At 33.8% G+C, this 55,296-nt stretch overlaps 5 protein-coding genes across 6 annotated transcripts; 3 read left to right on the plus strand and 2 right to left on the minus strand.

Moving 5' to 3' along the window:
• The first annotated feature begins 1,381 nt into the window (after positions 1–1,381).
• On the plus strand, positions 1,382–4,947 carry LOC108202702 (uncharacterized). Of its 2 annotated transcripts, XM_064084950.1 has the most exons (2): positions 1,382–3,088; positions 3,119–4,947. In XM_064084950.1, exons 1-2 carry the CDS (start codon positions 1,567–1,569, stop codon positions 4,759–4,761), a joined length of 3,165 nt encoding a protein of 1,054 aa, XP_063941020.1. In that variant the 5' UTR covers positions 1,382–1,566; the 3' UTR covers positions 4,762–4,947. The 2 variants fall into 2 exon arrangements, with proteins under 2 accessions (XP_063941020.1, XP_017226706.2); XM_017371217.2 differs by having other exon boundaries at positions 1,383–4,947.
• Positions 4,948–11,332: 6,385 nt separating this feature from the next.
• On the minus strand, positions 11,333–12,428 carry LOC108200649 (uncharacterized). Its single transcript, XM_017368870.2, has one exon. It carries the CDS (start codon positions 12,358–12,360, stop codon positions 11,449–11,451), a length of 912 nt encoding a protein of 303 aa, XP_017224359.1. The 5' UTR covers positions 12,361–12,428; the 3' UTR covers positions 11,333–11,448.
• Positions 12,429–20,398: 7,970 nt separating this feature from the next.
• LOC108201966 (myosin-2) lies at positions 20,399–24,501 on the plus strand. Its single transcript, XM_017370315.2, has 6 exons — positions 20,399–20,838; positions 21,565–21,682; positions 21,884–21,964; positions 22,049–22,122; positions 22,218–22,418; positions 22,764–24,501. The coding sequence occupies exons 1-6, from the start codon at positions 20,566–20,568 to the stop codon at positions 23,052–23,054; spliced, it is 1,038 nt and encodes a 345-aa protein (XP_017225804.2). The 5' UTR covers positions 20,399–20,565; the 3' UTR covers positions 23,055–24,501.
• A 312-nt stretch (positions 24,502–24,813) lies between these two features.
• Positions 24,814–25,729, plus strand: LOC108200841 (thylakoid lumenal 19 kDa protein, chloroplastic). Its single transcript, XM_017369103.2, has one exon. It carries the CDS (start codon positions 24,858–24,860, stop codon positions 25,575–25,577), a length of 720 nt encoding a protein of 239 aa, XP_017224592.1. The 5' UTR covers positions 24,814–24,857; the 3' UTR covers positions 25,578–25,729.
• A 7,608-nt stretch (positions 25,730–33,337) lies between these two features.
• Positions 33,338–36,096, minus strand: LOC108200625 (zinc finger protein WIP2). Its single transcript, XM_017368843.2, has 2 exons — positions 35,459–36,096; positions 33,338–33,981 (listed from the first exon to the last, which is right to left on the minus strand). Exons 1-2 carry the CDS (start codon positions 35,954–35,956, stop codon positions 33,538–33,540), a joined length of 942 nt encoding a protein of 313 aa, XP_017224332.1. The 5' UTR covers positions 35,957–36,096; the 3' UTR covers positions 33,338–33,537.
• Between the last annotated feature and the right edge of the window lie 19,200 nt (positions 36,097–55,296).

Raw genomic sequence — 55,296 nt, forward strand, 5'->3', positions numbered from 1 at the left:
TTCAAGTATAAATTAATCGTTCTAAAACCTAAATATGAACCATAAAATAATAACGACAGTTTATTTACGTTCTAATTATTACTTTATTATGGGTTACCAAAATTATTCTTAAAAAGGAAAAAAGAAAAAAAAACGCTACTAAAGTGTTGTTTTAGTTTTAAAACGTAATTTTAAGTTGTTTTTTGGGTACAAAATGCAACTTCATCATAGGTTACCAATTTTTTTTTTATAAAAAAGAAGCAAAAGTGTCCAAACGCACTATTATGTTGCGTTTTGAATTTCATCAAGTAACGAAACACGATGTAACACGTCTCCGTGGTATCTTACGTGGTATCTTAGGACCATCTTTTTGGGTAATGTTATTTGGGGCATTTCAACGTTAAATTATGATATTGTGGGCCTTTTTTCATTCTGTATTGCACAATTGCACTAGTGATTGTGTATGTAGATTTTCGATGATGTTTAAAAATACGGATGCTGATATTATCCGTATCCGGATATATTCGACAGATACGGATACCGATTTTTTTTATTTTAAAATTCGTGATACAGATCCGGATTCGGATACGTTTTTAGTTTGCGAATTCGGATACGAATATGGGCAAATCCTTATCCGTTTGACACCCCTGCTCCAATATCACATTTTTTATATTTAAAAATATGACCAAATTCATATTGGTGGAATTTATAAATAGTTACAGACAATTGTTATTATATCATAATATTATATATATGATAATCAAAATTAATAATATAGCTGTCATTTTTAAAATATACATATATAGAAAAATTCACCGTATATCAAAATTGAATTCTTTACCTTAAAAAATAGACAAAACTTTCATAAAAGTTGATAGTAATAATTTACTGGATACAATAAAACAGACCAAACCAAACATACTCAATATTTCCCGTTTGGAGTAGGCTCTGAGGAGGATAAGATGTAAGCAACCATGTCCTTATTCAGAGAGTAAGGAGGTTGTTTCCGTAAAGACCCCAGCTTCGTGCACAATATACAAGATAGTGTGTGAGTTTGAGACAGTACTTTAGCCCATGGTATTATTCACACAGGACTTATCTGTAGAAAAAGCGATCATTAACCGGGAGAAAACGATTAATAGAAGACGCAATAATTGGTGACGGAGCCGGTTTCCATCTTAAATCGGAGCCACACGATTGGGTTTTTCGTATTCAGATATCCTCCTTGATGCCCCGTACAAATACTCGCAACCCATTCACCCACTTTCTCAAAACTTTTAACCCTGTCTTCATATATTTACCGGATACAGTATCAAGAATAAATTTTACAATCAATGGTAATGACAATTCACTTAACACAACATATGGAGGTTAAAATTTATTCAAAAGAATTCAAAACACAAAGACAGCACAACGCTATAAACGTTGTTAAACCAAATCCAATTAAATACACACCTAGATACCCAGAGAGAAACTCACTTCCAATCCCAGCCGTCCAATCTCAATCCAACGATCCACAACTTTTCACTCTCACACACAAATACACACACAAACCCGGCCGCCTCGCTCACATTTCTCCCCCAAATTATGCAACCATTCAATTTCAACGCCGGAAACGAAGCGCTCCGGTGCTTATCCATCGCCGAGAACCTCCTCAGCAGCCGCGACTTCGCCCAATGCAAACTCTACGCGACCCGGGCCCGAGAGTCCGACCCGAGAATGGAGCAATCGGAGCAGATGATCGCGATTGCGGATACGCTGATGGCGGCGGAGACTAGGCTGAGTAATCAGCAGATTGACTGGTACGGCGTGCTGAGAGTGGAGAGCAATTGCGGCGATTTGGAGCTTATGAGCTCGCAGTATCGGAGATTGTGTGTTTTGTTGAATCCGAGTAGAAATAGGTTTCCGTTTGCGGAGAATGCGTATAGGCTGGTGAATGAGGCGTGGATGGTGTTGTCGAATCCGTCGCGGAAGTTTGAGTTTGATTCGGTGATTAGAAATGCGAATTTTGGGTATAATTTTATACAGCAGCCTCCGGAGACCGGACCTGGACCGCAGCAACAGCAGCAGCAGCAGCACAATGGGAGTACGCATTATAGTTTTATACAGGAGCATAGCGAGCAGTTACAGAAGCAGCATCAGCAGCATTACGAGCAGCAGCAGTTTTTGCAGCCGTTTGGGGAGCAGCAGTTGTTTCCGAGTCAACGAGGTGAGTATGTGAATGAGGGGCAGCAGAATTGGCCGAATCAGGTGCAACAACAGGGGATGCATTGGTCGCAGGGGCAGGGACAGCCGCAGAATTTGCACTGGTCTCAGCAGCAGCAGCAACAACAGCAGACTTTGCCTTGGCAGAGTCAGCCGCAGCAGCTGTTAGGTCAGCGTTCGGCTACACCTCAGCCACAAGTTCTGCCTCAACAGCCGGAGCAGAATTGGCCTCAGCATCATCAGCAGCAGCAACAGCCTTTACCGTGGCATCAAGCTCGGCCGCAACAAGCATTAGGTGTTCCGCAACAGCAAATGCCTTTTCGCCAGTCTACACCTCCGGCTCAAGCTAGAGTGGAACCACCTCAGCCACAGGCTCAGCCCCCAACACAGCCTTTACCCTGGCATCATTCTCAGCCGCAACAGCAATCAGTTCGTCCTCTACCTCAGAAACCTCTGCGGCAGGCTACTCCCTCACCTCAACAGGCTTCGCGTCAGGCTACACCTCCTCCTCAGTCACACCAGCGACAAACACAGCTACTTTTGCCCAAGTCTCCCCCTCCGCGTCAACAACCTCTTTCCGATACACAACTATATCAGCAGCCAGAAGCACAACAGCCATTGCCTTGGCATCAATCTCAGCCGCAACAGCCATTGGCTCGTGCTGAACCTGAACTGCAAGAGGCTTTACATCAACCTACGCCACCACAAAAGCCTTGGCATCAATCTCAGCCGCAACAGCCATTGGCTCGTGCTGAACCTGAACTACAAGAGGCTTTACATCAACCTACACCACCACAAAAGCCTTGGCATCAATCTCAGCCGCAACAGCCATTGGCTCGTGCTGAACCTGAACTACAAAAGGCTTTACATCAACCTATGCCACCACAAAAGCCTTTGCATCAACCTACACCACCACCAAAGCCTTTGCATCAACCTACTCCACCACCAAAGCCTTTCCTTCAGGTTACACCCCCACAGCAGAACACTTTGCGTCAGCCTACGCCTCCACCAGAAATCCCATTACGCCAGCCCACACCTCCACCACAAAATCCATTACGACAGCCTACGCCTCCACCTAAGTTGCCTGTAACTCATCTATCAGTGCCTAAGCTTGAGCATCAACCTCAAGAACAACAGCCTATACCTTGGCATCAGTCTAAGCAACAAGCTTCAGCTATACATCAATTTCAACAGCCTCTATCCCGGTCCCCACCTCCACCTCAGCAACAACCACCAATTCCTCGTCCTGAACCGGCTTTACCAAAGGCACAACCTCCGCCACAGTCTACACTAAAGACTGTGGTGCAATCGCCTTCACCTAACACACATTCACCATTTCCGGGGTCTGAGAATCTGCAACACTCTCCACAATATCAGACACAAACACAATCCGAGCCACAGGTGCCATCACAGCCACTACCACAGCAGCAACCACAGCTACTGCCACAACAATTGCAGTCAGAATCACAGTCGCAGCCACAATCTCTGCCAGAGCCAGAGCCACAGCCAAAATCAAAATCGCGGCGGCAGTCACAGCGCAAGCCACAACCACAGCCAAAATTTCAGCCACAGCCACCACCACTGCCACAAACAGAGACATTGCAACCTCCGGCTGAATCTCAGGATTGTGGGGAAAATGGAAAGTTTCAGGTGGGACAACAGGGTACACATTTATCGGGAGAAAAAAGTGGAACTAATGATGGTAACCCACATATTGATGAATCTAGTTTTTGGACTGGGTGCCCATATTGCTATAATATGTATGAATATCCAGGGCGCTATGCTGAATTTACACTTCGATGCCAAAATTGTAAGAGGGCATTTCATGCTGCTAAGGTTTCTACCCCACCAGGGGCAGCTGAGGGTAAAGAAGCTTACTTTTGTTCTTGGGCTCTTTTCCCATTAGGGGTTTCTTCTGCATATATGGATCAATGTAAGGCAGCAGCCTCGACTTGGACGCCCATTTCAAACATGTTTGTTGTTCCTCAAGAGGAAAATCATTGTCATGGTGGAAAACGAAAGAATAAGAGGCCAAAAGGTCCATGGATTTATATTGATGATGATCAAGATAATGTTCAGGATGAACCTTTTAAAGAAGATTCTGATGATGAGGATTGGCACATCACTAAGAAGAAGAAGAAAGCTAAGAGCCCCAAGGGGAAGAGTTCGACATCTAAAAATGTCACGCAATCAAAAGTGGACAAGTCAAAAAAGGTTAAGGGGAGTAAAATTGGGAATTTACAACCTGTACATGCAGCACAAGAGGGTGAGGGTTTTGGGGTTCCTAATATGGAGGTTCCTAGTATGCCAGTTGGTGATCCTGGTAAGAAAGCATCAAGTGTTATTACAAGAAACCGACCAGGTGTAGTTTCAAAAGAAATGGGGAAGTTGGATCTGAATGTGGAGTTCAGCAATGAGGTTGAAGAGCCTGCTAAGGGAACAAACAGAGGCAGCACGGCAGAACAAGGGGCAGAAGATAATGCTGAAGGAACTGCTTTCTTTGATGGTCTTGATGAATTTTTGAATAGCCTACCAATTCTCTCAGTTGATGGTGACGACAAGGTAAAAGCTGGTTAGTGAAGTAAGCCTAGTACTGTAGCTTTTAGTACCGTATTCAGCTAGGTTGCTTAATTCATTTTGCGCAAGAGATTTCTCTGCTTATTATTAGCACATCTTATGTAATTTATACTTGGTAGTACTGTTGTTGATATAACTTTTAGCTGTTAGCGGATCATTCTATGCTATTCTCTCTTTGGGTGTTGACCTGCTTTAGCACATTTTGGACTTATAACGCCTAGAATTGCACTCCTCAATAAGTTGCTCATTTTGGTACTGACATCACACAGTTTTTTTTTCTGTTTTGTTGGAAAGGTATTGTGTGATTTAAGAATTCATTTTTTTATGCTAAAACAAGAAAAATGGGGGTTGAGCTTTCTTAGCTCACTTTGTGCTTGATACGCCCAGATAGCACTCCTCCTAAAGTTGGTCCATTTGGCTACTTAGGTCAGACATTTTTTTTTGTTTTGTTGAAAAGACATTCTTAGAATGCGTCTCTACACTAAAGCAAGAAACATGGGTGTTGGCGTTTTTAGAGACTTCAGACTTGTAACGCCCAAAATAACACTCCTCAAAAAATTAATCCCTTTTTGTAATGACATTGCACCTTAGCTTTTGTTTTCTTAAAGATGCATTATACAATTTAAGGATGTGTTTCTACAGTAACACAAAAACCCAACTTTCCTTCTGTGGTAAGCCTTTTAATAATAAGATCTGTAATCGGCACGCGGATAAAATGTGTGAACAGCCCTTACCGCGCACTTATTACATGCGTTTAAACGTGTATAAGATTTAAATGCACTAGGCGTAATTAGAAATGTGCACCAACTATTTATATAATGCAATAATATTTGTCGCCCCACCCCTATTTTTGTGCTATATTCTGGATGTGTAAATGATGACTATAATCTCGGCAGAGTGGAACAAGGTTCCACCTCATTGAGTATGGTAAAGCTGACTTCCCCACCCCCTCCCCTGTCTCTATGTAGAATTGTAGTTATATAAATTAAGAGGCCTTAACTTTTGCTAAAAATCTCACATAATTAGAGAATTATAACAAAAGCTATTTACAAAAAACTAACCTTATAAATAGCTAATTTATGGAAATTAGCTCATAATAACCATGCCTATGTCTGAATGATATGGGTTTTACTTTTATTAAATTGCTGCAATTATATGTGATGATATAACACTGATAAATGAAACATATTATCAATTATTTCATCTGATCCAGTTTTGATAAATTGAACATGCCAAGTATGGTAACATTAGTTATAGGCTTATAGCCTTCAATTTTGTATTAGTCTTCACCGTGCTTGCTGACATCATTAGGTCATTGACATATGGAGATTTCAGTTTGAGCATCATATTTATGATCAGCAACTGATACAAAACTAGATCTTAAAGCATCTCAACTAAATAAAACTCTACCGACCATTAATAATTTGAAACATTAATCTTTTTGTTTTGAACTATTCAGAACTTAAAGAATTTTGTCTTCAATTTCTTCTGGCTGCACAAATATTTAAATGTCCAGATAATTTTTGTAGAGAATGTCTATCATTTTATCATCCATATTAGCTGCAGAACTTGTCTGCTGTTCCTTCTTCCAAACCTCGCCTGTTTTAGTTGTACGCTGCCTAAAAATCCTTCCCCAAATAGCTGTTAGTGAAGTAAGCATAGTTTTGTTGGATTATATAAGTCTGTTTAAAGTGCAGCTGGTTCGTGAAATACTTTTGTGTAATAGTTTCTGTTTTGTCATTTTTATTTTTATTAATTCTAGAATTATATTATTATTATTATTATTGTTCTTGTTATTGGTTGTATTAAAATAACAATAATTATTATTATCAATTATTGTGTTATTTGTATGTTGTGGTTTCATCTTATACCATTACCTGTGCTGATGGTAAAAAAATTATCTATAAGGTTAATGTGTGAATTGTAAGAGAAGTGTGGGGAAGAAACATGTCAAAGATGGGAAATAACTGTGGGAAAACTTTAGAAGTTAGTGTCTCCACAATTCAGATCCCTGCTGCTGGTTTTGATCATATACATATATTAGTAGGCTAATATTCAAATGAGAACTACTTTAGCTAGAGAATCCTTTGTATCACTGTTCTGCACTTCTTGTATGTACCTGTCTTGGAAATTTATGGAAGTATAGAGCAGTGGTTTTCAGAGTTCTCTTCTTCTAGGGTCACAATGTATGGATTAACAAAATGTTATTTTTATTTGAATTGATGAGAACTGTTTATCTTTGTTATTGCTAGACTTCATTTCATAATTTACAAGTGATTACACCAATAAATTGTTTATTACTACTGCTTTACTAGTCATTAGTCTTTGTAATTTCAGTTTCTGAAACTTTATTGGTACATTATAAACTTAGGTATATATTGGTCAACAATTTTGTTATGGACCTTTTACATGAGCATAAATGACTCAGTACTTCTAATTGATAACACCCTATATATATATCTTAATAACTTAGTTTATCATGTTTCCCTACGTAACTTCCCAAGTCATATAAATCTGTGAGATGTATGCAATGTTGGCTGCTATCAGTCACAATTCTCTCAGTAGAAGATTCTCTGCTATGTTGTAGGAGGTCCTGCTAGAACAAAACACATTTTGAGTTTCAAGACACATATCTATCTTGATCTTGCCGTGATTCATCATTTACTCACTTATGTAGCATTTTTCCTAATCCTTGCCTAAATTGTATAGATTTACTATTGCGTTGTTCATGACATATTGATAATTTATTGCTAAGGGTTTTTTGCTAAATAATTTATTGCTAAGTTTATTTTGCTAAATAATCTATTGCTAAGTTACTTTTGGAATAAATTAACACTCTTGAAGTTGTAAATTGCTAGGTGTTCTAACTTGCGATCTGATTTTCTTTGGAAATCTGTAGTGAACTGTGTTGAATTTTGGTTTTTGGTTTGCTCAAATCTGTCACGTATAGAACATCACTCGAGTTCACATTTTGTTTCTTAGATTTGTGGTTTGTCTACCCTATCTGCTTGTGACTTATTATTTCCCCATCCCTCCCCCCAAAAAAAATTAGAACAAAATGATAGTTTTGATTTTTTGAATCTTTGGTTAATGCTTTGATGGTGTACACGAGTGTTGGGTTTCAAGCTAAATTTGAATCAAATGTATAACAGATTAACAGGTTTGATTTTATTCTGTTTAAATATGGGTTATAAGTTACCGTTCTTGCAGTCAATTACTTGAAATCAAAACACCTTGTTTGGTAAAAGGGACACACCTTCTTGTTTGGTAAAAATACATTAAGGGAGTACAAATTAGGACAATCTCACGGATTGTGGTTCCAGATACATGACCTTGTACCTGCCGGGCTATACATCAACCTGTCTGCTGCATAAGGTCTCTGAGTAGCCTATTTTTTACTACTGTGCAAGTTAATCATTTGTGAGAATAGATGATCTCTGCACCTTCTCCATTCCCCTTGTCGTCGTTACAGCTTCCACCTCTAACTCTATGGTCTCCGACCATCTTCTCCTCCAGCTCTCCTATTCTGTAATTAGACAACGTCAGGTATTGATCCGATTCAACACTTCCATGTCTCCCACTTTCTTCCTGCACATTCAACCTCGGTATATACAACAAACTTTGGTTCTCTTTCCTTTAACCTGAAAAACTGAATGAGAAGAAATTATTGATGGTCCATCTTGCGAACATCTTACAAGCTAGATTTCAAAAGTGTTCCATTACTTTCTTTAAATCTTCACTCGTGACCAGTTTCCTTTTCTTTAATGTAGCTTCTGGATTAGGCATAAAAAAAAAATCAACAAGTCCTCTGCTGTGTCGCTTTTGATTGCTTGCAAAACTTGAATTGAATTGACTGAATTGTGTACGCACTGCATCTTCAGATTCTTGATCCTCGATGTTTGCATACTCCATATTTTTCGTACTCTTCAATTTTTTTTTTCTTTCCCATAAACTCTTTGATTTCATCTCTTCCTTTTTGCTTTCCCCAACTCTTTGATTTCATCTCCAACAGGGGCTGGTACCTTATCACAAGGTATTTCTTCTCGACTATATCCGCAAGGTGCTTCTTGAATCGACAAATTCCGCATTTATAAATATTCTTGCAGAATCCAGAATGAACATAGTACTTTGGTTTTATCATTATCTAGTGGAGTTCCATACTTCCATCCGATATGGGGAGTGCGAGTCATTATCGAGTGAACTAGAAAAGTTAAGAATCAAAAACCAAAGACAGAGAAAAAGAGAGATTAAGAGCCAGAGAAGAAAATTGAGAAGAGAAATTTGCACATGTACGTATATATCTGTATGTATATACTGAGGAAAAAGACTTACGTTTAAATGGGAGTTGTGATGTTACTGGGTCTTAAATGAAACACTTATTATCGTCTTTTTTGTTATCAACGCCTTTTTCACTTTAGTAGCGCCTTTAATGCCTTTTGGACGATTTCAGAATCGCATTAAATTACTTGATTCGAATCGCACACCTTGCGCCTAAGCGCGAAGCGCCATTAATCGCGCCTTTATTAACCCTGGTTCCGCATCTCAAAATGAAGAATACCCGCCTGCTGGAGGATATTTACAGCAGGCTATACTAAATAGTATTTAACAAATTACATACATTTCTGTACATGGATAATCACCAATTCCTTTTAAGTGTTTGTAATCCACGAGCCCTGAATTGCCCTGAATTGGTTCAAATTTCGAATTATATGATTTACTCACATTCTTCAGAGTAAATACCTGATATTTGACTTATAACCTTTAAACAAAACACAATCAAGCATTTTCTTTTTGCTTGACCTTTCTCCAGTGTAGAAAGCTCCGACTTCTTGCAAAATAGTTGTTTCAAATTGCAAGACCATAGGTTGGACAAATAACTACAGTTACGTGTATATAAAAAAGTCAATAGATAAAAAAATTCAACATAAATACAAAGGGATGTTTCTTTTCCACAACTGTGAAGACGGACACAAATTCAGTAGCTGAACTTCGCAAGCTAAAGTTGAGATTTGAAACATTAAAGAAAGAAGCAAATCTTAGTAACACTAATAAAAGCAATATTTCTAGAAGTTAGAACATTAAGCTGAAAAAGAGTATACCAAGCTATGTTACCCTGACTACGACGCATATCCGAGTGTTGGACTCTAAAAATCTTAAAATTGGTAACACGGAGACACTTCCTATTTTTTTGGATACAGGTACGGGGACACCTCATATACGGATACCACATATACATTAACAAACAAGCATTAGAAGTAGATACCTTAACAAAATGTAACTATAAAGTTATGATCAAACACCAATTTGCAAGGAATATTTCAAATTAGGGATCTTCTATGCTTGTTTTTTTATTTTTGCTTCTTTCCTTTTTGCTTTTTTTCCCCTGGTTTACATTGTATATTACTATATTCAACTTAAATGTGGTTTTTTAGCTGATCAAAGTGTCCACAAGGATCAACACAGAACAAGTGCCGTGTCCGAGTGTCCAAGCATCAGACATGGATTACGACTGACTACCTAAACAAAAGAGTCGGAGTAACATAGATAGCAAGAAAGGTAAGAAATTTGAAACATATAATATGTTGCAAGTTTGAAACTTCTATATAAAAAAGCGAGAATATAGTAACCTTTTGATCAATTGAGAATATCACAACTACAAAGCCAGACATAAGAAACTCAAATATAAATTGATAATGCAAAGGTTTTAAACATTTACGAAGAAAATAATATACTGTTTGGATTCTACAAGTTGTAAAATCTTACCTTAGCAGAGATGTAAATCGCACTTCCACAGGCAGGATAAACACAGATGATAAGAATTAACAGATCCATAAATTGCTACCTCTATAGGTTCTTTCAGCTACACTTAATATACGACTATACGTGGTATATTAGTGGTTTAATGCTGTAACAGAATATAGTGAATACATTGGTTCAATGCTAATACATATAATTACTTGTGAACTGAGATGCAGTAACCATCTATCACACTACGTGAAGGCATCATAATGAGTCTACATATTTACGATTTGTCAATAATATCTAAGAAAGTTATAACTTTATTATATATTATTATATATTGTAAATAAAGTCAGAATAAATAGATGTGAGTATTCTCGTTCCTTTTGTCATGTTTTCTCAGACCATGGTTATTCAGACAATGCATTATATATCTGATACTGTCTCATGTGTGGTTATTTTCCTTGAAATAAGACACCATTTCACTTATTCTAAGAAACATGACGAGACCATCTTGTTAGTGTAGTGCCCAGAGTTCAACTAAACTTTACATCATCAAAATTATGGCCATGGAAAATTTACAGGTATGTATCATGTCTACAATTGTACCTTGGTTCAATGACTATATTAGCATCAAGAATTTAAGGTTTAAAGGGATCCTGTGAGGCTGCCAGGCAAGCTGCATCATTGCAGCTTGTGCACTTTTTTTTATGATATATTTTCATATATCTTGTGAGACCCGTTCAATCTTTATACCTAGAGAGCTATAAGCCTCGACTCCAGCTTCCGTGATATATTTAACCGCACATACACAGTAAACCAAGCCAGATACTAGCATCAAACTAAGAGTAAATCTTTAATAATTTATAAATTGAAACAAATAGTCTGTAAAAATTTATTGAACTTTATATTAATTCTTCAAAATACATAATCAGCAATAACCATAATTTATCTATATAGCACCGCGAAAACCAGACCAACCGCAGCACCAGCAACACACATATAAGCGACCCCGCGGACCCTCACAAAAAACACATTCAAATTTTTAGCAATTTGAAGAGTCAAAGTCAAAATTTGAAGCCTACCTTGATCCTCCATCTTCCTAAAGAAATTCATCGGCTTCAAAGACTGCCTCAACATAAATGCCAGTGAAAACGGAAGCCCAAACGCCAAAACACTCTGTATTGAAACCTCTGCAATCGCTGATTCTCGAGTAATATACGATATCCAAGCTCCCAAACCAAGATTAAACAAACCCAAAACAGCCAAAACTTTGCTCAAACTATAAATAGTCTTCATCATTGTTTCAAGAACTTCTCGGGTTTCATTTGCTAAAGCAGACACATCTCGCTCAACAGTTGGGCCAGTAATTTCCTGGTGCTTAAATCCAGCAAATTCATCCAAAACCTGATCTGGGTTTCGTGCATTTTCAGAATCCTCAACCAGGTTTTCAATTTTCTCAGAATCCTGATCTGGGTTTTGGGTTTCATCAGAATCTTGATCTGGGTTTTCAAGGGGTTTAGTTGACAAGAACCTAGGGCTTCCAATTAGGGAAAATTTCAAGATTTCATAATTTAGGGTTTTAGGGTTTATGCTTCTTAATTGTGGATAATTACTAAAACCATTTTGGGGGCAATTTGTGTATGATTTGCTGATACTGTGATTAAGTAGAATAGGTTCTTGATATTGGGTTGATTGGCCATAAAATCGAGGAAAATTGGAAAATTTAAAGTTAGGATTTAATGGGGTTTGGGGAGAAGTGAGATTTGGGAGATGGGTTTTGTGCAGACTGAAAAAGGTGGAGAGAGGGCTGTGTTTCAGAGATTTGGGGGCTAGTTTGCGAGAAATCGTGGCTGCCATTGATGCAAAAGAGAAAAGGGTTCAAGTTATCACCGAAGTCCGACGATGAGAAAGAAATAAAATGAAGTTAAATGATTTATTCATCTTGTTTACCTCACTTTTTGGGAATTTTATTTGCAAATTAACATTATTATTATTATTATTATTATTATTATTATTATTATTATTATTATTATTATTATTATTATTATTATTATTATTATTATTATTTTTATGAAGTAGGAGTAATTTATTTATCAGTATTGATATCTTTTCATCTTTATTAATATTGTTCATATATTTAGTTTATATTCTTTTAGTAGTTATCGTGGTCGTAAATATTTATATTACTCTATTATAAAATTGTTTTAATGTATATAAATTAAAATTATATCATATTTTATTTGAAAGTATTTATATTTTGACCGCACTGTGACCACATTTTTATGGTGGGTTTACGCGGTTTTTATGTTAAGTTTTATGTTAAGTGGAGTAGTTGCGAGTTGAAAATTTTATCAAATCCCATGCAAAGGTTGGTTCATGATTTAGAAAAAAAATCGTGCTACCCACACCACGAACACACTAATTAGGGTGAATGAAATGGAATGGATTGGAATGAGTGAAAATAAAAGCAAATAATCACTGGTAGAAGGGAAGACGAAAAATGAGTGAATGTAGATTGTGTATCATAATATTTGGGTAGAAAATAGGTATGATAAGAAATGGAGCAACGTGGAGGGTTTGAACTCTGGTTAAAGGTTAGGGCTGCTCATGGGTTATCCAACCCTCAATTGGATCGACCAAATCAACCCATCCAAAATTGTGGGTCAATTGAGTTGATTTTTGATCGGGCTGTTCATAATAGGTTGAGTCAAAGTTTATCTCTTAAAAACCTTAAATCAACCTAACCCGGTCCAATAACTTACGCCCAACCCATTTCATATATACTAGACTACCACAGTCCACAACCTGATTTAAAAAGTAGACTAACAATTATAATTAATAAATATTCTAGTTCCATGTGTTATAACTTATAAGTGATAAAACCCTAGTAGCCGCGCTCCTCCCCTCATCGATCCTTACCTCACTCCTTATTACTCCCTCTGGTCCTTATTATAAGGCGTTTGCAGTCTTTGCACATATATTAAGATTTTAAGAAAATTGAGAAAACACCTTGATTTCACTCATATTTAGATTGACAATATAATTAATGTTTAACTAGAAAATTGAACTAGGTTTAAATGAAGTTGACCGTGCATATATACATCTGTATACACATCTTCATCTACACCCAATACTCTTTTTATGTCATTTTAAAATTTTCATCTTCTTCCCTCCACTTCCCTCCAGTTTTTTCACCAAAATATAAACTTTCATATATTTCCCATCATTTTTATCTTATAAAATGATGAGTCTGGTGTTGTTCATACAAATACAAGAAAACACAGTAAGTATGAATATCTTTTATAATTTTGATTTAAACAATGAGCCAGATGGATTTATGTTTGATTTGAATAACCCTGCTGAGAGTGAAGTATATTTTATTGATCTTAATAATACTTTCAATTCTCAAGTGAATCCGGGTAATGTTTCTCCATCTATATCATTTGTTTGTTTTTTAAGTATTGATATATGCACATGTGTTTGTTTTACTGTAACTTTAATCATTCTTGTTTGCAGATGTAGAGTTTTCTTATGGAAATTCATCTCAAAATTCAAATCAAAACATCAGTAACAATGAGAATCCAGATGTTCAAAATCCAAATCAAGGGAACCTGTTTCCAAACCTTAATCAACATGCTTTTAATCTTAATGAAACACCATCATGTAAGTTTATTTTATTCCTTAAAATAATATGTACAATTTTTTTTCATCATACATCGTGTAAGTTTATTTTTTTTATTGTAGGATAGATGTAACATGAAAATATTTAGCTACTGCATTCTTACTTCAGATGTTGTGATACTTATTTTAAAGTTTCTCATTAACCTGCTACATATACATCTTGTATTAAAAAAAATTTTGACAATGCCACCGATAACACTCAAAAACTAAAATACACATATTTTTATCAAAACATGCTAGGAAAATAAATTTCCATCATCATATCAACAACTTGAGCTCCAGAATCTTTTTTTTCAGTCATGGATGGAGATAAATTCAGATCAATAGGATCAACCAAATCTTCCTTGATTTCACCTTCATCCTCCATGTACCTCTCACTTTCTGTCTTACTCATACCCAATACAAATGGAAAATAAATTTTATACATCATATAGATATGCTTGTTTGAAGTTTCTTCCATCCAAAGTTTTAACTTCTCAGGAGGAGATAACTCATTTAGATCCCACCCTGATTTTGTAGTGCGTGGCTTATTTTCTCTTGCCCTATTTTTGTCATCTTGATCACCAAACCCTTTCTTCATCACAGTATTTGTCACTGTATCATCATCACCATCTTCTTCAACACACATAAGATTCATCTTGATATATCTAAACTTATAAAGAGAAAAAGAGTGTATGGTATACGTATGTCACAAAAAAATAAAGGTTGATATTTATAAAAAAAAGATGAAAAAAAAAGGAGTCATATTTATGATAATTACGGACTTCTAACTTGACTCAAGAGAGTGGAATATAAATATACGTGTATCTGTAATAAATAAACCTAATTTTTATAAAAACGTCTTATATACTCGACCATATACATTTTTTTTAAACGCCTTATAATAAGGACCAAAGGGAGTAATAACTCACTCAATCTTTGCTCTATTTTTACTAATCCTCAATTAACTTCCAAGCTTATTTTCTTAATCTCTTTATTTTTTTTATTTCTAAGTGAAATATTTATCACTAATTGAAAGTTGTATCATTTACTCCTGATATCTTTTTTTCACTCAATCTGTTGTACATTCTTGTATATTCTAAAATCAAGTTTATTTCATTTATTTGATTGAGTATGACTGTATTATTTGAGTCATTTCTCCAAGTTATAAGTTGTGATGATTTAATATATATAGAGATATCAATTATGACCTATATGATTTGTAAGTTGTGTCTTGATTTAAATTGTTTATTTGTTGTTCATATTTCTATATTAGTAAACTGCTAGCTTGTTATTATAAAATTTTGTTTTAATTATTATCTTTTATATTTTTAGGGTTCGAAAAATGGAAACAATATTTCCTGTAATTGGTTCCGTTCAACAAATTCCTCCGGTGGCCCTAAATACCACTAAAAATCAAAACGCTTCCCAAAATTTACTCTGCTCAAAAAATTTCTCCAGAAACCCCAACCCCCGATGATCCAACGATTACTAATGGTGAACTCAAATCTCCCAAAAAAGAAAATAATGATGATAACCCACTTACAACCATAAGAAAACCTACTAGAACTTTAGACATGTGGGATCATTTTACTAAAATAAAGGGTGGAAATCTAATGGACCCTAGGGTGCACACATAACTATTGTGGAGCGAACTATGCTTGTCATAGTACAAGAGTTGGAACAGGTAGTTTACGGGTTCATTAGAAGAAATTCAAGAAGTATCCAAGAAATATGGTTAAGAGGAAGCAAAGGGTGCTTAGCTTTAAACGTTGAATCAAAGGAGAGAAACATCTATTGAGGGCTACATTTAACAAAGTGAGATATCAAAATGTCTTGGCTAAATTTGTGGTGAAGGACGAACAAATCCTTAACGTTGTGGAAGGGGAGGGTCTTAAAGATTTAATGAATGAATTATAACCAGTGTTGTAAAAAGCACATTAAGCGGCCGCCTAAGCGGAATCGGTCCTAAAACGCCTCAATTTTGCATTAAGCGGGTTCTTAAGCGTTTTTGAAAATTAAGCGAACTATTAAGCGGATTAAGCGGTACCTAAGCGGTCAAAATGATTTTGACTTGCTAATTTTTCAGTTTTAAAATATTTTTTTATATAATATAACTATAATTATATTAAAAAATTAAAAAATATATATTTTATTAAAAATTTAAATTCTTACCACAATATAATATTATTTTTGAATATATTAATATTATAATTAAATATTTAATTATATGTTATTTATCCGCTTATTGGTCCGCTTAAGATTCCCCTTAAGCTTCCGCTTTATCGCTTAAGCGCTAAAAGGTCCTTCCATCGCCTAGAGCCGATTTGCGCTTTTCACAACACTGGTTATAACCTAGGTTTGTTGTTCCTAGTTATATGACTATTACTAAGGACATTTACACGCTGTTTTGTAATGAGAAATCAAAATGTTGAAAGAATAGATAGCCTTGATCAAAAAGTTTGTCTAAAAACCGATTGTTGGATGGTCAAAAGGTTAGCTAAACAACCGAATGTTGGACATCCCGAACCCAAATATCCAACATGTGCCTCACTGCATATTACATCAATTCTGACTAGAATTTGCATAAAAGGATAAACAACTTTTGTCAAGGTTCAAATCATAAAGGCGAGATGATTGTAAAGGTGATCAAGGGCTGTTTGCGTGAATGAGGGATTCAAAAAGACTTTTCAGTTACACTTGAAAACGCATCAACCAATGATGTAGTAATTGGTTTCATAATTAAGGAGGAGGGTAAATGCTTGGAAAATTGTTGTCTTGATGGTGAATATATCCATGTTAGATGTGGTGCTCACATCATAGACTTGATTATCAATGATAGATTAACGAAGTTGCATGATTCAATAACTTCGATCCATAATTTTGTAAGGTACATTCGATCTTCTCCACCTAGGCAACTAAAATTCTGATGTTATGTGGAGAATGAAAGAATTAATTACAGGGGGGACTGGTTTTGTACGTGCCTACAAGGTGGAATAGCACGTATATGATGTTAGATTTAGCTCTTAATTTTGAAAAATTATTTAAAAGGTATGAGGAGGAGGACAAAATATTTTTGAGCCACTTTATGCAAAAAGAGAATAATGAAAAGAGGATTGGACCGGTAACATCTACTAACCGGGAGTCGGTAGCCGTGTTTATAAAGTTTATGTCCACCTTTTATCAATTTACGTTGAAGTTTAGTGAAACTTTGCACGTAACTTCAAATAACTTCTATTATGAAATCTGTGAGACTCATACTCAGCTGGCTGAATTAACTGATCAGGATCATACCTTGTTGTCTACCATGACCGTCAGCAAGATGATAAAGTATAATAAATACTGGAAAAATGTAGACATTTTTCTTGATCCCGGGTACAAAATGAAGTATTTGAGATACTGTTTTTAATCCATCTATGTTGCTGAGACAGTAGCATTGTCGTGAAGGTGGAGTCAATTTTGCAACGGTCGTATGCTTGTTATAATACTGGAATGGAAGGTGTATGTACTAAGGTTATATTTAACTATCTACTCTTTTTATATTTAATTTTGACTATCATACCTGTAAAACGATCGCTTCTCGAGATTAAACGGATTACAATGTCATCGCAAAAGAAAGACATCACTAGGGAGTAAGAAACTAAGCAAGAGAATTATCAACAGAGGAGAGAAGACAGAGAAAGGGTGTGAAGGCTACGTATTTTTGAGATAATTAACCATAATGACTTATGTGAATCTGTATAGGTGTAGAGAGACTTGTGTGCTATTATTCAGATTAAGATATACACCATATAATGATTTTCGCTACTAAAAAAATTATATCTGGATCATCTTATTACATCCATCCGTTAGTCATAATATTCAAAATATGATTTAACAACGATTGATATCGTTACAACTCAAATATTTAGGAATTAGGATACGGGGTTGGGGCATTACAATCCCGAGCTTTCCCATTCTTCTAGTCCAAAACACTGTTCGAGCCCAGCGTGGTGAATTATGCGTACAGATACGTAATGAATATGAATATACATATATCTAATGAATATGAATGATAATTTTGCAGCACATGTAATTTGTGTTTAATAATCTCATTGGTTAGAATCAGGGAACAACTTTTGGCAAGTGAATAAATAATTGCTATGAATGGCGCCACTGTTTCCCTACATTTGATGATTCCTATATGTCCCCAGTTTTGCACTCATCACAGCAAACATGGAGCCTCTTCAGCTAAGTAGAAGATTTCCATTTATTACTAAGCTCTAGTTTGGATTTTGGTCCCCTACATTTCATTTTATTCTCCCTCCTTCCCTCTCCTCTGCCTGTCTCTCTCTATACCACATATTATCATATCACATTTTACATAGAATAATGATTTATAGACTAAATATGTTCACATATAAGCTCTCGGGTTTGAGTACTCCCAATGTTAGTAGAATCGATACCTTGTTGAGTGGGTATCAGTCCAAGTTTCGCATGATAAAAATAAAGACGATTTGTCTTGAATATAAACAGCCAAACAACTCGACTTGTATGAGGTCTTTTGAGAAAAGCCCAAAAACAATCTATGCGGGCTTGACCACAGTCTAAAACGGACAATATCTTACTAAGATGGAGTTAACAGGTGTTGCGTAATCCAACAAGTGGTATCAAAGATAATGGTTAAGAAGGTGATCTTGGTGATTGGTGATTTTTGGATTCAGAGGAGATTTTTAGCGTGAGGCTTTTTGGGCCGAGCATAAAAATAAATCCGTTCATGCATTATCAATAATAATGAGAGTTAACGGTAACATTTACAGCCAGTTAGCAATCCCTATGTAACTACTGTTTGTAGAAGTATATGAATATCATCAGTTTAGGATTTAAACACAGGTGACCATAATTGAAATAATACACTTGATAATGTGAAGATGCATTGAGCCGAAAATGAGTTGCATTTTCATGATCACTTCCACCTGTTCATGTAAAATATTATACACTCTTGTTCTCTAGATATCTTTTTCTATGTCAGATCCCAAGTTTTATACTCATTTCACTTATACATGCATTAAGCTTACTTAAATAGTAATCATGTTCACTGAATATATATAGAAGTAATTAGTTTATTTCATTCATCATGTTACTGCCTTCTCTGCATTCGGCTCCTTGTCGTCTTGTATCATTAGCTTCCAATAAGTTTAATAATCACTTTTGTTAATCCCCCTTTGTCCATCTTTCTTTACTCATTGGATGCTGGACCTGCTAAGGATTCATCAATTCAATGAGGGTGCGGGCTTTAGGGAAGAAAAAGGCGATATGAACGGAGTTTAACAACCTAATCTTCTCTGTTATTGCAATTTTTTATATGGTCCTCAAGTTAATTGCGATTTGCGGATGGTATCTAGATCATTCTTTGCACAACCAATTAACAGAGTGTTGTTGAGATCTGAGAATTTATACAGCATATCTTTGACTAGACTAAAATCTAACCGTTCTTATGCTTATGTTAGGCTTCTGTGTTTCATTTAGGCAGCAGTTTCTGACACAAATTACCATCATAGATTCAATACCAGACAGACCCCAGATAACCGGTAATTAAATTACATAGATATGGTTCGAGAGACTCAAAATATGTGTTACTTCTGACACTGGGTTTTGATACCATGTTAAGTAACCAGCTCATATAAAATTTAAGGTGTCAGAGAAAGACCCCTGTAAGATCTTGTTGAATGACCTAGATTTTCAAGCCTTGCTCTATGACATTTCAAATTGCCTCATACTCTATAACATATGAAAATAATGATGGCTTATCAATAGTTATTGCTATTATGTATTGAAATATGACTTGCCTTTGGGGACAGAATGACCATGATAGTTTTCTACATTATTGATGTGTCACTTTAGCTTAAAAGATCCTGTAAAAGTGCTAAAGGAACACTAGCTAGTCAATTAGCACTGTATACATGTATACTATTGTATGAATGAATGTTCCACAATATTCAATTAATTCTAAAATGAAGAATATAATACTGGTATTACTTTCAAAATGACACCTTAGGAGTTTAGAGTTCTAATCATTTCTCTAAACTATAAGATAACTAAATCTATGATTCAAGAAAAAATATCATTAAAATAAAATGTCAGATAATGTTTTCTCCAAAAAGTGGCTACACTGCCATGTGATGTGTTTCAGTTAACTTGGCTTTAATAGCTAAAAGCAAAGCAAGACTCCTGTTACACATTCAGTTATATATAGAGCATATGTAATCCTTGTTGTTCAATAAGTTCCAAAATACTAGATTCTTTGCACAATAACTGTGCCAACTTAATTCAGCCTTTCTAAAGTTCTACCTCATCTCTATATTCTCTAGCTGCAGTGACAATTATTTATCAACAAAAATTTTAGCAAATAAAAGGTTTCTAATGTCTACTCTTGAGCTTATGCTTGAAAAACTTCAGCAAACTGCAGATCACAATGCAGAGGATCTTCCACCAGCATTGCCAGTTCGTCCGGTCTCAAAGGCCCGGTTACCTCCTGGAAAGAAGTCTTGGCCTGTCAAGTTGCAAAACAGTTATTCGACGGATGAACTTGTTTCACTTGTTAGCAGATTTGAATCCCCCGAAATAAACGATGCTAAAGAAGCCAAAGGGAAATGTTGCTTTGGAGGAGACACTAATGGATGTCTTATACAGAAGGTAAATCCTGCAATTTTTTTTGATCTCCAGGTTCTAAAAAAAAGTTGGGGTTACAACATCCAATTGCCATCCCAGTATTAATCAGGAAATAGATAATTGATAGGAATGATTTACCAATTTACGAGTACATTAGTTAAATATCTAGTTATGATAACAACTCTCCTGAAATCATTAAGGTGTCACGAAAGACTTGATTGGATGAATTATAATCAACAAATATTGAATTTCAAAAGCTGAGTTCGTTTTCTGTTAGAAAGAAGCTGAAGCTGAGTCCCAAAAAAAAAGCTAGGTTTCGTAGCTTTTAATCTGGGCTTTTTTTAGTTTAATTAAGCACTTCAAGACATTCGCCAAACGGACATCAAAAAAGAGGAAGTGGGCTTCTACGCTTTTAAGCCCAGAAGTTCTATTTGCAAACACCCACTTTGTTTACAAGTCATGTTTTGTGGTGTAAATCTTTATGCCTCTGTAATTTATGTTACCAATTCTGCAAAAAGCTTAAGGTGTTAGGAGATTTATGTTTATGTCTTAGTACATTCGATTTCTTGGCACTGAGAATATAAATAATAAAACTTTGTAAATCCAATATTAACACCTTTCTGATAAGCGAGAAAGAGGCAAAGAGCATGTTTTAATAACTCCTTTTGCTCTCTTGATTTTGCATTTTCAATTATGTATGTTGCTTTTCTGGGGATTGCACACTTACATATTTTCTACTAAAAATTACAGACTGAGATAGTGGATTATACAAGAGAGAAGGACCTACAAGTGATTCTTGGCACTCAGACATACTCCAATGGATATCGCCATCAAGATCTCATAAGGGGGATAGTTACACTGCAATCATGTAATCAATGTTAAACAATTCATAGAACTATATAATATTGCTGCTATTGCGTGGCTCTTGATGAAGTCTATGGCTTTAGTCTATTAAAACTTAATAAAACTTCTACTCCCCCAATAAAAGAAGTTCAGGCTTTTACAGTGTAAAATAACTGAATAATGATAAAATTCTAAGGAATCTGATTCGGATTTGGTTGTCTTGCAGATGTTCGAGCTGAAAATGCTAGAAATATTGCGAGCAGAACATTACAGACGAAACATAGAGCTGTCTTGCTTCTGCAATCTGGTATGGGAGATGATTCTTTTTGTTGAAATGACAGGGTAGTTCTATATATAACAAGCATCTCAGTATATGGTTTTATACTTTCAGTAACACGAGGCTGGTTAACTCGAAGACATCTTATATTCACAAAGAGAAGTGACAGTAGAATTCAGGAAGCAAAGGTGTGTGTATGTTACTTGTGATCATTATATTATAAGTATATAGTATTAGTTTCTGGTGCTTATAAGTTTCCCATTTTTATGTACTCCCGGAATAGGATTCTGTTCATGTTCCATATTGTGATGTCTATGAGCTGCAAAGGAGAGTTCTTAAGACCGAGGCAGCAGTACAAAATAAAAACGAGGAAAACTATGGCTTGCGGATGAAGATTGCACAATTTGAGAAACAGTGGCAGCAACATGAAGCAAAAATGAAATCAATGGAGAAGATGTGGCAAGAGCAGTTGACATTTATACAAGTCAGTTGCACCAACTGATATTCTTGCTTCTTTTTCCCCATTAGTTCTAACAAATTATGTCCATGCTTCTTCTACATGGTTAATCATCTGGGATCTTTTTAACAAAAGTAAATATCTTGGTTCTTTAAAATATAAACGACATTCTTTAGGTTCCATATTAGATTATTAATTTCATTCTTAACAATTAAGCATTGGTTTTTTATCTGTCTCTAAGACTCCAGTCTAGATAGTGCACAGTGTCTTAATAAAATATTTTGGTTAAAAAGAAAACTAAGATTTCTAACCAACAATTGATTGCCGACAGAAAAATATTCATTGATTGTTGTTTACTTATCTGTAATGCAGGTGAGCCTAGCTGAAGTGGCTAGCAAACCTCAGTCCGTCGAAAGAAGTGAAAATGAGATCACAATAGTGGATTCAGCTCCCATGCTTTGTGATGCTAATGGGGACTCTTTTTCTTTTTTAGGAGAATCAGGTTCAGATGCAAATTCAATATACGAGCTTCGAAAGCTAAAACTACGATTTGAAACATGGAAGAAAGACTACAAATCCCAGTTATACAAGACAAAAGAAACATTTCAAAAACTTGGAACGTCCAAGGTAAAAAAGAGTAGCAAGAAATGGTGGGAAAGATGAAAATGCTAGGCTTTAGGAATTTTGACCTGATTTCCTACGCGGGAGTTTTTCATATAATAAAGCAATACTGTAGAAGCCTTTAAATTTATTGAAGATATATCCACACATACATCAAATTCGGACATGGACAAATGAAACTTGAAAAAAATAAAATAACAGTGCAATGGTTTTAAGCCTTTATAGGAAGAACTGAAGATACTGCTTGGATTATACCTTGTAAATCATCATATCATAGTAGGTATGTAGGTTGGGGAGTTCTTGGTCCTATTGAAAAAACAATCACATCCTACAAGGTTGGGGAAGCACAGAGGAATAAATGGATTGGTTTAGTAGGTACCTTTATAAGTTCTTTGATTTACAATTGATATAGATGGTGTATTTCTGGCTTTACTTGTAACAGACTACAGCTTTCAATTCTAATACATAAGAGATTACTTGTGATATTCGGATACCACACTGCTGCTGGGATCATTTATCAGAGGGCAGCACAGTGAGGTTACTATATTTACTTCATATATTTTTAGCCCATTTATAACCACTCACCAGTAAACACTTTTCAGAAAACTGATTCTTATTCTGCACTTCAATCTGGTTTACATGGACACATAACATATCAGAATGCCGTCTAATTACTATTCAAAATTTCAAAATTGCCACCTAACTAATGTATTCATGTATCATAGACCACATAAATTGTTAGCATATGTGGTTCTAGCACTAGCTGCTGCATGCTCTGTAACCACAAGCAATATGTTTAATTATGTACTTTCTAGAATATGGACCTTCATTTTAATTTTTCATGTTTTTTGAAAAATTGGAATTCCAGGAACACATTAATTGGTCAATTTTTCTTTTATTTATTTTACTCCATTACATCAAATCAATAGATTCTCAGATGAAACTAGAAGAAGACAGAAAAGAGAAAACTACATTAAATTTCCATGCCACTGCACAATTCTACCGTTCAATCAATTGTTTACTGAAGGTAGAAGGCGATAACTGACACTAGACTAGCCCCAATGACCCCGAGAGCAGGCAATGCAGCAGATGCACCATTTGTTGGTCCTTCAGCAAGCGGAGACTCAGCTGGCGCCTCGACAGAAGCCTGAGCCAAAACCGCGCTCATGGAGGCAGCAGCAACAAGGGCTGCACAGGCCATCTGCTTCATTTCCATGCTGAGGAGTGTGTGGCAAATATATTGGCAAAAACTCTCAAGAAAATGAGAAATAATTACCAAATGTATGTTCTCTCTGTTTGCTGCCTTGGGAAATAGTCAGTTGATTATTAGGCTATTTGTACGAATCTTTTAGGCTATTTTGGGACTGGAAATTAACCAAGTCTTGTCTTCCAATAGATTTATCTGTAATTTTGCTTACTAGAAAGTTTTTTGTGGTAGATAATTCATTTGGTGTCTGCATGGAATAGAATGGCTGCATTTGAACATCTAGAGAGGATCAAGGGCATTAGAACAAGTCTTTAGCAAGACCTATTAGTATGTCTGTTATAATGTTGTTAGTTTAGTAATTTTTATTTATTGGAATTGCCAACAGTTAACCATTTGTTTAAGAGTCAATTAATCATATTTTTCAGATTTTTATTCTTCTATGAAGAACACTAATAAAACTCCCTTTAAACTGTACATATTCTAATGTGACAAGTCTAAAATTAGATTATATTGTGCTACATGACATGGCACAAATCTCCTCTGTGATTGGCCAGGAATATTTGGCTATTGTAGCATGATAACAGCCACCACACACACACAAACAACCAGCCTGATCCATCCATCCAAAATTATTTCCAATGGCATCAACTTTCTCCCCCTCAGCCCTGCTCTCCACCACCACCTCCACCTCCTCAACTCCTTCCAAACCACCACAATTCAAACCCCAACTCACCATTCCACCCTCTAAGCCATCCTCAAATAACTTAACCACCACGTTAACCGCAGCCTTAGCTGCAGCCACTATCCTGACATCCACAACTCCCTCTCTGGCAGACTCAACTTACCAAACATACTATGGCACTGCTGCCAGTGCAGCCAATTATGGCGGATACGGTGGCAACTCCAACAAGAAAGACTCTGCAGAGTACATTTACGACGTGCCAGAAGGATGGAAAGAAAGATTAGTGTCTAAAGTTGAGAAGGGGACTAATGGAACTGACAGTGAGTTCTACAATCCAAAAAAGAAAACTGAGAAAGAATATTTGCTATATCTTGCAGGGATTCGACAATTGGGACCGAAAGAAGCTATACTCAATAACTTGGCATTATCTGATGTAGACTTGCAAGACCTCATTTCTAGTGCAGATAGTGTTACTTCTGAAGAAAGGAATGATGATAAAGGCCAAGTCTATTACGTATATGAGATCGACGGGGTGGCTAAGCATAGCTTAATATCGGTTACTTGTGCAAGGAACAAGCTCTACGCGCATTTTGTTAATGCGCCAACACCAGAATGGAATAAAGATAAGGAAACTTTGAGACATGTCCACGAGTCTTTTAAAACTATTGGAGTTTAACTATGTAAGTTGTTATTGGAAGATTTTGAAAGAAACTATACTCAAAGGCTTTCTTATATGAAGCCTTTTTTAACTTCTTTAAGGAATGAAGAGTGCCTATATGATCTATCTATTAATCAAGAATTGTGAATACTGATATTCTCTTTATTTTAGGCATTTTTTCATCTTATCATATCTCCTCTGTTTCAGCTTAATGTTATTAATTCATTTGAAATCACACTCCAGATCGATTACTGCAGTCTGCATTCTTTGTCAAAACCTCTCCGAGGTGGAGATTATAGTTATAATCCCTTCACCTGTGAACACGATAAGAGATTAAGAGGGGTGTATTGGATTGGGATTTTAAAGCATTTTTTTTGCATTCATGAAATCCGAGGGTATTCGATTGGGATTGTTTGAAATCTATTAAAATCTTGAGGTATTCAATTGGGATTTCAAATCATACTACAAAATCTGGTGGTATTCAATGGGATTTTAAATTATGCTTTAAAATTCGATGGTATTCAATTGAGATTGTTTAAAATCCATTAAAATCTGATGGTATTCAAATGCTGATGGATTTTTATGCATTTCATAAAATGATGGATTTTGTGGCATTCTTCAGTGTATTTTAAGTTTTTTGAAATCTCATCAAAATCAATGGGATTTTGAAGCATTGTGCTTAAATCCTATAAACTCTGCGACATTTTATCAAGAATCCGCACAAAATCAAAATCAAACACAATCCATTAAAATCCATAAACTAAAAACAATCCATTAAAATCCCAATCGAATACACCCCTCTAAGTTCCTCTTCTTGGCAAACATTCTGAGATGTATATACTACGCGTTTAGTTCATAGTTAGTAAGCCCCTATTATCAGAAATCGGAATCTCAAACTCATGTGTTGGTGTTTGGATTAGCAATTTTGTAACATGGAATGGGAACCCAGTCCTACTTAAAGGTAAATCATTTCTGACTCTCTCTTTGAGATACCCATTCCCACTCACGATCCAAACGCCCTCATTAGTAAAGTGATGTATCATTGTCTTGGCTCAGGCTAGGAGAAGTTCACTCAAGAAGCTAGTGACTCTAATAGAAGCAAAGGGTAAGCAGTCGATCAAGATAGCTTGCAACAAATTAAAAGAAGACAGGATCAAATTGCTAATATCATGAGCCAATGTAACAAACAATAAAGAGAGTTTCTACTGTCTAGTTGTACAGAGATCACAGTTGTAGATGCATTCCTCATGATTCGAGTTATTCACTCAAATTTGAGTAAAACTAATCTAATTGAAGCATTCTTTCATTTATTGCCAGACAAACAACACAAGGCATTTGTATTAACATTGTAGTATGCAGATTAAACCGCGTTGGTAGATTATTGTTGAATACTGATAACTAGTGCTTGTTCTTTCTAATTGATTTATGTAGAGAAATGAATTGAAGAGTATACGAGAAGATCGCATTCCATGTTGCGAAAATTCTTTCTGCGTTTTTTTATATTGGGTCCACCAGGTATGCTGGTGACCCCTTACCCAACAGTCAGTTTTCTGGCCGTTGGATTAATATCCGACGACCAGAATTATAACCTATCTCACCTCGTTCAGTGGTTAAAAAGCGCTCGACGTATTAAACTTTTGTTTTAATTCTGGCTGCGGAATATTCATCATCGGCCAAAAAGCTGAATGTTGGTTAACAGGTCCCTTGGCATACGTATGCCAGATATCATGACCCTTTTACATTAGCTAAGATTCTTTTCTCCGCTACAATGGGCATTTTTTAAAATTAATGTTTTTTGTTGATATTATATTTTATGTCCATAGTTTTGTTTTTAAATGATAACTACTTTTACTTGTTATGTAATTGAATGTTGAAAGAAGAAGACTTGCCAATTACTTTCAATGAATTCAGTCCAACATATATGATTGTTAGAAAATGGAAAGTTTGAGTCATATTTTATATATGTTCTTGATGTAAATTCCGGAAACTAATAGTTGGAGGTTGTTCCTTGCTACGAGGACTTAAACTTTCATATTTGGATCTAAGATATTTTCTTAGTGAAATCCATAAATATATTGAGGCAAAGTTGCTCAGTTGAAATGGGTTATGTGGATTTAGTCCCACATTGATTTTGTAAAAGAAAATTATGGAGTTTATATAGCATCTTGTATTAGTGTGTTTACAACTACTGATACAAGTGGAATGCTTGTGTGGTCTAGTGCTAGTAAAAACTTCTATATCTTTTACAAGTTTATTTATTTATATTGATTATTTTATTATTAAATTTTAATATATTGAGTAGGGATTATTTTAAATAATCAGACTCCCTATATAAAGAGAGGAACACTTGAGAATTTTTTAAGGGAGAATTCTCTAATTGCCTATCTTGCAAACGTGAATTAGTAGCATAAATTTGCAAATTGAGAATTTTCTAAGTAGGATTTCTAAGTGCCGATCTTGCAAACGTATATGAGTTGCATAGATTTTTTGGGCGAATTGAGGTGATAGTCGTTGTTGATCGTTTCCGTGTCTGTGAGCGGTACGGTCTGTGCTGTTTTATCCTGGGAGCGATATTGCGACACTCATCACAGCGGAGTGGGGCAATAATCACTTCAAGAACAGCCTGGTCTTCATCGAAGGGCTAAGTGACTCAGCTGTCCAGTGCTCTTTTTGGAGCGACGGTCGAAGGGCTAGGTGACTTAGCTGTTCAGTGCTCTTTTTTGAGCGACGATGTAAGGTGTCTTTTCTCGTTATTTATCAGTCGTTGATTAATTGTGTATATGATCTTCGTGCATGCTATATAGTTGTGATTTTGTTGGCCTGTTCTTGCTTATATAATATAACTGCTCTATACATTGTTGCTGTGATTTTCACTGTTAATTTTTTTTCTAACAATGTATTCTAAGCAAACATATATACATATTTAATAAATTTTTGATAAAAACTTAAATTTCACACATCATCGTACATTTTTAATTTATTTGAAATTTGAATCCAATTTAGAGTAAATTTGTAATAATTTTCAAACTGATTGCATATATATGGTAGGTTCCACAGTGCGCATACTTTATTTGTTGTCATGACATTTAGCAAATCTGCATATATTTTTTAAGAAAATATTAAATATCATTCTCATATAATTTCATATCAAAACATTCCTTATTTCTTGCCTTAGATGAGTATTTTAGAGTTAGGAAATATGCTAAACGAATGTGATACATTTGGGGCTCATATTTACAACTACAAGTTTCCTAAGGATGATAGGGTTAGAGGTTTATGAAGTTTAGACATTAATAAAGATGTACCCTTAGGGTGGTGTATGTCTATGTTGTTACAATTCAACCATTAATGAGTGAACCTTGTGGGGGGTGGAGACTCAAGAATTTAATCCTTCATAGGATCCAAACTGAGAAAATGTGGATAATTAATAATAATGAAAGGGAATTTGAGAGAGAGCAGGAGAATGTTGCAAGTCCCGGAATAAATGAGGGTGGAAGTGTAGACAGGTGGTGGGGAACTAGTGACTCTAAAGACGAGGACTATGTTGTTGCTAGTTTAGAAAGTGATAGCTCTTTTCATTCAAACTCATCAAATATGGACATCACTGATGAAATTATAACCAATCATAAGCAGCAGGGAGTAAAAACCAAAGCTGGTGCAGAAAAGGGTAAAACAAAAGATAAGGGTGCTACTCAGGTGCAGATAGGGGTGGAAAAAAGAAGTATGCTGCACACAAGGGTAAAAATAGGGGTGGAAAAAAGAAGTATGCTGCACACAAGGGTAAAAATGTTGTTGGTGCAGATAAGGGTGCTACTTCAGCTTTTGTTAAAGGTAAAGGGAAGAAAAAGATTGGGATAATTACAGGGAATAATATAGAGATAGGGGCAAATGTTGAATATTTTACCGACTCAACACATTATGCTGATTCAGAGGAAGAAACGATTGCAAAAAGCTCCACTGATGAGGATGAGATAGGTGGCCATTTTTTGATGAGAAAATTGAGATGGAGAACCCTAAATTTGAATTGGGACAACTCTTTCTATCTGCAAAAGTCTTCAGAGTACTCACATAACTTGAGGACTTGTCCAGTTAGGGTATGCTTTTATCATTATACTATATATCTAAGTTAAGTATTCACTATATTACCTTTAATGCAAGATAATTATTCAACTGTAACAGGCACATGACAAAGCTAATGGTTATGAGAAGGTGCTAAAAACAAGAACCCAAAAAATTAGGAAATATAATATTGAAGAAGGAAGTGTTGCAGACCCTCAATGATGGACCAAATACTGAACCAACATTCCACCCACCAACTAAGAGGAGTCAAGGAGGGGTGTTCAACATATCTCAGCCTTCAAATGCTAGACTGTGACGCCCCCGGCCCGAGATGACCTCAGTAACCCGACCGGGGATGTCATTCTACTAAACACACCGATATATATCTTCATAATCTCAAATTTAATATAACTTAAAGGCATATTTTACCTTACATCAGAAGTCTTACATCGCTCTTCTAAACGTCCAAGACACAAGTCTAATACGAAATACACATTTAAAATACTTTTGTCGATTACATAACACTTCTACTAAACTTCTACTTGCAAATCCAACCAAGTGTAGCCTTTAAGTTCGTCACACTTTTTCCCTTGCCTGAAATATCCTTCTCCAGAATTCTTCCCTGTAAAATTAGTACATAAAAATGGATGAGCTCAAAAGTTCAGTAAGCATATACTTACGGTTCAACTGAGTTTTATTCAAAAAACTTAATGACCCAAATCAATGTTTCATCAGAGTCATCAAAATATTTCACACATCAAGATGAGTATGAGTATTCAAACACGTTCACAAGTTCACACGTTCGACTGATGGGGATACCGGCCAGCTAAACAATTGGTTTAGCTTTACTTCCTAAAGAAAGCATCACACTTCACACAAACAATGTAAGAATACTCATTTCTCATCAGAAAATCATCGATAAAATATTCGCCAAAATCATAAAATATCAACAGTGAAGGGTACAGTATATACTTACAGTGCACAAAGTTCTCAAGTCCTATAACTTCGTTCCCTAAAATGTTCACACATTTGTTTATTATTATAAGTCACACCTTATATTAATTCTCTAATTATGACTAACCTAATAACTAAACTAACAAAACTATAAAAATAAATCACAAATTAGGAATAAATAAGTAGACGTACCAAATTTAGCAGATATGCTTCCTAATTTTCGTAAGTCACCATGGGTTGTGTATATATATAAGGAAAGGAGTGACTTTCCTTTGACTCCTCGATTTGGTAAAAAGAAATTGGTTTAAAGAAAATAACATTTAAACTGGTGACGGGACGGCGCCTGCCTTGGCTTATACTTTATTAAATTAGAAACTAAGTCATCGCGGATATTCATGACAATATAATGTATTGTCATCAATGTGGTACAAATACAAGGTAATAAATTCCAGTTAGGAAGGCGCTGCTGGCTTATGGGCGCTAGCAAGGCGCTCCAAAGGCGCTAGCAAGGCGTTGATATATTCTTATCGATGTGGTACAAAAACAAGATAAGAAAGAAAGAAATTCCAGGGGCGCTAGCAAGGCGCTTTAGGAGCGCTAGCAAGGCGCCTGGGGATTCACAAGAGATGCATGGCCAAATCAGCAAATTTTTGTTAAACATTGTCTCGACTCTTGCTATATATTCTTATACTTGCTCTTTTCTCGGTTGGGAGTTTTTTTATTCAATAAAGAAGTTGTACTATACCACATTGAAGAGATAATGAAACCAACTTCAACTTGTTGCTTGGATTGGACAATTCTATTTGTCCTATATCGAGAAGGTTTTGAAAGAGATCTTCTCTCAAGTCTGTATAATGTTAGTAGGCTTTATTCGTTTAGAACATTAAGGAAAACTCATCCCCTCTCATAATTAAATATTCATGGGACCCTTGTCGTCAAGGCAAATCAATATTTCACTAAAATACTAAAATAAATATATGAGAAAAATAATACTCATTAAAATACATATAAATTATGTATTGTCTAAATAAATGATTCAGGATATTATATGGACCATCTTCACTTGGTATGAGCCTTTGCAGTTCCCAACAAGAAATAATGTAACTGTAACAGGCCTTAGGAACTTGGAGTTGGATAAGAAGAAAAGAGAATTTAGAGCCAGCAAAAGCTAGTTTGGAAGCTATGAACAATAAAATTTTTTTGTATGCCCTTTCATGAACTATGTTACATCTTTTGTATCAACTTTTGTTGCATTACAAGACAGTTGTTTCTAATAATGGATATTTGCATCATTTCTTGTAGTTTGAGAGTATGTAAACATGCATTTATGTTCTAATATTACTCCCTCCGTCCTTATTTATCTGTCCACTTTTAATATTTTCACGCATATTAAAAAAATTTAAGTTTGATAAGAAACTTCCATCAATACCCTATGTAATGCCTTAATTGTAGGATAATACTAGTGGGATTACTCCATTATCCAATACAAATTTGATGAATCAGTGAATAATAGTCATGATATTTATAGCTAGAAGAACAAAGTCAAAGACTCTTCAGGTTATTAAATGAAAATTTTTGCTTTGGTTATATAAATGGACAGATAAATAGGGACAAGTTTTTACTTCCAAAATGGACAGATAAATAGGGACGGAGGGAGTATATGGGATGTTAATTAACATCTTTTTGTCAATGATCTAGTCATGTGCACAAAAATAAAATACTAGTTTTCATTGCAACAAACATACATTACATTACATTAATTAGAAGCATTAAACTGCCATTCCAACCATGCTTACTCAGATTTTGGAGAATCTTCGTTACGTGTGGGAGTTTGGGTTTCTAGAACCCGAGTTTAAGAGTCATATCCTTAATCATATCACAGAGAAGCATCAAACCAACAAGAGTGTTCTTATGCTTCCGCTTCTAAGCACTCAACTGAGCATCATGCCAAGCAACCATCCAATCCATGCGCTACTCTTTTCTATAAATAAATAACATTAATTATGAAATTGGTGTAAAACTTGCAAACCACACTATTTCGTAAATAATCTGAAACAGAATCAGATTAAAACTTGCAAATTATTATATTCCGTAAATAATCTGAAATAAAATCAGATTAATTAATACCATAATATTTGAGCCAATTCCAGTGTAAATAATAATTTTCATTATTAAGGGAGTATCTTCGAATCATCGTATGTCACACATCCCTTAGTCATAATACTCAAAATCTGACTTGCTAATATGAGATTAAAAACCCATATTTTCCGACATCCTTGGGATACCAATTCTCATACCATTCATTATCATTCCCGGTTCTCATTCCCCATCCGATGCTCCTTAGAATTTCGTATAAAATTTTGGAAAAATGTGACTAACGTTTAAAACAGTGCACCCGAAACTTTGACAAATGGGAGAACTTGGCATGAACGAGAAATGATAATCGCGGAGGTGTAATTAACAACAGTTATTTTTTCTCGGCTCCCCACTCACTTCACCAATAAGCCTGAAAAGAATTCCTCAACATGAATTTGACTGCTCCTCTATTAATCTATATAAGGATCACTAAATTATCAAATACAATACATGACGTACACAAACCTGAATCATAAACCAACTGTTTTGTTTGTATCAGTTTCATATTGTGTTTCTGGTATAATATTGTAGAGGAACTAGTTTTGTAGGCACGTATGCATGCAGATGCAGTTATGCAAAGAGTTTCAAGACCTTGATAGTAGTGGAACTTGAAATGTTAAAAACCTGAATAGAAGACACAAGAATCTTTGTTGATCAATATATCTGGACCATACTTAAACATCAAAATTTTAAAAACACAGTGCTGTCCATTTAAAAGAAATTAGCAAGAAAATATAAGCATCCGGGCTGTTATATATGGCATATTTTCCGCAGACTCAATAATTTCCCAAGAAACTTTGAGCATCTAGGCCAGATATGGGATAGTCTATCACACAGATGATTCACCGTCTTGTTCAATCTCGTTATCAGATACAGCTTCATCCTCTTCATCAAGGCAGTCAATCCCAACAGCGCCGTGGCCACGGCCAAAGGCCTTAATATGATCCTTCAGAGATCTTTTGTGCTTGAAATCAGAACCGCAGAAGCAGTACCAAATCTTCCCACAATTCTTCTCATGAGTTCTCCAGTCGCCTTTCACTGCAAATGCCTTGCTACATTTACGGCACATGAAGGGCTTGATTCCATGTTTTCTTTTGTAATGTGTTTGGAGAGTTCTGAAATCTTTCAGTGGTCTTGATCTTGGATTGTCAATATGGTGCTTGCATCCAGGTGCACAGCAATAACAAGGCAGTCTAAGCATTGCAGTTGGTTGAGTTCCCTTTAAAGAATCTGGCCCTTTTCTGTATTGAGATCCATGCCCCCACATATGCATCTAAAAACAACATTAATTAAATTTCAGAAAATAAAGAAGTGGTGGGTTTATCCTCTGTTGTCCAGAGTCCTCAGTTCGACTCTCGCTCGGCCCGAGAAGTATATATTAGAACATATACTCATTTGTAAGGCGTACGTATAAGTCTAAATTGTCAAAAAAAAAAAAAACATTTCATTTCTGTGTAGTACAAATATCTCTAAATTGCAGTTCCAAAGAAACAATTAGGTCATATCTGAAAATTCATGTTCATATAATTTAACTTATAGTACTGTTCAAGTTGATATTAATGTTGCAAGTACCAACAGTCATGCATCATCATAACCTTGTAATAATGACATGGACTTCATCATCATGACTAATTTTATAATAATATCCGTGAACAAAAATCATAGAGGTAGATTAATAATCTCTGTCAATTCATATAAATGATAAATCTATGCTGAATGATAAGTACAGGACAAAATAAACAAATAAAAGGTTTCAGTCAAAGGACTCAGACTAAGAGTAATGACTGAACAAACATATTAAATTTCATCTGATCTATACTAGTCAATGTAGAAGAAGATTTTCTTTGTTAAAATCATGGGAAGTAGTGATTGTGATCTACTTCTGAGATAAAACAACAGTTATCTTCAGTCTACAGGATTGTGCAATTACTACTTTTTGATCTGTATGGTCATATACTTAGTGAACTTTATCAGATTATGTTTGTTGATTACCATTATCTGAATCAGTGAAATGGTGCAGGAAGGTCAGTTTGTCTGTAGTAAGAGATCTATATACCCACTTACACAAAATCTTAGCAGTATATTTGTCACAAACTTCAAGAAACTATGTAAACAGCCAGTTAAGACACTGCTAATGTAGAGTAATATCTTGTATAAAGTATTAAAAAGTAAGTCCTTAATCAAATTTGTCTTTTGTTATTATTTATAAAGTGAAGTAAGATCCAAGGAAATTAATCCCCTGTAAATTGCTCTATGCCTGCATGAACTTTTTCATAGTAGAAACCTGATTTGATATTTGTACTTTTTAACAATCTAAAAAGTAAACCAGTCCATAGTAGAATGATAAATTATACATTAATAAATAATTGTGTATAGAAGTGAAAAACTGTAATTTGTTTTTGTACTTTATACAAAGAGAGACAAATGGATTAATTAAAATAAGAAACTTTAGACTTCATGACTCTTTAATTTACCAAGTTTTTTCAGAGGAGTTATATGATATAAAAGATATGATCATCAACTGCTATATATGGTGATATAGTGTTGTACTCAAACTTAATTAACAGATCTAGTACACAGAAAGATAACTACATGATTAACTTTTAGAAAAGTTTTTGGAGATCAACAAACTCCTGTAGAGTAATTGAAGTAAATGAAAAGTAGAAACCTCTTTGAGAAGATTAGAACATGGAATTGAGAAGAAATGAATCCAGTAAAGTTGAACACACACACACACACACAGACATTACCTGTAGATTGTTGTATCTGTTAAAGTTCTTGCAGCAAACTGGACACGAAAACTGATTCGGACCAATGAGAATCTGACTTGGATTAGGAATCCAATATTGGCCCTTGTTTAATCTGTTCAAGGGTAACCCTAAAAGCACATCAACTCCTCCCTCACTTTTCTCCTCACTTGTTGGTTCCAAATGAGTACTACTAAAACTAGGGCTTGGAAGCCCAATGTTTAGGGTTACATTCATACTTTCATCAACTCTATCACTAGCACTTGACAAGTGACCATCATTATTTTGTCCAACATCTATAGAAAAACATGAGGAGGAGGAGGAGGAGGGCTCTTGGTTATTTCTTGTCAATTTGTTAAGTAGAGGAAGAGCTTCTTTCTCCGAAAGAGGCGGCGAATGAGGAGGAGGAAAAGATTGATTTTGTGGCTGAGAATAGTGTTGTTGGAGAGGGACAAAGTTGTACCATCCTCCAGTGAAGAAATTTGAGTATGGTTCTGCCATGGTATGAGATTTTAGAGGTGTTTGGACATATGTTTAAGGAGATGGTTTAAAGTGTTTGGGATAATATTAGCTAGCTTCAATAATGCAAGATGCACAAATAAACAGGATTACATGGAGAAGGAACAGGAAGGACTGGTTATGAGAGTGAGAAACTTGATAAATAAACAGCCCCACAAATTGCATGTTACACGACAAAAAATAATGAATGCACTATTTCTACAATTGCAACAAGACCTGTCTCTGTGTATGCTACAGATCTGCGAGGATTTCATGAGCACGAGGAATAAATTAGGGTTATTTCAATAATTCATTTCTTTCTTTTCGTTCTGCATACGGTCCTTTTATAAAATACACATCAATTTTTCATTGATTTTATATAGAAAATCTCACGTGCCAAAAATCTCATATCAATATTCCATTGATATTTTGTATAGAAAATCTCATGTGCAGACTAAAAGAAAGTCTTTATTTAAAGAGTATAGATGGTACATATGTATATAAAATTTCATGTGCCAAAAATGAAATCTTTAATTATATACATATGTACCATCTATACTCTTTATTAAATTATTTTTTTTTAGTCTTGAGTGGAACATCACTACCGGTTACAAACATTTCAATATACTAACACGTAGCCTTTCATATTGCACATGATTTTGTAATTTAAAGATTATCCCCCAATATAGTTATATTTTCAACAAAATTATTTATTTTAATTTTCAAAACACAAACAATTTAATTTATGAAATAACGTCTACAAAATTTGTACCATGTTTTAAAATTCAAATAAATAAAGCGTACATTTATCTTGATATTATATATTAGTTAAACCATATTAATACAAAATTTAGTCGATATTTAAGAATATTTTCTTTTTACAAAAAAATTGTATTATAGTCTTTTTGCATATTCAATTTTAGTTATTGTGTTTGTTTCAGGGAAGTGTCTTAATGGCTTTTTGATTGTATAAAATGATTTTTTTTCGTTAATCTATAATTGTGTCATTTTGATGATTTTGTTTCGGTGCCTGACATAAATTTTTGTGCTTATTCTTTTTCCCCTCCTTTTTTTCTCTCCATTTTTTTTTCATCCTTGTGTCTTTCATGTAGTTTTCTTTTCGGTCATTAAAGTTTTATCAACTAATTTTTCAGATCATCTTTGCATGATCTTTGGTAATTAGTCCCTAGAGTTTTTTGAAAAACGAAATTCTCATTTTCTTCTTAATTTTGAGATTTTTTTGAGTGTTTTTTCGATCAAATTTTTTATCTAAATTATTTTCCTGCGACATTTCAACATGCCCTTTGACTATATGAAAGATTTTCATATATGAAAGAAAATCTTCCGATCTCTACGGTATTATATTTTTGTACAGTTTATTAACACAAGCGTTACATAGAAAAACAATAAAATAAATCAAATATAAACAACAAAAAACTTTTCTATAACATCTAACGCCTTTAGTACGATATCACCCTTCTCCCCTCAATCCACTCCGGTTTAATTAACTGATCAATCTCAAAACTCATGCTAGACGGCACCTTGATTTCACGAAGTCTTCACAAGTCTCCACCTATATATGCCCTCACAAGTCCTATATCGAGGTCCTATATCTATATATTTAAGTTATTCGTTGGTCAAGAAAGAATGGAACCTTAAGACTATCAAGGTTTTGCTGCAGAATTCTAAATTTTAAATAAATTTTTAAGATCTAAATTTAAATACATGTTTTTTTTGTGTGTGTTCAAAAATAATTTCAAAATATAATACATGAATACGATTTTTTTTAGTGCAGAATTCTATTTAATACTGAAGAAAAGGCTAATGGTTTAGGGTTCTGCTCCAAAATTCTAACTTTTGAGTTACGTCTTCATAAATGCCGGAAATTGATCAACCCTCAGGTAGCCATACAGATGTTTATAAGTTCTCACCGGTGTAAGTTGTATGTATATGATGATAACAATGAAACAAGGTATAAAAGTAGTACTTGTCATTTGCTTAACAATTTACAAACATCTCCAGAAGCGGAGCATGCCTAGCTGTAGTACTTTATTACTCATATTTCAATTTCTCGCCAATCTCAGGAAATTTTTCAACTCATAACCAGTTGAAAAAGCTAATAAAGTATGAAAAAGACATAGAGAGGGTCAGAAATGAAGTTGCAGGTTGTCTCACGAAACAGAGAGGAACCATGATGCTGCAATTGTAAGTTATATCTATATACTATATTGGTCACGCAAATAAGTATACAAATATTATAAATATAGTCATGCAAATGTGTTGGTCAGCTTGATGGTTGAAGCAATAAGTAGTGTTTCACCCTGACTGCATTTGCTGGCGTGTTCACTGTGTCTAAACTTATCTACTGTCCCTTTCACCTATTTTTCCCTTTTAGGTTTTTCTTTGCTGGTCAAAATTGTGACTTGTTTGTCTATTTAATATTTTCCCGGCGAGGTAGCTGGTTTTATTCTTCTTTCTTCACCGCAGGGGGTACAACATGCATGTGAATCATATATATTTTGTTAGACTCTTTTGCCTCCGAAAAATATATATCTTATGTTGGAATATTGTCATTTTGAGCATCAATTTGAGTGAGGCTCGGCTACGTGTTCGTGGCGGGTTAGTTTGGATTATGTTCTCCTCCGAGAGAGTTTTTCAATGCATGTTTATTCACTCAAAACGACTAAGGAATGGATGAGTTGTGATGATCCAAAGTTGCTTCCTTGGTAGTGGAAAATTGAAAAGGAAACCTCAAGTCCCACATTGATTTGATAAAAAATCTTTGAAGGCTTTTTATACTTTGACACTTTGGTAGTGTCTAAATGTGTTACTAATGTATTGCTTCACCACTTACGTGCGCGGAAATGAATCTGATTTTAATTTTAGATTAATTGATATGATTTAAATAAATTCGATTATTTTTCGGATTTGATATGTAACCGATCTAATTAATTAATGCGTTAATTAATTATGGTAATGTATAGCGCACAAATTTTACATTGCCTATATATATTCATTATATATTAGGATTTTATATACACGCAAATACACAGTCTATTGCATCTTACAATCCTAGTCGTCGGTGATAGTTTCACTAATTGTTTTAGTTCGTCAAACATTAAACTTATTAATATTAAGTCATAAGTCATAATATTAAACCTACTAAAATATGTTTTTAATGTGATAAGTCAATATTTTAAAATTTCTGAGTAATTTTGATTATGAATTATTAAAAATATAATAATAAAAAAATAATTTACGGATAACTTATGACTTATGAGTAACTTTTATCAAAAGTAAATTTAAAATATTAATTCACTCAAAAATCAACTCAAATTAATTTCTGATTGTAAGTTTGTTTGTCGTATATTTTTAACTTTAAACCTAATCTGTAATGTTCTTTCTACATGAACTTTAATTATATATTACCTCCTCATTTTCTTGTTTATTTGTCCAAAAATATTAAGTTTCTTATCTTTTTTAAAAATTTTGATAATATATAACATATTATGATTGAACAAAATATGATTTTGACTTGAAAAAAATATATAAAAAAAGTGTCGTAATCAAGAAAATATACTGATGCATTGAAATTTTATGATAAACCAACAAGGACAGTACGATTCCTAACCTGTTTGAACCGCAGAAATTTTATGCACCTTTTATCTTCTGGGAAAGTATTAAAGTTACTAATTAGTTTATTGAAAAGTATAGTACAAACCCTACGTACCCATATGCATTCGATATTTCTATCTTATAATATAGAGTGTGTACAAATGTTCTAATGATTTTTAGTGATTCCTTGTTCTTTTCCGTGTAACGTTTACTTCGCCATTGGGATTTTGGATAGTACTCCCATCTTCACATATTATAATATGGTTTATGTTCACTATTTGCATACATGTTGGGGTTCTTAGTTTCATAATAATTTTTGTAAAAAAATTTTCTTAATAAAATTTGATGTCTAAACTTTTATTCATAAAAAAATAAAAAAAAATTATTATGAAACTGTATATTATAAAAATATGGTACACAAACAAACTCTGGTAGGACCGAAGGAGTATATGAATACTCCCATTTAATTGTATATGTTTCTTTTCAACTGTTCGACACGCATTTCAATACTCTTATAAATTATAGTTTCATAACTTATTTTTGAGATTTTTTTTTCTGAATAAAAATATAACATCTAAACTTTAATTCATAAAAAGAAAATTTTAAAAATAAATTACAGAACTACACTTTACAGGAGCATTAAAGTTCGTGCCGCGTCCCCGTAGTATACAGTTCAGAGGGACGGAGGGAGTACATGATACATGCGTTCATATCAAATCATCAAACTCCTGGCATGCACATGATGACAGAGGAGCGCACACACAGACCAACACAAACATTTGTGCTTATAAATTTAAGTTTTCGAAGAAAGAAGGAGGTGGGGGCCTGTGTCTGCAAGCACAAACAGTATAGTTGAGTTTTTACACCCCAGGGCTGGAAAAGAATGAGAAGAGGAAAAGAACAGTAACCACATTTATTAATATATAAATTAGGAGTATACAGCAAATGCATTGAATGTGATGTGAGAATAGAACGGGACAATCAAGTGTAGACAAATTGAGTCCTGACAAGGATCGATCAAGCATGAGAATAATTTAGTATAGGTGCATGAGATTGTTTCTTCGTTTCCACCTTTCATTTATGTGAATTCAGCCTATGCTCTACTCCTCTTGTTCATGCAGGTTACTAAACATATTATCATAAATAAACATGATGTATTTTTCATAGGTGTTTGGCTACTTTGTCCATGCACATGCTAAGCGCTAAATTTGATGTATTTAGATTTTGTTTAGGTGAGATTAAAATAAGCGAGCTTATATTAAAAAATTGAAGTAGAAGTTAGAAGAAAGTTAAGACTTATAATTAGGATTAAAGTGTTTGAGAAAGTAGTACAAGTCATGAAACAAAAGTTAGGATTCCCAGATTTTTTATAAGTACTTATCTTACTTTATCACAAATGGTACGAATAGGTGCTTATAACTTATAAACTTAGAAGCTAAAATGAGTTAAATACATGAATTTGGTGCTTAGCATGTATCAATGCATCATAGAATAACCGTTTTCATATAAGCGGGAAAAGATTGGAGCACATAGGCTAGTACTGGTTGAAACTAATCCCTAAATACAGATGAGCTCCATATATATATATATCACATGTTGCGAAATCTTAACTTGTTGACTTGATTTCTTAAAGTTGGAAATATATGACTTAACAATTAAAACTCAATTCCAAGAACCAAACTGTAAACAAGCCTATTTGCTTTACGAAGTCACAGGCCTAATTCAGGTGGTCACACGTGAAACCACTACACATTGAGAAGCACAAGTAGTTCTCTCGTTTGTCTTGGCGTCCTGAGGACCAAGAATAATCTGATTTTGACTGCATTACATTTCAAGAAATCTTCTGTTTCCGAGCAAGCACGAATGCACCTTTGGGGGTGAGCTAGCTATTGCTTTGAACTTTGTGTATACTTGTGGTTTCACACTTTAAGTAATAGAGCCTCTGAGTTCGTGTTTTATTAATTTATACGGACAACAAGCTGGGAGAAAATAATAAATGTAGGACGTACAGAGCTCTTTCTTTCTATGATCTTCTTCACAATTTTCCCATGTTTGTGAACCTGCACGATCTATCAAAAATATAAATGTTGTTGGCCTGTCGATTGAAACACACCAAACGATCTACCCTACAAACAAGTTCAGTGTTTAGGTCTTTCTTCACATTATTCTCATGTTTGTGAATCTGCTGAGGATAACGATATTGAAGGGTTTAGGTTTAGCTTTATTTGTTTATTTATTTTTTTCCGGTTTAAATTTGATATTAAATAATGCTCTCAAAATTAAATTTGAACAACTAAAATAAAATATCATAGAAATCACATTTAGGGCTAAGCAAATGGTACGTTATCCCAAATAACCGAATATCGAACAGAAATATTTCGGTTGTAATTTAGTTATTGTTTTCAAAGCTATTCGGTATTTAAGTTATTTCGGTTTTTTTACTCAAGTTACTGAGTTACTGAAGTTACCAAAATATATATAAATTATATTATATATATATATATAATATGTAATTCAGTAATATGTATATTACATTTTTATATGTATATTATATGTTATATGTATATTATTTGTTTATATGTATGTTTTAAATGTACATTATATATTTTATGTATATTTTTATCTATAAATATTATATTTTTAATATATAATATATGTAATTCGGATATTTTGGATATAACCGAACCGAAATTATTTCAGTTCCGAATTCGGTTATCATTTTGGAGGTTATTCGGTAACCGAAATAAATTTCGGTTCAGTTACCGCGCGAATAACCGAATACTCAGCCCTAGATACATTGATATCTTGTCAAAATCAAGAGACCGGGTAGAAAATAATTAGCTAGCTAAATTCTTCTCTATGAATTTGGTTGACTATAAGAAATAGCTAGTTATAAAGCTCCTTCACAAATATAACCACTTCGAACAATTTTTTTACAAAACTAACTACCCTTTTTTCATTTTACAAACCTAAGCACCGTAAATCATTTGCACCTCAGGCGGACACACTACAGTTTTAAAATTTTTCAAAGCCCCAGGAAGGGGCGGACACATAAGTTTTATGTACCTGTGAACGCCCCATGCAGGGGGCGAACAAAGTTGAGTTTCAAAGGCCCATATATTTATTTTTTTTTTAAAATCAAAACACTGCATTTATTTGATTTATAAAAAAATCATAAAAACTAAAAGTTGTGATTATTTTATTTATAAAAAATCAGAAACATTATAAATTAAATGTGTTGTTTCGTAAATATTGAATTGAGTATTAATTGTAAATTTAATTTTTATTGTAATAATAACAGAGAAGAAATTATGAATTTATATGGATCGAAATAATAGTAAAATTATGAGCTTATTGCACTTTGTAACCCCACACTTTGGCTGATTAGCAAATCAGACCCCACACTTTGAAACGTGACAGTTTGTAACCCTAAGTTTCATCTAACTTTCATTTTGTAACCCTGGCTCACACATTCGTTAAAAAACCGTTAACTTTAATTGTTTGAGAGATAACAGTGTGTATATTAGTTTCTAACAGCTAATTTACTCCACGTGACCCCTCAAAATTTAATTATCATATTTGGAAATTATTTCTGAACACACACAACGATGTAAAATAATTTAAAATAATTTTTAAAATACGTATTTAGATTTAGAATCTGAAAATTTATTTATTTTTACATAAACGATGCAATTTATTTTAAAATTTTAAAATAAATACATATTTTAAAAATTATTTGTAATTTAATATATATTGTTGTGTGTGTTCAGATTAATTTGAAAATATAAACATAAATTTTGAGAGGTCACAGGAGGTAAGGTAGCTGTTAGAAACTAATATACATACTGTTACCTCTCAAACAGTTAAAGTTAACGGTTGCTTTTAACGGATGTGTGGGCTACAAACCGAAAGCTAAATGAAACTTAGGGTTATAAATTGTCACGTTTCAAAGTGTGGGGTCTGATTTGCTAATCAGCCAAAGTGTGGGGCTACAAAGTGCAATAAGCTCTAAAATTATTCATATATATTATAAAGTAAGGCATCTAATATTAATTAATATGTGGTTTTTTCGGTAATATGTTTGTTTAGGTTCATAACCTCATACACAATATCGTGTACCTCTTCCAATATAGTGTCGAATTTGATAAACCTCATCTCTTTTGGATCAGCCATATAGATAATATCGTTATCTTGCTTGACGATTTCACCACCCCAGAAGATGTTCACGTTTACGTAGGCTGCCATTTTTTCTGGTCTGTGTGTTTTTGGGTGTTTGTGTGCTTTTGTATTTTTTGAAGAGTTTCAAATTGGCTTTGCTATAATGGTTACTGTGTTTAGCTTTGATTCAATATGCATGGGGAGCTGCAACATATAGAGAGAAATATACTGTGCATGAACCGGAGGAGTTATAATTGCTCCTTTGATAAAAGGGGTTGCAGCAAATCCTGCACACCCTTCCACTATATCTTACTGCAAAGAACAGGCTGGTTAGTTGAATAATTAATGCTTCACAAGTGTAATGATGCATAGGATGTGACCATAGGTACGCACCCTTCAAGAAAAATTTAATCAACTTGTAATGCATGCACAGATGAACAGTAGCTGCAATTTATTAGGATGTGGCCATACGTATCCATTGCTACACACTCTTACTTCAAAAAATTTGTTACATATTGTCAATCTAACATACTCAATTTTCAGCTCAAATCAGGACATTTGTGAATAATAAAATAATCACAATTGAATATTTACGAAATAACACAATCACTTTATAGTGTTTATGATTTTTTACTAAATAAAATAATCACAATTTTTAGTTTTTTTATGATTTTTTAATAAATCAAATAAACTCAAATTTTTTAATGAAAAAAAATATATGTTGGGTGCGCCCCGACCGGGGGCGACGTGTGGCTGTTCACCACACTGTGTCCGCCCGTCCGCCCGAGTAAGGGGCGTACGCAACGTTTAAGGACAATGGTGTTCGCCCCTGTGAGGGGTGATTTTGCTCTTTTATGTCCAACCGAGGTGTGAAGATTTAGGGTGGTTAGATTTGTAAAACGAAAAAAAGGGTGGTTAGTTTTGTAAAAAAGTTGTTGAATGTGGTTAGAAGTAGGAAGGAGCCCTAGTTATAATGACTCCAGTTATCACAAATTAATTCCAAGCTAAAAATCTAGTGATTGTTAATTTTTTTTCATATGTCATTATTTAATATTATATTGAAATAGTATAATCATCTAGAACAAAGTTCCATGCAGTCCACATATTTACTGTAGTACCGTAGACCACGTACATTCTGCAACTATAGAACGGCATAAAAACATTGCAAAATGTGTTATTTTGCAAATCATGTTCTATAAACATCATTATTTTGTTAAAAATTTTGATAATCCTAAACATTCTACAAATTAAATAGTGAAAAACACATTATTCTGCAAAACATGTTAAGTTTGCAGAACATATTTACATATTACAGAACATATGTGTTCTACTTGTCGAACATAAATGATTTTCAATATTTTTCATGAGATAGTGATATTTATAGAATGTATTTCACAAAATAACAAGTTTCATACATTTTGCAATATTTTTATGCCATTCTATAGTTGTAGAACATACGTGGTCTACGGTACTACAGTAAATATGTGGACTACATGGAACTTAACTCTAATTATCTATATATAATAATTTTAGTAAATATTAATATATCATTTATGATAATTTAAAATGATGATATATAATTATTTTTTAACATATATCCAGTTATTTTAACAGCACTTATTCATTCGTACACAATACCTACCATTTTAGCCAATTAACGGGATAATTATAAATGGTGGCGTTTTGGTCACTCAACTAACGAGAAACTTGCAATAGAGTCATCGAACACAAAAAAAATTTGATCGCATCATTTTACTCTTGAAAATGTTCATTCAAGTCAATGGCCGTTAGACTCTGTTAAAAATTGGACGAAAAACTGACTGAGCTTTCTGAGTTGGCTTGAATAAATTCATCGTGACATGTGCAGTCAGCTGAAGTGGCATTTTGGTCACCAAACAAACTAAAACCTTGCAGTTAGATCATTAAATTAAGTAAATTTTTCATTAGGTTACTGACCATTGCATCCCTTAAAAATAGAAAAGAAACCGGACGAGAATTTTTTTAGTACAAATGAGACAACAAGCATGATAAAAAAATATAGTTATATATAAGAAATCAATTTAGTACAAACAAAAAACAACTTTTATAAAATCAGTAATAACAAATAATTATACACATGAAAATTATATTTACATGTATAAAAAATATAAGATAAATGATATATTTGTTTTAGAATAAATATTGTTCTCAAACCAAAACTTTTATATTTTAGAAAAAATTATAAAAAAATTGAATTCCAGTTTCTTTTCAACTTTTAAGGGATGTAATGTTCAGTGACATGAATGAAAATTTACCCAAATTTGATGATCTAATTGCAAGATTTTAATAAGTTCAATGACCAAAATGCCACTTCACCTGATTGTACATGACATGGTGTATTTATACAAATCAACTCAGATAGCTTAGTCAGCTTTCCGTTATAATATTTAACGGGGTGTAACAACAAGTGACTTAAATGAAAATTTTGAAGAATAAAATGTGGCAATTGAAAACCTTTTGAATACTATGACCCAACTGCAAATTTCTTGTTAGTTGAGTGACCAAAATGCTATTTAACTCGTCAATTAACCGTCGTTTAATACTACATAGAGCAAGCGAGCTTATTTTCTTTGAACCGTTTTGTGTAAAAGAACATAAACATTTTTAAATAATTACACAATGAGAAGTTGAGAAAACTATTTTCTTTTTTACGGATTTTACTTTCTATTGTATACGTTTTAATTTTTAGCCGCTTTCTTATAGTGATAGATAGTATATTTTTGTATTTTAAATTATCAAATACTATAATTAAAATTGTTTAAGCACTTAGAAATATTTACCAGTCCGATTATTTGTAAATCTTAAATAACTTATCCATGTGTTTGAAGTAATTCTTCTATATTTAGTCAAACGATCCCAGTATACTCAAATCAATTTAGTCAATTTAGTGATATCCTATAATCAATCTTGTGAGATAAATTATTCAAATTAATTGAGTCTCTCTTCAAATGACAGGAAAATTAAAAATTTTAAAATTAATGTTGCAGAGTCATAAAGTTTGACAATATACTGTCGAAAATATATATAGATGGTGGAAATGTTTTTATTTATGAAAATTTGGACAATAAGTTTGAACTTTTGTTCAAAATTTAAATTAGAGCACCTCGTTTACACGCGCACCAATGTTAATTTTCAAGTGAAAATCTTCTCAAGTTTAATTTCGACATCGTTCTGTCAAAAATATATTGTCGAAAATAACTTGTAGAAAATAAGCTATCGAATATAGCTATTTTCGACTGATTGACTTATTTTGACGCTCCTAACTTCGATGCCAATGATTCAGAATGTAGCTATTTTCAACCGATTGAATTTTGACATCCTTAATTTTGACGTCAAGGTATGTTCAAAAGAATGCCGTCGAAACTAGCTAATTTCGACAGAATGATTTCGAAATTAGCTAATTTCGACAAAATACGCGAATTTTTTATAATGAATTTTAATACATACTTATTAACGATCTTTTAAAATCATAAACTTTTTTCGATACAATCTTCCAAAACTATAACTTCTTATTTGTCATTTCTGATCCCCTATATATGTGCGTAATTGTATAAATTTGGATTATATTTGATACTCCATTTAACTACTGCTTCCAACAAAGCCATTACACACCACATACTCAATGTAGAAGGACAATTTTTTTGCACAGGCACTTGAGTAAACGTGTATACTCGCCCCCTCCATCGAACCCAACATGTCAACCCACAAATTCACAAACCCACTTTAGGACAATCCTAATTCGATTAGTTTATGTAATAAAATCCCTAATATTGTAACACACAATTACAAGTTAATTCGTGTAACATTATATCAAATTTATATCAAATCCGAATTTGTTTAGTTTGGCTTTCAATAATTTATGCAAAAGTATTAGCCCACAGTTTAAAAAATTTGGAATCAAGCAAAGAAAAATAGGTGCAGGACTAGAAACCTTGACGTCGGTGCCGTGGTTTAATTTGTATACATCTTGGTCCCAAACATAATGCATGGCAGGTATATTTGTCAAGTTTTATCTCGGACGATGCTAATCATCCGCTCTTCTGTCATCTTCTTCCAAAGCCAATAAATGCACGTACAATGTTTGGCTAGCTTGAGATTGTCATTGATCCATATCGAATAATGTATATAATAATTGACGATATCTGTTTGCTTCAGCTATACAAAGATAAGAGGCAACAATAATAATAATAAAGTGTCCGAATCAGATGGGAGTTTAGTGGAAGCATTATATACCAGAAAGTCCAAATGACACGAAAACACGACACGAAAACGACACGAAAATTTAGTATATTTGTGTTTACATTTTGAGTACACCACACAAAAAATACACGAACACGAAGTACATGACTGAGATGTCGTGTCGGTTTTGCGTCTACCCTTTTGAGTACACGACACGACACGATACGAGTGTACATGAAATAAATATAATTTTATAATTAAATATTAATAGTTAGTTATAAATATGTATATCTATATATAAGAAATATATGTATATTTCTTTCAAAATAATGCATAGTTTATAATATTGTAGGTATAAATGATTTAAATGTATATATTTCATATGATTTTGTAAAACAAATTCCTAGAAATCTAATATTTACATTAATTTATATATTTATTTATATTTATATTTATAATTGATTCTACACGAAACACGACACGAGAACGACACAAAAATGGAGGCACACGACACGAGAACGCATGAACGCTAAACGGGTCGGTTTTGTGTTTGGTCTTTGAGTAGACGACACGAAAGTAGACGATCCGAACGAATTGCCATGTCTACTATGAAGCATGAGTGCGGGTGCGGATACAGGAGTGCGCGGCACGGGATACGAGAATTCGGCAAATTCAAAATATAGGGATTCAGATGCAGGGGGATTCGGCTAATATTGATATATTCAATATATATCATGCATGTATTTCAATAGTTACATATATATATATATATATATATATATATATATATATATATATTTAAACCAAATAATCAAATAAATAAGTTTAATATCCTTAACAATTTATAATCTAGTTATTTAATAACACAATCTGTTACATTATAAGGCTGTTAAGTGATAAAATATTCAACTAATCACACAATTATCATTAACAAGAATTCCCAGGTATATAGTGAGGAATCTCTACTTTCTAGATTATATATATGCTTCACGAATTTACTTGAGTCTAGTTTAAATAATGGGCCAGGTTAGTATGGTTTGGACCATCTCACTAGTCCTTTTCTTTTCTGTGTAGAAAACTTCACTTAGAGAGTCTGCAGATATGCTGTTGATAATTTGCTATCATGGGCTCCTCGATATATCAGTTTAGATGAGAATTCTGGTGGATTTATGATTAATGGAAGTGAAAAAAGTTGTAAGTGTCCATTTAAAAAACCATCAGTTTCCCTTACTTACAAGTGCGTTTAAGAAATTGAAATGCTAAACAAAAAAGTATGCATTTATTAACTGGACCTCTTGATTGCAAAGCATGCTCTCAATGTACCATTTGAACTCTATCAGGCTATCAGCAGTTTAATATAATTCAAGGACTTTGTACGTGTAATATTCTAATCATCCCTGGGCGGGGCTCTCTGTCTGTTTGTGTCACCATGCAGGCTTTTTAGAGGAATTTATTAGGCATCTGCCTAGTTGTCTGAATTATTAGGTGAAATATTAATACTACTCAGCACTACAATAAACAAAATATTTACCATGGAAATTAAGCCTTAAGTTCATCATAAGTTTTCAATTTATGACGGAAAAATTCGATCATTTTTGCTCAAGTAGTAAGTCAATGATATGTTCTTCTTGGTGTGGAACTCCTGCAAATGCATATTTTGCAAAAATTCCTCTGATTAATAGTCTGAGGCTCTGAGTACACACTGATTAATTCAGAACAAATATGTTTGTGTGTATATCCTTTTCTGGGCATGCCTCATAATATTCCAGAATTTCAATGCAATACATCACATGAATTGTCACTTTCCATTTTAACAAAGAATGATTTTTTCCAACTTATATGCTGTAATATTGTCACCAGATGACTGTGTGTTGTGTGTGGAAAAGAGAACGCCACCATCACTTTCATGCAGAGACAAAGAGCTGATAATCCGCCTAAAGTTTGCATGCATATGACATCAAATAAGTATGTGAATAGTGACATCTAATCATCATCCTCCCTTGTGTGTCGACAGACGTTCACTCTTTACACGCATTTTAAGATTTCTAAAGTATAATATAATTTCATAACATTTTTTTAATAAAATTTAAGCATCAAATTTTTATTTAAGAGTTTTTTTTAAAAAAAAAGTATTATGAAACTGTAGTTTATAGGAGTCTCAGAATACACGTCAAAAAGTAACGTAAATAACCTATAGGAGGGAGTATATTCTACTATTTCAAGATTCCAAGAGGTCGACAGCAGGGGCGGAACCAGCCCATGGCTGGGGTGGGCTATAGCCCGGTCCGTTAAAAATTTTTTAAATTTTATATACCCCCATTTGAGTTTTAGCCCAGGCAGAAAACACTATAAACCTAAATATATATTGGCAGAGACTTGCAGCATAGACGCAAACTGTAATTCCGCAAACACTCGCCTCTCTTGTCTTACTTGCTCTGTTCTTTTTCTAACCAAAGTGCCTTGGTTTTTTATTTTTTGTTAAATTTTAATGCGATCTGCACATTAAACACAGTAGTACTATTTAATTATATGCCTTGATATTTATATTTATAAAATTTAGTGACTTGATTGGTTTGCATATAATAATTTTATTGAGAATATATATTTATGAAATATTATTACTTAGGCCGGAGTCAAGATCGAAAATAAACAAAAATGTTGTTTTCGTTTTTCGAAAAAAAAAATTCTCTCAGGTAATGTTGTTCTGGATACAAAATTGTTTGTATGTGTTGATGAAAAATTATAATTACATATAATGAAACAAAATAGTTTAAGGAATATAGTTCGTATAAAATATAGCTTCACAAATTATTTATTATTATTATTTTTCTAAATTAAAATTTAATATATAAAAAATATGAAAATTTGAAGACAAATTATGAAATTATATTTTATATTCATCTTAAAATATATGTAAAAAATTATAAAAAAGAAAATGAGAAATACAGTAAGTCAGTAATATAAGCACTATTGCTTTCCAAAAAAAAAAAAGAGTAGCATAAGCACCAAAAACCAAAAAGGTGGAAATATACATGTACCCACGGCTTTTCTAAATTCATACTTACAAAAATATTTGATTAGGTGTTAGCCCGGGTTGGTGACGGATCCTGGATCCGCCCCTGGTCGACAGTACTGCTTTAGACTTTCAAGTCTTGAAGATCGTTATATGTACTCTTCAGGAAGCTATATAAATATGGATGCATGCTCTATTTTTAGCTTTACCTATGCAGCCTATTGTTATTTAGATTTCAAATCAACTAGCCTTCCAAATTCAGGTAATGTATCCTTCAGCTTGAAGCTCCGCTTGTACATTTATATCTCACATATGTCTAAGCAATCGCAAAAGTTGTGGACAAAATCAGCGCTGCCGAGGTGAAGACCTTAAGAAAAAATGGATCCTAAATAATCTCACACTAGGGGTGAGTTTCGGGAATCAAGTCGTGTTCGTGTCAGCAATCGGGTCGATTTCGAGTCGATTTCGGGTCAAGTTAAAATAATTTAAAATTGAATAAAATTGAAAATTGAAATTATTAGAAACGAAATTCTAATTTCGGGTCATTTCAGGTCCATTTCGTGTCAAACGGGTGATTTTCAGGTCACTTTCGAGTTTTATCTCAGTAAATCGGGTTGCGGGTTCAAGTCGGGTTCGAGTCGTGTCTGATATCACCAAAACTGCGTGATGTAGCTAACGTGACCCGCCACTGTCCACGTGGCATGTTGGGAAATGGAGAACAGATCACAATACGGAAAGAACAACAACACTAGGAGCATCTGCAGCACTGGTCTCTCTGGTGCATTGATCCACGAGATATCTGAAATGGCCGGACCATTTCTTTGATCCAGGCCCACTTTCCGGATTAAGCCCACTTTGCTATTTGTATTTTTGTTTTATATTTTTGTTGACCCTCGAGTAAAAAAGAGGAGTGTTATATAAAACACAAGAGGGTAAAGTATTCCATATTACTTGTGCGTCGGACGCCCTGCTAAAAGTCGGTGATTAATCGGGATTAATCGTCGATTAATCGCTGGTCGGACGGGTTCCGTCTCGATTAAGCATTAATCAGGTTAAAAATTATTTTTTCAAAAATCGGTTAAAAGTCGGATTAATCGGTCAAAAATCGGTATAATCGGTCAAAAGTCGGTCAAAATCGATTAATTATAAAAAAATTAAAAAAATCAAATTTTATTTTGAAATTTTAAATTATATTAATTAAATTAAAAAAATATAAAAGATGTAGATTTTTGTATGAGAACTTAAAAAACATATATTATTTTGTTAACGATATATTATATCATTTTTAGTTAAATTTGTTGATGATATTAGTTATATATGATAAAAATAATATATTTCTAATATATAAATTTATCTTATTTTGGTGTTATAAAATATATATGATATAATAATTATATATATATTTATAAATAATATTTAATTAATTCTTATTAATGGTCCGATTAATCATTCCGATTAATCCCCGATTATCCGATTAATCCCTGGACGGTGCCTTCACCGACTAAGTCCGATTCCCGCTTTTTACAACACTGGTTGGAGGAGTCAAAGTCCAGTTTTTGGTTAGTTGGTACACATTAGGTCGAATAAATTAGAAAATGAGCTCTTACACGCTGATGCTCTAAAACACAAAACAACCAAACAACTAGTTCCTCTCTCCCCCTCATTTCTTTACGTTACTTTTTAGCACGTTTTTCCACGCTCATTTAAAGTATAGTTCCATGATATATATTTTTTCTCTGAATAAAAATTTGATGTTTAAAATTTTATTCAAGAAAAGAAATTCTTAAAATAAGGTTATGAAACTATACTTTATAAAACCCTCAAAATGCGTGTAAACAGTGTACGTAGTATAATCCTACCAATTGATTTTAGAAAAGGCCTTTTTTCTTCTTTTTATGGTGAAACAACTCCAACAACATCTTAGTTCATTCCTCAAGTTTAATATAAAATATTGGATTCTAGTGATTTAAGACATCAATAACTATTTTCATCTACAACAATATTCCTTATATAATATTTTATCATAAAAGATAACATTATTACAAAAAATGAAGAGAGAGTGTTTTGTTCCAATATATATAATAAACTAAGAGTTGAGGAGAGGATAGAGGTTACCTAAAAATAAGAAATTGGAAGAAGATCTTAGTGGAGTTTAGTGATTTAAGAAATCATTAGGATACTATTGGAGTGACTTTTTCTTCCACATTGCTTATATTTTAGTTTAAGACTCAAAATAAGTAAGATGTTGGAGTTGCTCTAAACATAGTAAAAAAGTCAACTTCAGTCAACTTACATCACACAATTTCCAAACATAAAGGAGAAGATGATGTATCAAACTTAAAGCTAAAGGAGAGTCGTTCTTGCAAGCACATCATGAAGTATAAGCTAAGGCTATGTCGGGTATCGTAGTTGTACCACAACATCCTCGTGGCCACCCTATAAATAAGCACTCATTCACAACACACGTCTTTTAACCACCCATTCACATGTGCTCTTTGCACAACATAACCACCAACAATATAACTGGATTTATGCTCTCGTTAATTCATATCACTGATTATCATGTCGGAGGCACATCACACACCCCGTCGTTGTTTTGTAGGTCTTCAACCAAACTGAAACTGCCCGGAACAATGATTGGAATCACCCGACAAACGGAGTAGTTATAATTTAATAATAGAAGAAGGGATTTATTCTATAATAATTACCACTCGTAGCACTCAAACACTCCACAAAGATCATTTAGAATTTACTCAACTACGGGATCAACACCATTTCTTTGCACAAGATTTATGTGAACGGGGCCAAGATTAATATATATTAAGCAAAGACGTTAGCATGATCGATAATGCAACCCACCAATAACAAGATCATGTCGAAAGCCTGACCTTGTTGGGAAACCCCATGCAACAGACAAATAATCAAAGGCATAACACCAACAATTCCCCATCCAATTGTGAAACACATGCGCCGCCTTCATGATTAGATTTAAGAGAATTGACACAACAAATAGACGTGTTTAACATCATAATGAAACTAAAACGGAAGATAGAGGGCGGAACATTCAACGAAGTAGAAGAGTCTCCTTACCATAATGAAACTAAGACGGAAGATAGAGGGCAGAACATTCAACGAAGTAGAAGAGTTTCCTTTCACCAAAAAAATAGAGCAAAAAACAAAACAAAAACATATCAAGTACAATAACCTAAATTTATATAAGGAGCACGGGGACCCGGAAGAGCACCTCGGTTACTTCAACCAATTAGCACTGCTCTATGAATATATTAATATTACAAGATGCCAATTCTTTGCTTCCACCCAAAGAGACGGAGCACAAAGATGGTTTAGCCGCGTTCTGCCCATGTCTCTTCAATCATTGAGGGACTTCAAGAAGGCGTACCATAATAAATTCAAGTAAAATCAACAACACGAGATCCATACCTCCTTCCCTTCAATTATTAAATAAAAGATGGGGAATCCCAACAATGCTGCATTGACCGATTCAAAAAAGCTGTCAGCAAAACAATACTCGCTCAGTCCCATGTGATTGTTTACATTTGGGATAGAGGGTTTCAACACGCATTTTAAAACTCCTAAAAAGTATAGTTTCACAAACTATTTTATTTTTTTCCTAAACTATTTTTAATGTTTAAGTTTTTTTCGAAAAATTAAAATTAAAAATAATTTATAAAACGGGTTAGTTATCAACTAGGTCACTTGTTACAGTAGAAAATATCAGTGGATCACTCGGAAATTTTTGGTCTCATTTCAATCACTAGAATCATAAAAAATATCAAATCGATACCTCTAATATCTTTTCGAGAAGTAAAATTTATTTTTCATTGAGTTCCGCACATTTTTCTTGACTGTTAGTATAATCAAATGAAAGTTTATGAATTCTAGTATTTATGAAAATATATTTAGATTTTAAGAAATTTATTTATTATTTATTTGATATAAATTAAACAAAATAATTGTAAAATTAAAAATAAATAGTAAATAAATTTGTTAGAATTTGAATATACTATCATAAATACTAGAATTCACAACCTTTCATTTGATTATACTAACAGCCAATAAAAATGTGTGGAACTCAATGAAAAATAATGTTTACTTCTCGAAAAAATATTAGAGGTATCTATTCGATATTTTTTTTGACTTTAGTGATTCAAATGAGACCAAAAATTTCCGGGTGATCCACTTAATATTTTCTAGTGTAAAAAATGACCTAATTGATAATTAATCCGTTATAAAACTATACTTTATATACACCTTAAAATGCGTTCTAGTTGGTGAAAAAAATTGTAAAGAAATGAGTGGGATAGAGGGAACATGTGTT

The sequence above is a fragment of the Daucus carota genome, chromosome 9 (genome assembly GCF_001625215.2).
Source record: "Daucus carota subsp. sativus chromosome 9, DH1 v3.0, whole genome shotgun sequence".
NCBI lineage: Eukaryota > Viridiplantae > Streptophyta > Magnoliopsida > Apiales > Apiaceae > Daucus > Daucus carota.

Coding starts and splice junctions, on each gene's coding strand:
- LOC108202702 (XM_017371217.2), top strand. CDS start 1,567: ATGCAACCATTCAATTTCAACGCCGGAAACGAAGCGCTCCGGTGCTTA.
- LOC108200649 (XM_017368870.2), bottom strand. CDS start 12,360: ATGGCAGCCACGATTTCTCGCAAACTAGCCCCCAAATCTCTGAAACAC.
- LOC108201966 (XM_017370315.2), top strand. CDS start 20,566: ATGTCTACTCTTGAGCTTATGCTTGAAAAACTTCAGCAAACTGCAGAT. Junction 20,839..21,564: donor ATGGATGTCTTATACAGAAG/GTAAATCCTGCA, acceptor TAAAAATTACAG/ACTGAGATAGTGGATTATAC. Junction 21,965..22,048: donor TGTCTTGCTTCTGCAATCTG/GTATGGGAGATG, acceptor TTATACTTTCAG/TAACACGAGGCTGGTTAACT.
- LOC108200841 (XM_017369103.2), top strand. CDS start 24,858: ATGGCATCAACTTTCTCCCCCTCAGCCCTGCTCTCCACCACCACCTCC.
- LOC108200625 (XM_017368843.2), bottom strand. CDS start 35,956: ATGGCAGAACCATACTCAAATTTCTTCACTGGAGGATGGTACAACTTT. Junction 33,982..35,458: donor ACAGATACAACAATCTACAG/GTAATGTCTGTG, acceptor TGTTGTTTTTAG/ATGCATATGTGGGGGCATGG.